The following is a 68615-nucleotide window of genomic DNA, read 5'->3' on the forward strand; positions in this document are numbered from 1 at the left end:
CTGCTCTCTGTAACACTGAAATTGGCCTCAGCGTGCTCACAGGAGCTCTAGGCACTGAAATCGCCCACTGCAATTACCGCCTGCGTACAGCTAGGGGGTAGCACTGGGAGAGCACAACAGCTAGGGACAGCCTCCCAGGCTGGCAACATGCACGTGCCACAGGATCCACTGCTCAGCAGAGTGCCCAGAGCGGTTTGCTATTCTCCTGTCACCAACTGAAAAATTCTTGATTTTTCAATTTTTTAAATTTTAGAAGCATTCAGACTGTCAACAAAACAGCTGTGGCTGTGGCTTTTTTTTTTTTTTTTTTCAATTACAGAGTAATATTCAGTTAACAGAACAACAGTTACTTCATATAAGCTGCATCAGGGACAACTGAAGATGAAAAATTACCATCCTATTTATAACTGATTTGTGCTGTGCACCAACAAGAACCTGCTTTACATTTCCATGCCAATGTACAACCCCCATGCTGCACCAGGGAAGGTTAGTGAAAATACCACCACAATGGAGCTATCTAAACACACATGTGGTAGTGTGTTAACTATACCCCCCCCAAAAAAAAAGAGACACTGTACAGTTTTAAAACAAATCTTAAATGGCCATATGGCCATACATTTCAATTTTTTTTCTTCAAAAGGAGTTGTGTACAGGGAGGTTAAATGCCTTATAGACAAGGAAAAAAACTACACTAGAACCAACTTATTCACCATTCTCTTCATTTTCCTCCTCTTCCTTCTTTTTCTTGCTTTTTCAGCCTTGATAACTCCCTTTTTCACTGCATCAGGTTTTCCTTTAGCAACATCCTTTTGGTAGGCAGCAACATCCTTTTGGTGCTTTTCCTTCAGCTCAGTAGTCATCTTCTCATATGGTTGTGTCTTAGTTACTTTTCACTCATTGCTGGGACACCTACCCGACACAAAATTAAGGAAGGAAAGGTTTATTTAGCTCACAGTTTTGTGGAGGTTTCAGTCCACACTCTGCTGGCACCAAGGCAAACAGCAGCAGGTCATGGTGGCAGAAAACAACGAAGAGCACAGGAGGAGCAGCAGCTTCCATCAAGCCTCTCTTCCTTCTAGACCCTTGCTCTGCCAGTGGTGCAGCTGCAAAGATCAAGCTCCTTCAAAGTGACACAGCTGCAAAGTGGCATGAGGAACTCCAAGGAAAGAGGGGGAGCCTTCCTCAACTCCTTTATATATACTTTTTGTTCTGATTCACTGTGGTGTGGCCCTGTCGCCCCCAGGGCTGGGCCCTCATGGCCTGGAACTGCAAGGAGCAGATCCAGCCAAGCTTCCTGACATCAAGTTGACACAATCTATCAACTACCACAGGCTGCTTGTCATCTGTGCAGTATTATTCCACATTTCTTCAGTTTCCTTGCAACATCCAATGGAGAGGCCAATGTTCTCCATTAATTTTTGAGCAATCCTCAGAATAGAATCAGAAAAAGGCTAAAAGAGGCCTCTTGGGTTCATTGGGATCCCTGAACTTCCTTTTTGTTTCTCCTTTAAGAGGAGTATAAGTTTTCATTTCTTTTTCATAATAAGCCTTGTCCATTTTTGCCACCTCTCTGAGCACTTACTTCTTAGAAAACCCTGAGACATTAATGGAAGCATTTGGGTGCTTCTTCCTGTGCTCTTCTCAGCGAGTTTGCCTCTTGGCTTCTTAGAATCTCCCTTGCCCACGTTGACTTGTTTTCTTCAGCAGGGAACAGAGTCTGCCCCAGTGCTGTCTTTGTAGCACTCAATGTACTGCAATGGCTATGACAGTGGAAGCCCAAACTCTTGAGTATTTAACAAAGACCCTAAATTGTTACTGTGTGCTGGATCCCAAAAATTACAGTTGTATTTCTTTCCTAAGGCTTGATGACTAGGTGGCTTGCAGCAACAGAAATCTATTGTCTCAGAAACACGGACATGGAAGACTAAAATCAAGATGGCAATCTTGTTTCTTCTAGCTTCTGGTGTCCTGGGAAATCTTTGAGTTCTTGACCTATAGCTACATTACTCCAGAATCTACCTCCAATATCACTTCAAAGTCATTTCTTGTGTCTTTAATTTCACATAGCACATTCTCTCTTATAAAGACACCAGAAAGCCAGGCATGGTGGCACATGCCTCAGATCACAGCTACACAGGAAGCTGAGGGCAGGAAGATCACAAGTTTGAGCCAAAGCCTAGGCAACTTAATGAGACCCCATTTCAAAATGAAAAAGGGCGCAGGACATAGCTCAGCACTCCCAGCACCATCACCACCCCCAAAAAAGAAGACCCCAGATATTAGACTTAGGGCCCCCTCTAAACTAGTATGGCTCAATTTTAACATGGTTACATCTGCAAAGACCCTATTTCTAAGTAAGATGACATTCCTAGGTACCAGGGATTAGGCTTTCCAACTTAATCTTCTTAGGGGACATAATTCAACTCTTAACATTGGCCCTGCCACCAACCAAAGTATTATATGGTCCAGGAGCATCTCTTTCTGTGTGTCAATAGTTGAATCATTAGACTGAGCCTCCTGTATTGTACATTATACTCATTCTGAACACACTTTAACACAGCATCTGTCTTGATTGGGGGCAGGGGGCAAGTGCTGAGCACTAGAAACAACCTAAGGAAAGCTGGAACTTTACTTAACCTTAAATTCCATTATACAGTCCACATTTAATGCAATTTATATTTGAACTATAAAATTTTTCCATAAGTTGAAACATGACCTATAAAGGTTTCTATACCCTGAAGCAACATTTCAGAAAGAAATCAATTGGTTCTTTTTTTTAACAGAAACCATTAGCCACGGGAGAGATAAAGGAAAAAATTCACTGTACTGATTGAACGACCATGCCTACAGTATAATTTCTAAAAAGCAACTATTCCATACAGCTAAATATGTTATTATATTATAGAAATCCTCAAATTCAGAATTTGAATCTTTCATCTAATATATATCATATATATGTGATATATATGATATATATATATATATATATATATATATATTCCCTCTTGTAACAGGTAAGACCACAAGATATGTCCTATGCCTCTCTGTCCAGACCAATACCAGCTAGACTTGTTACTTGAATTTTAGGCAGCAATCCTAATGTCATTTACACCTGAACACACCACACCTGTGAGTCCACAGGACCCTAAAGTTTCCTTCAGCGGCTTGACTCATCCAGATTCAGACCTAAGACATGTGACCTTTGTACCTCATGAGAGCCCACACTACAAGATGTCTTCGCTGTTGTGTCTGACGGGTCTACACCATGCAAAGGTCAACCTGGTCATCATGGCTGCAAGTCAGCTTGGTATGGGGATACCAGAATCAATGGTGAGCCGCTCCTAGACAGACTTCCCTCTTCTCCCCTCTGGTTAACCACAAACTTCTTTTTGTTTTGCGCAGGTGCCAAGCTATATCCAATCAACACCTATTACAACACACAGTACCACCCATGCAAACCCCAACCCAACCCAACCAGATAAATTGTAGGCCTACCTCCTCCCCAAGCGCCCTTGCTTCTGCTTTTCTTTTGTGCTAGAGGAAGGAACCTTACTGTGTCCAGGTTAGTTCTGTTGGTCCATGCAGGATCATTCATCTGCTGCTTTCTGGGGCATCAAGAAAGACTGAACCAGCCCAGGTTTATTAATACTGTAGGAGAACATCATATGGGCCTGCTATAGCACCAACTGTACATGCCTTTTGGTTCCAGAGAGAAATGGTAATTAACAACTAATATGCGAGTTAATAGAAGCCCAGGATTTATGGATGTGTCTGGCCCGTTTCCCTTGGCTTGCCTTGTCTATGCAGGCAGAAAGCTGCTGAAAACAGCAAGCACAAGCCTATGCTCCTGCCCCAGCTCTGAAGCCACCAAGACCACTAAGAGAATTTGTGTACTTCTGAAACAAACTGTTCATTCTGTGTAAAATCACACTCCACTCTGTTTAAATCATCAGTGTTCAGAGAATAAAAGATGAAGGGGGTGTCTGCTCTGTGTTCACTTGGGTCTGCAGAGGAACAACAGAACACTGGCATTTAATTAGAATTAATTTCCCTCTTATTCTCATAGCTAAGCATGGCTCAAGTGTTTCTCATCTGCAGGAGGTAATGAGATTTAATCTGCCCCCTCCTCTACCTTCTGTAAGCATACTTAACAAATTAGCTCAGGACTCTTCCAAACGGAGTTTTCCAAGAGATTTGCTAGGGAAACACGTTAGACCCAGAAAACAGTGAAAATTCCAGGGGCAACACCTCTACTTTGTAGGTGCCCTGCCTTTCAACTCAAAACACCAACCTTGACTTGAAATAATTGTATTTCCTCTCCCATTTTCCCCAGCCCCAACTCCCCGCTCGCTTCGAATTCCTTTCCCTGCAGAATCAAAATAAGACTAGAAGTTGTCTTAGTTCTGTGCGGTCACCTTCACAGCAGAAACTACTATTATACTTTACGATCATTGCTTCGTTGTCCACTTCCCCTACGAGGCCGAGTCTCTAGAGAGCGGAACCAGACCTGCTTTTTCCCCACTGTTATAGCCTCAGTCCTGTCGGTGCTAAGCATATAATAGATGCTTAATAAGCAGTTGGCGAAAGGAAAGACCTTTCCACTGACAATCTCAAAGACTGGGTAAGAGAGAGCCCGCCTTCCGCAGTGTCCTAAAGCGTGGTGCTGCAGGGCCGGTCTCTAAGCCCCGCCTCTTGGGACCAGACCCCACCTACGGGAGCAGTGCCTGTCTACTCCCTAACACCGAGTTTACGTCCCCTATCAAGACCCGCCTTCTGTGCCCTGCCCCATGCCTGGCCTGGGCCTAGACCTTAGCCCAGCTTCCGGACCGGAACATCGCCCGCCCCACACCGCCCCACAAGCGAGTCCCTCATCCCAGCCACGCCCCGGGCACCTCAGGTATATAGAGCCCCGCCCATAGCCACGCCCCCGATGGCCTCTTCCTGGCCCCTCCCCGAGCCCCAGTTCCTCCCCGCTTCCGTCCGTCTCCCGGCAACGCTGGCCCCGCCCCGCCATGGCGCCTGAGGAAGCCGCTGAGAACTTGCTCCTGCTTCGGAGTTTCGAGCGCCGCTACCTGGCGGCCCGTCCTCTGCGCTCCTTTCCTTGGCAGGTGCGGGGGGCACTCGGCGATACCAGGCTGGCGGGAGGTGCAGGGCGGACCTCCGGAGAGGGAATTGGAACCCTCCCGCACCCCTACACTTTCAAGTCTGCTCTCGGAGTAAAGGAGTAAAATTTCCTCCCACTCGCCTTGTTGGTCGGGCTTTAAGGGTCCTGGATCATGTGCATGTTATGACCACAGACGATCATGTCCGTGGTCCTCTAATCAACTGATCGCCTTAGTCATTGGCACGCAGCTGCCTCGCCCACTGTGAAAGGAACCACGCTCTTTTGAGTGCGGGGATCAGGTCACAGCGCCATCACTCCTGTCAGGCATGGGTAACACCATCTCAGAGGTAACGTGATGGGAGAGAGACCTCTGATGGGCGCCACATGCACAGGCCCAGGGGGCCGGGGCACTAGTCCCGGCGAGTGGTCTCTTGTCGGTGGAAGGGCTTAGTGGACCATGCCTCGCCTATAATTGATGTGTGGTAAGCTCACTGACTCGTCAGTCTAGATACGTACTCCTCTCTGGTCTGCCCCATCCTAGGGGCTGATGGCCAGCCATTTGTGTTATTTCATTGACATAAAAATATTCAGCACTGGTCAAGAGGAATATGTGCATTTTTAGCTCATAATTAAAACCGTAGTAGCATCCATAGGTCCTGATTCAATCAAGTATTGTTCATGTACCTGTGTTAAAGTGCTTACTTAGGCTCACCCGAACACCCAAGAGGGTAGGGTCTAGATTATCACTTAGGCTGAGCAGTAAGGAAAAGAGCAAAGTGTAGTAGATGACAGCCCAGGCCTGGAAAACAACCTTGCTTTGAATCTGGCCCAACCCCATACATGCTGTATGACCTTGGACAAGTGACTAGATCTCTCTGGGCCATTTTAATTAGTAAAATGAAGGGTATTATAATGATATTAACCTCACAGGGCTGTTGTCAGGATTACCTCAGTACAAAAGCCCTTAGATCTGTGCCTCACTAGTATTATTTTTCATTTGCCCAGCATTCACTGAATGCCATCTGTGAGCCAGACACCTGGGTCAGCAGTACCCATTATAGATGAGGCGCTACTCAGGTAAGAAATTTAAAGAACAAGTCAACCAGAAAATGGCAAGAGATGAGCAGCCAAAAAGCTAGTAACACAGAAAAATGGTAAATGAAGCAACTGGGGGACACTCATCAAGTGAGTGAGCAGAGAAAGCCTCCCCAGACAGGCAGCATTTGAGCTGAGATGTGCACAGAGGTGCAGGAAGTGCAAAGGCCCTGTGGTAGAAACAATCTTGCCACGTTTAAGGAGCAAAAAGTGGGCCTGTGTGGCTGGGGTGGAGTAGGAGTGATGGGACAGGGTGGCTAGATCATGAAGGGCCTTTTTAGAGCATGGTGAGTACCCTTGGAGAAAAGTGGCTTGCCTACATCTCAGCTAAGACAGTCAGTCTATCTGGAGCCTGCTGTGCCCCAGCAGGACAGCATAGCTGGGCCCAGCATCTGCACAAGTCTCTTAAGTTTAACCCAGATGTCAGGTGCCAGGCGAGCCTGTGAGGCCTCGATGCTGTGGCTCCTCATTCCTAGCTCATCCTTCAGCCAAAAATTGCTCTGTGGCCCAGGTAGTCCCTGAGCAGCCGGGGAGACTAAACCAAGAGAACCAAGAGTCAGCCTTCTGACCTTCCTCCCTGACTCAGCCAGGGTATGTGGCCTATTACATCCAAAGGTAATACTCTGGCTGCCCATGGCTTCCACTTAGCACTTTGCCAGCATGTTTAATGTTTGTTTCTCTCTCTCTCTCTCTCTCTCTCTCTCTCTCTCTCTCTCTCTCTCTCTCATCCAAATAGATACTAGAAGAGAAATTAAAGGAATCACCAGATTCTGAGCTGCTGCAGGAAGTTTTGCAGAAGGTAAGAGCCTCAGAATCACTGGGATGAGTAACCAGGCCCCCGGCTTGCACATGAATAACCGGCAGAGGAGCCTCAGGTGCACCTGTGTCCCTGAGGGACATCCACATTCAGAGAACAAAACCATCTGTGTGGATGCCAGGTGTGGGCTGGTGTCAGTCCCTCCAATAACTCTGGCTCTTCTGTTTTCTTAGATGAAGACATCAACATATACAAAAATATGTGTGAGAGAATGGAAACTAGGGAGAGTTTTTAAATCATCCACAGTGAAAACAGAGATAAGAGGTGTAGGAAGAGATTTTTAGCACTTGTGAGCTACTTGGAGACTTCTCTGCATTGACAGCAAAAATAAGGAGGCCGGTCTTGCCTTCTCATGTCTCTAGGACGTAGATGGACTCTGGCTTGCTGAAGGTGGGGTTTGTGGGGTAGAAACAGGACCATCACCCAGCCTGGCCTGCTCTCACGGTGACTTGGCCATGTGGGCCAAGGGCAGATCACAAAACATCCTGAACCTTAACTTTCTTACGGGTCATAAGCCTTCGGAAAGTTCAAAGATGTGATCTCCCTTCCAGGAAAGAAAGGGCCAGAAGAATATGTTTGCATACAAATTCAGAGGAGACAGACATTTACACCCTGCTACCATTCCTGTCCAAAGAGTCCGGGTCACAAATTCCTGGCTGGTCAGTGAACCTAGAAAAGACAAGGCCAGAGCATGGGGAGACTTGGGAGTGATACTGCTGGTCAGGACGGTGAATGAGGAAGAGTCTGAGGTTTTGATCTTGCAGCCTAGTGATTTCCGCCCAGAGCAGCACACCCAGGCATGGAGAGCGTAAAGAACAGAGAGCCACTTTAAAACCTAAATAAATGAGTACTGAGGCATGAATCCCAAGTTTGAGGCTGGCCTGGGCAATTTCCTGAGACTCTAAAAAAATAAAATAGAAGCTGGGGGTGTAATTCAGTGCTCCTGGCCTCACTACAAAATAATATAATATAGTTATTTGTCAATTAAACTTGCATAAAGTTGGAAATAAATGAATCCTTATCCAGGCCAACTAGACAGCCTCGGAGTGGCATGTATATTCTGTGGTCCTTGGAAAAGTCTGCATTCCTCCCGTACAGCACCATGCCTCTCCTCCTGGCCCATTGCCCTCCACCTTTCCCAGAATGCCAGGCAGGGGCTGCCTCAGTGCTTGCCCCTTGGTTCTGCTGCTGTCTGGAACTTGGTCCTCCTGTCCTTGGTTTCTTGAGATTTCAGCTGAGGCCTCAGGTCCTGAGAACCCCATTCCCCCCCTACATCCCAGAGAAAGCTCTGTCCTTCGTCCTGTTTGGTTCTCACCCATCTCTGACCTTGTTCCTCAGCTTGGGGTTGGCACTCCAGGAGGGCAGGTCCCTGAAGGACTTGATGCCCACTGTTGGGCTGTTCTCTTTCTGACAGAGCCAGGTTCTCTAACTTGTCCTACAGACCCAGTTCCCACCAGCCACCCCATAGCAGGGAGCTGATCCGCAGGTGCAGAGTCCTGAGAGGGTGTTGACATTTTCAGGAAAGAGCTTGTACCTTAAGACTTGGTCCTGCAGATGCATGTGGTAATCTTGTGTCTCTGCACATCTCTGCTGAGGCACTGGTAACTGCTTTTACCCTCCAGTCTCATAGCTCACAGGACACTTAAGACAGCCTTTTGTGGCCTTTGTTGCAGACTGTGAAACATCCTGTGTGTGTTCGGCACCCACCCTCAGTGAAGTACACCCGATGCTTTCTTTCGGAGCTCATTAGAAAGGTCAGTGGGGGGCCTTTCTGTACCGAGCTGACTACATATAGGATCCTGATTGGGCTTTGCCTCAAAACTCACACTCTTCCCTGTCCTTTGCCTGATTTGCAAACCCCTGTATGGCAGCCAGCTGCTTGAGTGGTTTGATGAACGGGCAGCAGGACAGGACTCTTTGCAGCAGCTGTATCTCCTCTGAGGCCCCCTTCTGCCACCAGCAGGCCCTGCTCCTAAGTACTGGAAGCCCCCCTCGTCCCTGTTCTCTCCCAGCCCAGTGGGGTCTGGCAGTGCCCTGCTCTCAACCACTATCTAGATAGCTCCCAGGTCCCTGCTTAAAGTCCAAGCTGTTACAGTACCTTTGTCACCAGTTTCCTCACTAAATTCTTCCCGCTGAGTTCCTGGCTGGCTCTTGTCCATACTGCTCCAGGTATGACCTACTAATGGTTCAATACCAGAGAGATATAGAGGGGATTCCTCCATGGCTGGTAGCAGACCTTCTTCACCAACCACTAAAGTAAAAGGCCACACCTCACTGGACTTAGCACGCATAAAATCCTTGCTCCTTTGTCACTTCCACCCCTAGACTCCACCTTTGTGGTCCTCCCAGAATCTGGAGAAGGGTGTTCAGTTATTAGTCCTGTACTACCCCCTGAAGGGTGTAACACAGGGTACAAACCCACATCCTACAACATGGCACACCCGTCCTGGTGGCTTCTGCCAGGACCAACTTTAAAAACATTCTCCACCTAAGATTGTCAGAGCTCTCCCTCAGTCACTGGTAGCTCTCGTGGGATGTGTGTGCTGCCCTAGATCATGCTACCCTAACCCCTCTATACCTTTCTTCGAGGTACCCCTTTGCTCCCTCCAACAAGGGAATTTTCTATATGCCAGGTGCTTTCTGTTCATCCCAAAATCCCTGAGCTTGTGAAAATTGGGCTGAGGGTCAGTTGGACTCTGGTCCCACATATGCCTGATAAGCACGAGGCCTTGGATTCCAGTCCCAGCACCATAGACGTAAAACTCATCCAGCCATGTTCACAGATGAAAGCAAAGGCACGTGGGCAGAGTCTTGGTATTGTGTGGGATGGTCAGCTTGGGCCTTGGGGCTGAAGTTTCACTCTGTCCACCATCAGCATGAGGCGGTCCACACCGAGCCTTTGGATGAGCTGTATGAGGCGTTGGCAGAGGTCCTGACTGCTGCGGAGTCCACCCAGTGCCACCGGAGCTATTTGCTGGTATGAGACACACACCCTCCCCTGCTCTCTCCATTTGTGTCATTTGAGGACAGAACCACACAGCTTGTAACCTGCCATTGGCTGCTGCTTGCCTTCAGCATGAGACCCACCTGGTTGATGTGTGTGTCCCGTGCCGTACTGAGGAGTGCTCCCCAGTGTGGATGTACCACAGTTTGCTTCGCCAGCCTGACCTGTGGGACTCACTCTGCCCACTTCCAAGTCACTGAGTTAATTTCACTATCTCTTGGCACAGCCTTCAGGAACCGCACTCACACTCTCTGAGAGCACAGCCATCGTGTCCCATGGCACCACAGGACTGGTCACGTGGGATGCCGCCCTGTACCTCGCAGAATGGGCCATCAAGAACCCAGCAGTTTTCACTCACAGGTAACCTTGGCACACAGGGCAGGCCACTAAGACGGATGGGCCCTAGCATGGTCACAGACACGGACCCTCTTTCTCCCACCCAGGACTGTCCTTGAGCTGGGCAGTGGAGCCGGCCTCACAGGTCTGGCTATTTGCAAGATGTGCCACCCCAAAGCATACATCTTCAGTGACTGTCACAGTCGTGTCCTTGAGCAGCTCCGAGGAAACATGCTGCTTAACGGCCTCTCGTTAGAGCCAGGTGCCATCACTGATGCAGAGAGACCCCAGGTGATGGTGGCCCAGCTGGACTGGGAGGTCGCCACTGTCCCTCAGCTCTCTGTCTTCCATCCTGACGTTGTCATCGCAGCAGGTAATGCCCAGTCCAGCAGGCTGAGCATGGGGCTGCCTTGTAGGTCTGGGCTCAGGGAGTAGAGTGTTGAGACATGAACTGCAAGGGCCTCTAGGTGACATCAGAGCTTAGGTGCCTCCTGAATGTCCCAAAGCCACAGCCCCTGTCTCATGACAAGCCCACTCACCAGAAGCACCCTGCTATCCAAGAAAGGCCTGAAATGGACATTACAGGCCCACGATACCAAGCCAGTCTCATCCCTTACCTAGCTGCACCCAGGCCAACCCCATGTCCCTCAAGGCCACTTAACATCCAGTTCCCATGGGACATATGAACCACACACCAGCCCTACCCACCCTTAACCCAAGATGCCATCATTTCTCTGCTGGGATCCCCCAGACTATGCCATCACCCAGGCCTCAGATGCAGGCTGGCACTGGTCACAGCCACCCTGCGTCATTCCAGGGCCTCAGAGTAGCATGAGCCTCCCAAGACTATGTCTAGCTCACTGCCAGGGTCCTGAGCTAGGCCAGGGTGAGACCACAGGAGTCAAGTGAGGGAACAGGAGCTAAATGGCCTCTTCTGTCAATGCTGGCTGATTGCCTGTGTGTGTCTGTGACAGAGACTCAGTACCATCGTCGTGTTATGGCCCTGGCTTCCTTGACTGCACCTCTCTGTTCCAGATCCAGGCCTATATCTTTCAGAAACAGTGGGCCACCACAGGCCCCATCTTTCCCCTTCCAACTCAACAGTGTTCAGCCTGGGTCCCGCATCGCAGTCAGGCACACAGCATGCTCCCTGGTTGCAGGCATGGGAAACCTCTGCCTATGCTGCAGCTAATGGATCTACACCTGAGGAAACCTGATTATTTGGTTCTGAATCCTAATGGGTAGCCTTTTGAGTAACCCAGGCATTTCCTTGTAGATGTGCTGTATTGCCCAGAGGTGATCCTCTCGCTGGTTGGAGTCCTGCAGAGGCTCGCAGCCTGCCACAGAGACCAAGCTCCTGACGTCTATGTGGCCTTCACTGTGCGCAACCCAGAGACCTGCCAGCTGTTTACCACTGAGCTAGGTAAGCCCCAGACCTGCAGGCCACTGCTGTCCCATGAGGCCTCCAGTAAATCAGGAATCAGGAAGGTCAAGCGAAGCCTCAGGAAAAAGCCAAGAAGCCCCAACCCACACAAGTGCCCAGAATCCAGGCAGAGGCAGGGCCAGTAAGCAGAGAAGGGGAGAAGAGTTGATGAGGTGACCAGGGGTCTACGACCAATGGCCCTGAATTTGTTTTTTTTAAGTATTTTGTCTGTTTAAATTTATTTATTTACTGGACACTGGATACACTACACAGCTTGGTTTTGCAATGATGCTCCTTTCTCAGCCGCCCCAACACTAGGATTACAGACATGTGCCACCATGCCTGATGGGTCCTTGTGCTCGCCAGGAAGGGGCTTAGATTGCAGAGGTGGAGGTTGTAGTATATGCCAGTTGGCATCGATTAGAAAAGGTTCTAGCCCATAAGATAACTGAGCACAGGCCTTAAGGGTGCATCCCCTTGTCGCTCCTGCATGCACTCATTTTTCTTCATCTGCCACATGGCAACATCACTTCAGAGGTGCAGCCTCAGGCACACTCAGACCGCACCCAGCACACAGAGTACACGTAAGAATGTGGGAGCTGTGGTCATGAGCACCCAGTAAAGAGAGCAGGGAGCAGCTGTAGAGAAAGGCCAAGAGCCCACTATTCACACAACCCTAAAAGGGCACCAGTAGGCCAGTCACTATCCTCAGGCTGTCACCTGTCAGCCACCACATCTAGATGGAGCCCTGCCATCACCCTATCTTACCTATAAGACACTGGGCCACGAGGAGGCTAGGAGACCACATCACAGAGCCCACATGGAATCCAGCCAAATGACCCACCCCAAACCACCTCCCCACAGTCAAGGAGCACACCAGGCCCAACCAGGGCATTTCATGGGAAACCCAGTACAGGACAGAGCCGTCCACGCCGGCCCCACAGCAAAGCCTCTCCCAGCTGTCCACAGGCTCTGCAGGGAGTGGAGGGCCACCCAGATGTAAGCTGCATGGAACATGCACATTAATCATGGAGCACACAAATGAGCTCCCTGCACTCACAGGGGATGATGTAGAGCCCTGAGAGAGTGACATTCTTTGGGTGCTCATACAGAAAGTACCAGAAGTATATTTTAAGTGGGGGAAAAAAAACAAAGTGTCAAACAGCACATGTGAGCCTATTTTTTATTCACTGTCTTTCTACGGCAGAGGGAGTAGAGCAGGGGTAGAACACTTGTCTAGCAGGCACAAGGCCCTGGGTGCAATCCTCAGCACTACAGAAAAACCAATTTGTCTTTATGTTACTAGACCCAAGGGAATTTCTAGAATACACACGTTACACTTGGATGGTGGGATCAGACACTTGCATGCCTTTATACCTTACTATTTCATTTTTATAAATGCTAAGTTTTCATCTGTAACAAAAACTGTATTAAGAAAGCATCCTGGTGAGCTGCTCCCTAGCTTGTGTGCATACAGATGACATGCGCCCTTCTGGCCTTCGGGAGGAACCCTGGCAGAGGCATCAGGCAGATGAAGGTCTGCTTCTCAGCTCCTCTCCTGTGCTAACTGACTGGGCAGACAGATAAGAAGGCAGCAAGGAACCCTGACAGGCAGGGTGGGGCATAGCTGCACCTAGGTGTCACTGCTCATGTCCACAGACTGCTGGTCCTATCTTGAAGCTGCCTCTAGGCATCTCAGGATAGACCCAGATATCTATGAACCAAACAAAGCAGCATAGACGTAGCTGCAGCTGCAGCCTGTCCTAAGTTCTCTGGGCTGATAGATGCCTGCTTGTTCTCAACACCACCACCATCCTCAGAGGAATGTGCTGTGTTTCCAGGGCGGGCCGGGATCCGGTGGGAAGCAGTGCCTCCTCAGGAGCGGAAGCTATTCCCGTATGAAGAGCACTCAGAGACATCGATCCTGAAGCTCACACTGTAGGTTTCACCAACGGTTTGGAAGATTATTATGAAAATTAAATCACCCTGGCTTGTGATGCCAGCCCTGCCCCCAGGGCATGCTAAGACAGAGACTGAAACTGAGACTGGGCATAGTGGTGCATGCCTGTAATCCCAGTGCTTGAGAGGCTTAAAACAGGAGGATCACTATGGGCCCGATCTGTGTAGTGAGACCCTGTAGTCCCGAAAAAATAAACCTGTATCATAAGAAGTTTTTCATGTAGAAAAACTGGTAAAACTTTCATTGAACTTGAGTGTTAGAAGAATACTAAATTCTAGATGAGGAACCCCAGCCTATTCTAAGGAAATACAAACTGTGTGAGTGCTCCCTTTCTGTCCACAGTTCTGGTTCATTATCACCAGCCATCAGAAACATAGTTTGGCTCAAAGGCAGGTATTTTGTTTGTACAGATAAACATGTATATTTTCAAGTGTAATTCCCCAGCCTGCACACTCAGCCCCTCTCTAAGCCAAGACACCTGAACGTGTGATGTCTCTAGCTTAGAGCAGCAGGGCACCATTTACAGGCAGCATCAGGGCTGGAAGCTCAGTACAGCTGGGAGAAGGCAGAAAACCAGACATAAAGAGGGGTCATGAGAAGGAACAAAAAAGCAGTACAAATGGAACAGAATAAAGGAGTAATTTCAGCGCCTACAGAGCCCACAATGGACCAGTCGGTCTCCTGGTCATTCCCCAGGCAGCACCACTGTTGTGCTCTGGCCACTGAAGGGCATGCTATTCAAAAGCAAAAAGGACAGGGACTGGCGCCAGGTGAGGGGGCACTGGGGAGGCCTCACATCTTCTACAAGACAGCTGCGCCTCCATCACCCAGCACAACGTGCTCAGAGGTTCTAGTCACCAATGGGATCACGAGTCCATAACCAAAGGGAGCACAGTCTGCTGCCAGCTCTCGTGCCATCGAAGCTGCTCTGATTCCCGGAGATTCTTCCTGAACCAGTTTAGTTTGCCAGCAGGATCAGGAAACTTGGATAAAAGCATCTACAGGAAAATAAAGCTCAGAAGTTAGTTCATCAGTACAGCTCTGGCTATGGGATGCCCACTGTAGTGGTCAATACTGCCTCAAGTCCTCATTGCCTTCCTGAGCCTTCAAAGAGGCTAATCTGGTCTTCCTGTGTCCTGGGGTGCACCTGGCCTCTGCCTGCTGTTCTCATACCTGCCAGGGAGGAGCAGGCTGTGTCTGCACTTTGCTAAACAGCCTACATTAGGCTTAGCAAACCATAGCCTACAGGCCAAATCCAGCCCACCTGTCTTGGTAAGAAAAGTATCATTGAAAGCCAGCCTCTTTGTCTAGGTGGCTGGCAGCTGCTTCCACATAACAGTGAGGTGAATGGCTCTCAGAGATGCAGGATAAAGCCTGAATTGTTTTTTACCAGGACCTTCACAAAAAATGTCCACCGATCTTTCAACTGTCAAGAATAACAGTTTGTTCATTTTTGTAACAAGAAAGATGTAGACTCCCACCCCATCCCCCGTGTGGTCCTCACAGCCTGGTGCTGTGATGTGCTTGCTCCCTGAATAGCATATCCATCTGTGTGATGTCAGCTCCACACACCCAGTCAGGGCCTGCCCTGACCCTCCTGTGTCCATGGGCTGCATGCGTGACAGCCACAGCAAGGGAGCCCACCTCTGGGGCCTCTGCTCCTTCTCTCCTCCCTCTGCTTTTTCTCTAGACCCTGCAGAGTCCCACCATGCCACAGAAGTAGAGGCAGAAAATAGACTCCACACCCTCCAAGCTGTAGCCTGGGCAGGCACATTACCTGCAGCTGAGATGCCAATTCCTCTGCGTCCTCAAAAACCAAGCCATTTTCTCCATGTTTTACTAGCTCATGTAAACTGTGGAGAGAAGCAAGGGAGGCCTGAGAGCAGCCCAGGTCCTGTGGTCCCCAGCTGGGCCCCCAGCTCCCCACCCTACACAGGCTGAAGACTGGGGCCAAGGACCATGGATAAGGCTCAGGGAGACTCTGAGATTCAGTGTTTATACAGAAATAGCACCTGGAAGGATACATGTCCCAATGCCACCCTAATTTGGAAGGACACATGTCCCAATGTCACCCTAGTCTGGAAGGACACATGCCCCAGTGCCATCGTAATCTGGAAGGAGGCCCTCAGAAGCATTTGGTCCTTTTAGACATCTACTGTTCAAGGACAACATACCTCTAGGATCACGTCTGCATCTTTTTTTCTGCTCCCTGCCCTGCACTAAGACCAACATAGGCCCCTAGGAACAGCTTTCTAGGATCACAAGCACACTGACCCGAACTCAGGTCACACAAGAGTCTAACACTTGACCTCCATCCAGTGGTAGGTCTCTGAGCAGGTGGGCACATGGCTCCTGGGGGCCGCTTCCCTTTCCAGTATCCAGAGAGAATGAGTCATAGAACTGCACACGTCTCTGATTGATCTCAACCCAACTTCACAGCTCAGCCAAAAGGGATATGGGAGTGAGAAAAACCACATATGCTATACAGAGAAGCCAGCCATTCTCATTTATGAGCACAAGAGTGAGGCTCATGTTTAACACATGCATGTTTCCATTCATATGAGCCAACTACAGTTGTACCTCAGTATCCATAGGGACTTGTTCTAGGAGCCCCTGGAATACCCCCAATGTACCTGTTTCTTACGTAAAATGTTACAGTACCTTCATACAACCTATGTATATCCCTCTCTAAACCTTAAATCTTTTCTAAATGACGTGTAATACCTCATAGGATGTAAATGCAATGTATGTTATGCTATACTGTTCAGGGATTAGAGAATAAGGACAAGAGAAAAGTTGCACACTGAGAACAACTATAACCCCACAGGCCTGGCTGTGCTTCTGATCCTCAGCTGGTTGAACTCACAGATCAGGGAAGCCACAGATAAGACTTTCCAAGGGGCTCACCCCTGCCACAGGAACCACAAGGTCCTGGCCCTCGGTGCAGCTCTACCTATGCCATCCCCCAGCCGCTATTCTGAGAATGTGACCTCAGGAAAATGCAGTTCACACCTACCATTTGAAATTCACAGCACACACAGGCAAGTAACACCCGAACATGTCCACCACCTTCATGGGCAGGTCCAGACCACTGGAAGACTTGTGTAGACAGACACCCAGGTCCGCTGACCCTGGGGGTACACGAGGTATGTGGTAAGAGCCACGCATGCAGCGACTCCTCCCTCAGAGTCTGGAGACCATAGAACATTCCCAACCAACAATGCACCCAAATAGAAGTGGGGAGGCAGCCTGGGAGGGGCAGATGCTACCTAACTGCCACCAAATATTCAGCCCTATCAGCAGATGCCTCAATATTTTATGCAACTTAACTCACTTTTCCATTTATTTTTCTTCTGTGTGTTTGTGTGAGTGTATGTATGAGAGTGAATTAAATCCAAGGGCTCTCAACTACTAAACTATATCCCCAGCCCCTCTTACTTTTTTCAGACATGGCTCTACTAAGTTTCCCTGGTAAAACTCAAAACATGTGATCCTTCTGCCTTAGCCTCCCTCAATGCTGGGACTACACATACGCACCCCACACCTAGCTTCAAGTTGACTCACTTTTTCATTTAGCCACATTTTAAAATAGGGATAAAGCTCGGTGGTAGAGCACTTGCCTAGTATGCATAAAGCTCTGGGTACAAAACAAACAAACAAACATCTTTGCTTAAAAGAAAAATGTTTCTGTCAAGATCACAACGACATCTGGACAGAGGCAATGATGATCACACAGCTTTGTGAGTGTAATGACTGCCAATGAGTACACACGAAGTGGCTGTGATAAAAACTTGGTTCTGTGTTCCACTGTAATAATCTCTACAGGCCTCCACAGAGAGAACAGCTGGGCTGAAGCAAGATGTTAAGGCCAAGAGCTCTCGACCCTCTCAACCTTCCAGAAACAGGCTGGCCCCAGGCAGCGGGGGTCAGCACACCGGGAAATGGCTCAGGCCTTGAGCCTGAGGCTCTAACACTGCCCCAGCTGGCCTCCAACGTGGGGTCCAGCCAGTTAGACGGCCTAAGCTGGGAACGGCTTTCACGCTTCTAATAGTTATAAAGAAAACCAAAGGGGCCAGGGAGATGGCTCAGTAGAATAAGCGCTTCCCTGGCAAGCACAAGAGTCTTAAGTTCAACCCCCGGTTCCACCAAAAATAATAATAATAAAAAATAAAAAAAAAATTAAAGAAAACCAAAGACTATGCCATAGAACCATGGAAAACCTGCACCATGTGGCCCTTCTTAGAAAAAGCATGTAGCTTGCCCTGGGCCATGCTGAACACAGACACCTCAGTCTCCCCAATACAGCCCCCTCACCTAGAAGCAGGGGGTAGTCCTCAGCCTCCAGCCATGGGGTGCACACCTGGATGCGCTGGAAACGCTTCTGGCTGATGAGGTGGATGTAATGTTCCTTCAGAGGCCCTTTGCCTTCACAGAGAAAAGCACTTGCTGCACTGGACTGTCTCTGTCACATGAGCCTGGCCCCAGACTGCCAAGGAGACCAAACAACCACTTTCCCAGAGCCCTACCTCATCAGGCTCCCTTCCAAAGACCACACGAGGAACCCCAAGACCCAGCACGGTGTGCCCCCTTACCACCAAGACAGAGCCCCAGCACGTGCAGCCAGACAGCCTCAGGCTGAGCACAGGGCCACGTAAACACAAGTGTCAACCAGAAGGGTAATGTGCCTAGTGCAGGGAACATAAACCTGCTCCCTCCTTACCAGGGTCCCTGGTGTACAGTCCCAAGCCTAACCAGGTTCAAAAAAAGGGTGAGCAGGACAAGGCTGTTGGCCCAGTCCTCCAGCTTCTCTCCTTCACCCTGTGACTATGGAAGCAGTTTTATCTGCAACTGAGTATATAAATAAATTGACTGGGGGTCTGGGGAGATGGCTCAGTAGAATAAGTGCTTGCCTGGCAAATACAAGGGCCTGAGTTCAATCCCTGGTTCTGCCAAATAAATATGTGGAACTGAGGCCTCTTTGCTTTTCAAACTACAGAGATGCTGGGAAACTACTGGAAAAGTAGAAAGCTTGGTATCTCTGAACTTGTGCTATCTGGGATTATAATCCAGACTACACTCTGCCATCAGGCCCCTCTGAGACTCAGTTTCCCCTCTGTCAAGGATGTAGAAAACCCTCCCATGGAGCTGGGGATGTAGCTCTGTGATACGGCACTTGTCTATCATTTACAAGGCCCTAGGTTCCATCCCTATCACTGTTTAAAACCCCACCCCAGAGAGTTGAATCACTGCCATGTGGAAAGCTCAGTCAAGGCTGCCCCCATCCTATCCACAGCCCCCACCTAAATACAGGTGGTCAAGAGTTCCTCCCCAAATAGAGGATGTGAGGGTAGCTAGGCAGTACCTGTTATCACACAGACTAAAGAAGGAAGGCTGTCTCCATCAGATGCCAGTTGTTCAAACTCTGTTAAAATAAAGAAATGCTACACAGAATTCTCTTCAGTGGAGGAGGAGAAAAGGTCAGGAGCCAGGGTGCGCCCCGGGGAACCCACCAATCTGAGATGCCCGCCCTCCCTCCCTAGGCCCTCGTCACTCAGTCACCCCATGGGAACACAGCCCTGCACCCACCCCCAAGGGTTCTGTCCTCAGGCAGGTCCGCCCATGCCCTGGGGTCAGGAACACACTGCACACTGCACACCCTGCAAGGCCAGGTGAGCTCACTGCTCAGCCCCGGGGTTCTGTCCAAGCCACACACCTACTTTCCAATGCTGCCAGCAAGATAGAGAAGTCCTCGTCCTCTGCAAGAAAAAAAGCGAGCCTCACAGCCTGTTTCCGGAACACCCCCATCCCAGCCCCCACACCACCCCTTTCTCATAGACAACAAGGACATGGGCCCCCAGGTGCCCAGTGGCAGACCTGTCCAGCTCGTGCTGCTGACCAGCAGCGCCGGCCGCCTGCAAAGACGAGTCACCACCCTGGTCTGAGCATCCCTCTCTGTGAAGGCAGTCCTCTCTGTGTCTGGGTCAGAGGGTTCTGAGCTACAGCAGGAGAGAAAATCCCTAAGTGGCCGCAGAACAGGCCAGGGGCCAGGAGAACACTGCTGAGGCCTGGATCTAAATGGGCCCCAAGAAAACACCTTCAGACTATAAGGTTACATGAAATAAACCAGATACTCAAGTTTAAATATCACATAATTTCTCTTACATAAGAAGCCCGAAATATAAAGAGCAAAATAAAAGATAGGTAACAGGAAACAAGGAGGCAGATCTTTTGAAAACAGGAATGAGATCACGAGAGGGAGACGGAGAGGGAACAGAGGAGAAAGGGAAGTAAAAAGAATCAAGATGTGTCACATACATGTACCAACTTCCTGTGAGGCGTGTAATCATTATGTACTACAAACATACACTGATAAATACTAAAAATAACACAGCGTCTCCCCAGGCTCTCAAGTTTTCACCTTCTGGAAGATGACTGGATCACGGGGGCGCTATGCTCCTTGGGGGACTGACCCACTGATGAGTTCACAGTTGAATGTGCAGTGTGGGGCGGTGTCTGGCTGGAGAGGTGAGCCACTGGGGGGGGGGGGGTCTCCCTGGACTCCTCCCTTCCCTCTCTGCCTCCAGGCTACTAAGGGTTGAACAGTGTTCCTCCACCACACCCTTCTGCCATGACATTCCTGACACCAGGAGCCAATCTAAATCTCTTTTCCTTCAAGTGGTAGGTATGAGGTGGGCCTGAGTGACAAGAACGCTAACAGAGACCCCTCCTACCACAGTGAGGTTCACTGGCTTCGAAGGTTGGGGCTCCAGGACATGTCGGCACCCAGCCAACCCTACCAAACAATCATCTGTTGCTGAGTGCTAAGGTCACAGAGCAAGCAAGCCACCGGTGTGCACCTGCACAGGGCCCTCTGCTCTACCCTTATCATCAGGATGCGCAGAGGGCGGAACAGGTCCCCTCCTTAGCCCATGACACACATAGAAGACACACAGGACCAGGATCAGCACAAGCACAGGAACTCTGGCAAGGGGATAAGGGAGCACAGGGCTCAGCAAATCTTTCCTTAAAGGCCCAGAGAATGATGATCTCAGGCTTTGCAGGTCAGACGGTCTCTGCTCCAAAACCCAGCTCCCCTGCTGTAGGCCACAGGCAGCTACAGATGAGAGTGATTAAGCTGTATTTCAGCAAAACTACAGAAAGACAGCTGGCTGAAGCCTACTTTGCCACCTCCTGCACTAGCATGTCACCAATCTGCAGAGGGAGATGGAGAGACCAGGATGGCAGTGGGCACAAGAAAAGGTAACTGAGGAAAAAAAAAAAAAGGTAACTGAGGATGGTGACGCACCAGGCCCTGAACAGAGAGTATGTGCGACCCAGCTTCATGAAGAGCTCGTGCTGCAGGTCCAGGGGCGTCTCCTTAAAAAAAGATGCTGGCTTGTCGTAGACAGTCACAGCCCTGCAATGAGATAGGGCAGGGCGGAGAGACCTAAGGAAGAGAGGACCCGGGAAGAATCCCTGTGACAATAAGAACCTTTACAACTACTGAGAAAGCACACAGGGGTTCTAACGCCCAAACTGCCTTGCAAAGAAACAACTCCCCCATCACCCCCGCCTCTCCCAGCTTCCCCAAACCAGTGACCATGCCCCAGTCCCTGGGCATTTATTTCTGCATGGCCCACCAGCATGACACAACAAGCAACACAGCTCTCAACCAACCCTGGGGTCCTACTATACCCATAAGACTGCAGGCGCCCTGGCCCCCCACACCTGATGCACCAGTTCTCTGCCAGGTCCTCCCGCATAGCATTCGTCACACATAAGTTCAGGTGGGACATGCGCCCGAAGAGCTTCTCGTACCTGCAAAGATATATGGAGGTCACCAGTGTTCCATTTGGGCCCAGATGCCCCCATGCCATCCGAACACCTCAATGCTCAACACAGGAGGGGCTGCAGGGCTGGGGTCACCCCTCTACCAGGATTCTCACCCCGAGCCCCTCTGCACCCTACTTTTTCACACCTTCCTCATGTCATGTCACTTTTCTGTTTAAATGCAGTTGCTTTCAAAGGAAGCTGCATACACTGCCAGAGAGCCTTTTGTACAATAAAGAGGAGAAATACGACAAAGGCTGAATAACTGAACCTTACCTGCCCTGTGCTATCACTGTGGAAGCTGTGCTTGCTCTCAGAGTGTACAAAGAAGTGTAACAAATGTCAGACAGAAAATATAATGTCAGAGAGCTGTGAAACACGCTGGCTGCAAACCAAAGCTGGAGCCCTGGTCTTAGAGGAGAACTGGAAAGGAAAGAATGGTTCAAGAGTACCTGATATCACCAGAGTATCACAGCTTTTTCTTCCCTACAAAGGCAGAGAAAATTCTAAACTAGGACAGCTGGGCTGAATCTTCACACTACCTCGATGGCAAGAGGCAGCATCACTCTCTACCTAGCTTTCCTGACTTGGGAAAGGACAGTGACCACAGGACACCTTGACTGGGGAGCAGTAGAAAATGAATGGGACAGATATATAGAGCTCAGCCTGATGCCTGCATGCAACAGGTGCTCAGGGACTAGAGCTACAACAGCTACTGTCACCACCACCAGGAAGCAAGGCCCTAGGGATAAAAGCCACAGCCACTGCCAGCCTTTGGCTGGAGATGCACACTGAGGCAGACACTACACTTGGGCTCTGAATAAGCGACGACTGTCTCTGCTCCCCAGGCTCCTCTTCCCACCTACCCTTACAGGGTTTGGGGAGGCACCTGCACCCTCCTCCCAAACGCTTACCACTTGGCCAGCAGGACAATTGGGTGTGTGGCGCCAAGCACCAGGCCCATGATGGAGTAGCCATAGTTGTGCCAGTCGATGACCAGTTTGCTCCCACACAGGCAGCCCACTAGCCAGCAGACGGAAATGCTCGGCAGGCCTGGGGGATTCTAGGGAAAAGAAAGGCTTGCTGCAGAAAGAGGAAACCCAGACTATGGTGCCCAGAAACCCTAGTGAGAACATCTGCCACACACATGGCAAAAAGACAAGTATCTTTATAGAGCTCTTAATAAAAGTTCAATACTCAAGATGTCAGTAATGTAGGAGACAAAAAAATGGAACAGGCTGCACATTGTGAAGCACGCCTGTACTCCTAGCACTCAGGAGGCTGAGACAGGAGGATGGCTATGAGTTTGAGGCCAGCCTAGGCTATGAGTGATTTCAAAGCCAACCACAACTACTAATGAGCCCTGACTCAAAAAAGAAAAAAATATGCTCTTTTGCATTATTAAAACATAAACTTTAAAACCCCAACATCGACGGGCAGTGGTAAACATGGCAAAGAGGTGGCATCCTCATCAGTGGGGACTGAAAGGGCCCAACTCTACTCTAGGCTAGCCAGTCTCCTACCACAACGTTTTAAAAGTGCACAAACTGTGACCAAGCAGTTCTACAGCCAGCAGTTGATCTCAAGGAAAAAGCTGAGCCTGTGACACAAATGTATGTCCATGATACTGTTAGCTGCACCAGATGTAAAGGTTAAAAAAAAAAAAAAAAGGAAGATCTGGGGAGAAAAATAAGAGTGCTGGCCTAGTATACATGAGGTACCAGCACCACACACACACACAAAAAAAAAAAAAAAAAAAAAAAAAAAAAATCAGCAAACTTTTGATTATCTGTCAAGATGACAGATAAGATCCATTACGTGTTGGGACTCAAGTGTACCCCCACTAAAATGTGCTTCTAGATGTTAAAAACTGGTGAAGAAGAAAAGCATAGCTCTAGAACCAGACTGACTGCCTATATTCAAACCCTGCCTCCACCACTTCTTAGCTGTGTGATGATGTTCTAGTTATAAAACCTCTTTAGGTCTAGATTTTGCCACCTCTAAAGCCTAAGTATTCTAAGAATCTACTCTTGGAGTTCTTGAAAGGACTGATAAGGTAAACATGCACACCACTTAGACAAATAGTGTAATGTAAGAAGACATCTGTAATGACATAGAAAAAGCACTATGAATGCAGACCAGAAATAGTATGAACATAAACCACATGTTCTACTCATACATTCCTACCCATGATGTAAAAGTTTATACACATGTGTTAATATGCAATTTATTTAGCAATTTGTGCATATTTTTATGTGTGATACTGGGAATCAACCCAGCACCTCATGAATGCTAAGCAGGTGGTCTACCAGAGCTATACCACCCAAGCCAATCTGCACATTTATAAAAAGCTGGAAAGTAAAGAAACAAACTGGTTCTCAGAAATGAAAGCAGGGGCTGACACGTACCTGGAGAAAGATGTAGGCTGCTGGCGCCTGCCACATCAGCTTCCACAGCAAGTACACTGCTTGAAACACAACTTTGACCCCATACCGGAGAACCCGGGGCCCAACTGCAAGTCAGAAAACACCTATCACCACAGAGCAGCTCCTGAAGATTCCAGGGTTTTCCTACAACCAACCCAACTGAGTCAGAGATCTGGAACTGACTTCATCCTACCTGCAAGACCCTGAAGTTCTGTCAACTTCACAATCTGAATTCTGTCACTCTCCAAGAGCTTGTTATGGGGTTTGGAGTCTGTAAATGAGAATGTTCCCTTTAATGTACTAGACGGAGCAATCTGAAGTCAGCTAATTCTATAATTCTAGGTCAAGTAGTGGAGTGATTTTTGAAAAGGAGACTTCAAAAACCTCCATTCAGCAGTAGTCAGAGGCTAATTTTTTCTCCAGATTCTACAAGAATACCCATAGAGGGAAGTCCAAATCTTAGCCAGCTGTATTCAAACCAGACCTGGTATACAGCAGGGACCCAAGCTGATCCGGTCTCTAGAACGATGGAATTTTCCCACAACAGGGGCATGCCTAGGATGTCCCACTCCAACATCACCCTGGGATAGCAGGCACAGGGACCAAAGGATGCGGTTCCCACTGCTCCCAGGTGGACCTGAATTGCTCTCTAAACCCTCAACGCAGAACGAAGTAAAAGAGCAGACCCTCCTGCCGCTCTGCGGATAAAAAGCTGGCCCAGGGAGCAAGTGAAACACCCCTAGCCTGCACTGAGGAATGAGGACTGGACGAAGATACGCTGCCTGTCGGCTCGGACACGGCCTGACAAGGGTAGCTGCAGACGAATGCGGTTACCAGAGTCTTCCCGACCCAGTCTTGTCACCTCCTAGAATGAAGTAAAACCCTGCAACGGTGTCACTTAGCACAATTCTGACAAATGGCAAAGGCGGGATTATCACCAGCCGTCCAGCGCAGCACCCGGCCCCTCCAACCTGGGAGAACAGCCCCAGGGGAGTAAGACAAAAGGGCGGCTCCGCCTCGGCCTCCTGGAGCAGTCAAGGCCCTGGGTCAGCACTCGCAGAGGCCTCCCTCCCAGACCCTGGGGGACTCACTGCAGAACCCCAGGAGAGTCACGGAGAAGCCACACTTAGCCAACGACAGGGCGTGATACTGCATACGGGGGCTGCGGCCCACGTCGCCCAACACCAAAACCACCACGTGTCGGGCCGCGCGCCCACGTCGCCAGCGCTTCCATCCGCCCAGCAGCAGTAGCGGTAGAAACAGAAACAGCAAGAGCAGAGCTACGCAGGACGCCGCCATCTTTGCCAGCCCGGTCTGTCACGTGACCCTGTACGTAGCCCGGCGCGTTGTGCGTAGCGTCTGTGGGGAAGAAGGGGGCGGGGCGGGGAGGGGAGGGGCGGGGAGAGGAGGGGAGGGGCGGGGAGGGGCGGGGCCGGGACAGAACCCGCCGGGATTTAGGCTCTAAGCGATTAGGGTAGTTGCCTGCACACTCCTTGGGAGCCGAAAGTTAATTTCATATACAGGCTAGCGAGATTCTAGTATCAAAATAAAACTGTTTCTTTATTAGGATCTAGGAACTTCTTTCAGAGTGTAACATAATTACAAAATACAGTGAGACAAGAATTTTGATGAGTCTCAGCTAGGTGTGGTGGTTCACCTTGGTAATCCCAACTTTCTAGGAGGCCAACTACTTTAGGAAGATCCAAGTTCTAGCACAACCTGAGCAATTTAGGGAGATTGTCTCTGATTTTTCTGTTTTGTTTGTGCTTTTTAGCTGTTTTTAAAGGACTGAAGATAGCACCCAATGTGAACACCTTGGTTTCAAACCCCAGTATTGCTTCTTGTTGTTGCAAATCGGCTAATGGCAATGTTGAGAAAGGAAACCAAACATGGAAAAGCACAAACTGCAGAGTTCGTTTACACAAATGAAAGCTAATCTTAGGGCCGGCCAAATCAGTGTATTAAAGCGCCTGCAAGCAGGTGCAGGGGCCGGGAGTTCAATCCCGGGCCTGCAGTGCCGGCCCCGCCCCCGGGACGCGCTAAGAGGGCAATTGAGACTGAGCGTGGTGGCACGCACCTGTAACCCCAGCTCTTGAGAGGCTGTAAACAGGCGGATCACTACAAATCCTATCTAGATCTAGTAGTGAGACCCTAAACACCCTGTAGACTCTTCCCTAAAATACAGGAAAAAAGAAAAGAAAAGAGAAAGAAAAAAGAAAGCTAAACTTGCTTTTAGAAGTTAGGAAAGGGCCATGAAGGCTGGGCAGGACTGGTCATGTTCCGCTGAACATGGATATGTTCCATATGGGAAATTCACCCAGTAGCAGGGAAGAGAAAGGAAACCTGGGGGGCCAGAAGACCCAGGCAGTAAGTGCAAATCTGGCTAGCTGCTGTAGGGATTCCAGTGTTACCTCCCACAATGATTAGGTTAAAAAAGGGAGGGGGCGGGGAGATGGCTCAGTGAAATAAGTGCTTCCTTGGCAAGCGCAACAGCCTGAGTTCAATCCCCGGTTGGGGGGGGGGGGGACGACAGCCACCGGAGACAACCCTATACCAGTGTGAACAAAACACACCTCAGTTTAGATGGTTACCACAGTTTGGGATGAATGGACTGAGGGCTTCTGAAGCAGGGAGGGCCCCTCACAAACCCACAGGCCCTAAACTCTGGGTGGACAAAATTGTAATTTGCTGGATTCCAAGACTGCAAATCCTGGAAAGACACCACTCACTTAAAAACAGACAAGTTTATTTAGTTTTTTTTCTTTTTAATTTCTCTCTTTCCTTCATTGGCTTTTTGGAGGGTTGAGGTTTTTCCTCCCTTTCATATTGTTTTTTTCTTTTTCTTTCTTTTTTCTTCTATTCATTCTTCTTTATTTGGCTGGGGTTTTTTTTCTTTTCCTTCTTCATTCTTTGAAAGTTTTCTACTATTGTCAGTTTCTTTGTAAACCTCAATAGGATCACTTCTCTCATTTTTCTCTCATCTTTCATTGATAAATTTTTCAAACTTTAATTTTCTCATTTTTTGGTTCCCCACCCCCCATTCTTTACTAGTATAACTAGAATTAGGTTTTATGACTCTTTAGATAGCTAGTTAACTCTAGGCTATTACTGTTGATCACTGTTCTATTGTTAGTGAAGTTAAAATTGTTCCATTTAGTAGATATTTACTGTAAGTCACTATTTGTTTTGACTTAGTGATTATACTATAAACATAGATCACTTTTTTTTTATTTGCGATACTGGGGATTGAACTCAAGACCTTGTGCTTGCCAGGCAGGTGCTTATGCCACTGAGCTGTCTCCCCAGCCATAGATCATTTTTTGATGGGTAAGGATGAAACGTTATTGGTTCATAGATGTTATGGCTTCTACCAAGATGTCCCCCCAAAGCCTCCTGTGGTCATAGATGGAGATTTTTGGAGGTTGCTAGACCTAGAGTGTGTGATGCTACGATTAAGGATGTGATTCTGCTGTTGATTCACAGCATAATGCTAGGATTAAAGGGTCCTTATTCTGGGTGTGAGTGCTACCTACCCTAAGGGAAGGCAGTATGAATACAATATAAGGGACAGAAAGAGAGCTACAATTGTAGCTTGCTGCTTGCTGCCTTTGCTGCCTTCTTCTTGCCATGAGCTGTTTCTCCTCTGTGATGCCCCTGCCTTGCCACCCTGCCTTGAAGCTAGCCAACTAGCTGAAACCTCTGCAAACTGTGAGTTGAAATAAGCCTTTCCTCCTTTATGTTTGGGTGTCAGGTATTTGTCTCAGTGATGAGAAAAGTAAGTAAGACAGTAGGATAGGTCAATATCCACTTTGTCTTTGACACTGTTGCTGATTTTATTATTGTAGCCAAGGTGATATAGTTATTGCTATTAATTGGTTTTCTCTCTATGCTAATATCTGCATTGCCTTTGTGTCATTAACAATGTTGTGGCATATTCCAGGAGAAGTGAATACTGAGTCAAATACACTGCAGCCTCCCCTCCCAAATAAATGAAGGTGGTTGGATCCTGGGACAGAGGCAAAAGCCCATTGTTAGAAGAGCAGACATTAACTACAGAGATCTCATTACTAGCAACAAACCGTTACACGATAATCAACCTGCAAGTACCAGAAAAAAAAAAAATCAAACAAAAACTAGGAACACAAGAAGACAAGGCAACAAAAGCAACAAAATACCTCCAAGACCTCTCAACTCCCCGAAAAGCTGATCCATGAGGCATCAACAGGGACAAAATCAAAAGCCTTACAGCTGAGTTATTTAAAAGGATGACAGAAGATCATAAAAACACAAATCAATGAGTCACTTGGTGAGCTCAGAGAAGATATAACAAAATAAATAACAGAACTACTAGACACAAGGATCAATGACTGTGCAGAGGATACTAATAAAAAGTTAGCTAATTTAAGCAAGATGATACAAAACATGAATTTTCAGCACAGAAATGAATTAAAGTACATAGAAAGGTACCAAATGAAAAAAAATCAGGAAATTGGAAATCCTAATCAAAGTATGAGGAGTAGTGACTAGTGTTAGAAGTGTCAGAACTAGAAGGACAGAGTTAGAAGACAGGGCTGCTTTCAGTGACCAATTAATGATAGATACCTTAAAAACAAGAGAATGTAAAAAAGTACATCTAGCATCTACTAGATGATGTGAAGAAGACTAAGATTACAGCAGCTTATGAATGAATATTCCATTCCAGGAGAAAATTCAAAAGTCAGATTCATTCATAAATCTGACAAAGCCTTATACACTTTGACACAAATATAATATGGTAATTAGATTTAGTGAAAAATCACAAGACAGAACAAATGGCATCTAAAAACCTGTTTGCTGCAATAATGGCAGAAAACTTCCTAAATACGGGGAAAGAACTTAACATACATATAACTGAAGCGTATAGAATCCTAAAGAGCCATGATCAGAAAAGAACCTCTTCCTGGAACATCTTAGTCAAATCCTAGAAGTCCAACCCAGGAAAACAAGCTTGCTAAAAACTGTCAACAAATTGCTTATACAGTTAAGTTGATGAGAGTGACCGCAACTTCTCAACACCAAACTTAAAGACCAGAGGCCTTAAAGTGAAGCATTTTGAGCCATAAAAGAAAACAATTCCAACCTAGACTGAGATAGCCTGCAAAATTAACTTCTAAAATTGATGAAGAAGTAAGAGGTTTTGTGATAAAGGGCTCCTGAAGAAATTCATGATCACCAAACCAGCACCCAAAAAATTTTCGTAGATATCTTAGAAAGAGAAAAGAGGCTGGCAATGACAAAATTGTTGTCAATTCTCTAATAGAATGAACATACCAAGTCAAGCAAGAAATTAAGTGAAAGGGAAAGAGAACCAGCAAAAGGAGAAAAATCAAGATTTTTAGCAACTACTTCACAAAACTATGTGCCAATAAACTGGAGAATTCAGAAGAAATGGGTAATTCTAGATACATATGAATTACCAAAACAGAATTTTTAAAAACCTTGAATAATCCAATAATAGGCAATAAAATTGAAGTAGTAATTTTTAATGAAACTTTTCTTAATCAAAATTAAGAAAATCCCAGCTCAAACTGAACTCCATGATGAATTCTGCAAGAACTTGAGGGAAGATGTGGCACCAATACTCCTCAAGATCTTTACTGAAATTGAAGGAGAAGGAATGCTCCCGAAGTCATTCTTGAAGCTGGCATTACCCTGATTCCAAGTCCAGACAAAAATCCAACCAAAGAAAAGAAATATAAGTGAATAACTTTAATGAACATAGATCAAAAAATCCTCAGTAAAATATGGCAAAAGTAAAACAGCAAATCATTTAAAAGATTATATATCATGACCAAGTAAGCTGCACTCCAGGGATGTGAGGATGGTTCAATGTAAGAAATCAATAAATGTAGTGCATCACATAGACAGAATTAAGGACAAAAATCTCAATAGATACACAAAAAGTAATTAACAAAGTCCAACATACATTGATGATTTTTTTAAACCTGAAGCAAATAGGTAAAGGCCTTATCTCAATCCAATAAAAGCCATTTGTGACAAATTTGCCAACATCACATTAAATGAGAAGAAGCAAAGTTTTCCCTCTAAAATTAGAAACAAGGCAAGGAGGTCCATTCCTGTTCAAAATGGTACTTACAACAGCTAGAGCAACCAGGCAAGAACACTAAATAAAAGGAATACATGTAAGAAAGGAAGAAGTCAAATTATTATTATCTGAAAATGATATGATCCTCTACACAGAAGGCCCAAAGAGTTAATCAAAAGACTCCTACAATTAATAACCAAATTCAGAAATGTAGCAGAATACGCATCAACAAACAAAAAACCAAAATAGCATCCTTGTATATCAATAATAAACTCACCAAGAGAGAAATTAGAGAATAATACATTTGACATAGCATCAAGAAAAATGAAATACATTAGAAGTAATCTAACCAAGGAAGTGAAGGACTTCTATAGTACTCTGAGAAAGATCAAACAGGACAACAGAAAGTGAAACAGCCCCTGCTCCTGAATAGGCAGAACCAATAATGTCAAAATGACCATGCTCCCAAAACTGATGCAGAGATTTCATGCAATCCCAATCAAAATACCAATAAAATTCCTCATAGAACTAGAGAAAATAATCCTAAAATTCATATAGAACCAGAAGAGGCCCAAATTAGCAAAACAATCCTGGGTAATAAGAGCAAAGCAGGAGGTATTACAAGCCCAGACTTCAAGCTACATGACAAAGCTATAGTGACAAAAACAGCATGATACTGGCACAAACACAGACATGTGGATCAATGGAACAGAAGAGGATGCAGAAACAACCCCAAGAGCATCCAGCTACATGACCTTTGAAAAAGGCACCAAAAACATACTGGAGGTAAAACAGCCTCTTTAATAAATGGTGTTGGGAAAACTGCCTACTTCTATGCAGAAGATTAAATCTAGATCTATATCCCTCACCATGACTACACTGAAATAAAAATGGACCAAAGATCTACATGTTAAAACAGAAACATTGAACCCACTTGCATCAATCAGTATTTACTAGAGAAACATTTAATGCAAGATATAGAAATATTTTTAAAATGTACAAGATTGGCCAACAATGGACCCCCACCGAGTCGGGTGTGGAAATGTGCAAAAGGTCTGTCTGCGCCCTGGAGACCCAAAGGATCCAGTCAAAGGCCTGGAGCTAATGTAATGTCCCAGTTGAGTCCGTATCAGAAGGCAGAAGAGTCTACAATGGAAGGCTGAAGGGTCCAGCCAAAAGGCTAAACTGGAAGGCTAAACTGAAGTCCACACTGGAAACCAAGAGATGACGTCCAGGATGATGCTGCAGACTGAAGCACCTCTGAAGAAATAGAAGCAAGCCTTCCTTCTTTGTCCCTCACCATGGGAAAAAGAATAATGTAATGTGAAAAATTAGTCATCTTTCTATTGATTACATATTGGATGGTATTATGTATACTGAGGTAAACAAGATCATTTCACCTGCTTGTGGGGTGTGTGTGTGTGTGTGTGTGTGTGTGTGTGTGTGGTATTGGGGCCCTGTACCACTGGGCTATACTTCCAGCTCTTTCTTTTTCTTTTGTATCTCTTTCTTTTTTTTTTTTTTTTTCTCAGTACTGAGGATCAAACATGAGACCTTGCACTTGCAAGGCAGGCACATACCGCTGAGCTATCTCCCTGGCCCAATGTTCTTTTATTTTGAGACAGTATATCACTAAGTTGCCCAGGGCAGACTCAAATGTGTGACCCTCCTGCTTCAGCCTTTCTCACTACTGGGATTACAAACGTTGCTTTTTTTTTTTTTTTTTTTTTTTTTTGTATTTTAGGGAAGGGTCTACAGAGTGTTCAGGATCTCACTGCTAGATTGGACTCTAGTGATCCGCCTGTTTACAGCCTCCCAAGGATTACAGGTGCACACCACCACACCCAGTCTCAGTTGTCATCTCAGTCCCCCCCCCCGGGGGGCGGGGCCCACATGGAACTCCTGGCCTCTGCAGGCACTTTAATCCACTGAGCTATTTGGCCAGCCCATTGTTGCTTTTTTGATATATGGCTAATAGAAAATTTTGAGGGGCTGGTGAGATGGCTCAGTGGTCTAAAGCACCTACTTAGAACAAGCTTAGCAAAGCACAGGGACTGCGGTTCAATCCCCCAGCACCACATGCCAGCCAGCCCCGCCCCCTGGTGGGCTGAGCTGGCCCCCCCACACACAAATAAATAAAATTAAAAAAAAAAATCTTAAAAAAAAAAAAAAGAAAAGAAAATTTTGAAAGGCCCAAACAGCTCACTTGTGTGGTTTAATTCTATTTCTACTGAATAGTGGCCCTCTGGAGAGGCTGGAGAGATGTGGCCACCAATGAGTTTGGCACCAGCTTCTTTTCCAACTTTGCTTTGGAGGGCTTTTGGATTTCTAAGTTGCAGGTGACATTTTCAGATCACTGATGGAGAACCTGAGACCAGAAGGACAGGGAGAGTTCCTCTCCCCACTGGGTAGACAGTAGGCTCCGTGTCCAGGACTGGCCTGATTCTGACCACCCCCGAGCCTTCTGTCCCCAGGAGCCAACCTACCCAAAGCTCTCTTCCCAGGCCAGGCAGGCTACGGGTGAGCGCTTCCAGGCTTGCAAGGAAGGGGATGGGCAGAGGGCGGGTCGAGACTCTTGGCAGAGAGCTCCCAGCGCTGCAGGATGTGATCAGAATGACCAGAAAGCCAGTCATGGCCAGGCCAGGGCTGGCGCTCTTTCTCCTACTGCTGTCATCGCTGTCACTGAAGCCCTCCTCACTCCCACAGCTGGATGGCACAGAGGGCAAGGCCACCCTTGCAGGCCTAATTCTGTCTACACTAGAGAGAGCCACCATGTTCCTGGAGGAGCGGCTGCCTGAAATCAACCTGGATGGTGTGGTGGGTTTTCAGGTGCTGGAAGGTGAGTTTGCCTGCCGCCCAGATGGCCAGTGGGAAAACCAGTTCTGGGCATGCCCCCTGCCCCACTCTGACCCCTGGGACCTAGCAATCTGGCTTCAGAACAGGCTGCTTTGGCTCTGAGGAGAGGGAGGAGGGGGCTACATTCTCTGAGGTGTAGGACTCAGCCAGCTGTTATCAGATGTCTTAGAAGTAGGAAGGATTTAAAGGCAACATGAGAAAAGATTTGAAAATTATATTCTTAGAAGAAAATGATCTATTTGGCAGTTGCCATCTGACACACCGTGAACAAGGGGCAAGAGGGAGCCCTTTTAGTGGTATTTATGGAAAGGCTGCTCCTCCTATGTAAGGATAGTTGGGAATAAAACCAAAGCCCTGAGTTCCTTCCTGGCTTCCTTCATGGCCTGCCAAAGGCAACTGGAGGTCCTGAGAACAGAGCGCAGTATTTGTTTAGCCTTGACAGATGTAAGATCCTTAAAGAGTGGGTTGGAGACAGGCCAAGGCAGGCTGGAGACATGCACACCTGTTGAAGGAGGCGCTTCCTGCAGGTCACCCTCAACAAAGCGACAGAGGCCCCCCTTTTTTGGGGGGTAGGGGGTACTGGGGGATAAACTAGAGACTTTACACTGAACTACATCCCACACCCTTTTTATTTTTTGAGACAAGTTCTCTCCAAGGTAGTCACTTGCCCAGGCTGGGCTCAAACTTGTGATCCTCCTGACTCAGCCACCCAGAGTGCTAGAACTGCAGGTATGCATCATGTCCTGCTCAGAAACCCTATTTTGGTGTCAGCCTGGGCTTGGGCAGTGGGTATCTCTGTCTTACTCCTTGCAGCCACAAGACCACCCCACATCCTTTCTGCATCTCTGCTCTCTAGGTAACATTCTAGAAAGCACCGAGATCCTACCCCACCCTCTAGGCCTGCTCTGCTCTAAGCCAGGACTACCGGGAGGCCAGAAGCACACCAGGGTGCCCTCGCATCACTCAGCTCTGCCTCAAACTCCTCTAGAAATGATTAACAATCACAATCCCCCAGAGCCAACTTTCTGACTGGGGATAGCAGACACCAAATCACAGGCCCGCAGTACTTTCAGGGATCTGTACAAATGCTTTCGGTTGTGGATGAGTGGGCACCGGCCCCAAGAGCAAAGGGCCCTCCCCACCCCCTAGGACAACAGGCACAGACCCCAAGTCTGCAGTTCATACTAAGGGCCACACCTCATCAACGGCTTGCTTTGTGAGATGGGTAATGTTAAATCTTCACATATTAGCTCATGTAATCCTTAGGAAGCCAGATCAGAGAAGTGCTGACTCGCTGTCCTCATTTTGCAGACAAAAACAGAAATGGAGAAAAATTAGGTGACTTTTTCTGGTCACCCAACCAAAAACTATCAGTTAGGAATGTCCCCAGTCCACCTACAGTTATCAAGCTCTCAGCTCCCACCTTGTACCTCCCTGACCCCTCCCCTTTGCCAGATCAGCCCACAAGGCCTGGCTTCCAGTCAGCTCAAAGAATCCTCCCAGGCCCTATGCAGGGAAGGCAGAAAAGCCCGTGGCTAGACAGCTGGTGATTGATGACCTCTGCTCCCCAGCACAGCTCCGAGGTGCACAGGAGGCGTGGGCATCGGACCCCGTGCTGCAGCCATTGTGTCTGCGAACTGGGCAACTGGCTGACAAGCTGGCCCCTCTCCTCCACAGATCCATCACCTACCTGAATCTCAGCGATCCTGAGTACCTAAGAGGTAACCGTGTGGGAAGGGTATTGCTTCAGGAAGGCAGCTCCTGGGGTATCACTGAAGACCCTGGTATAGGCTCCTCTTAGAGTAAGGCAGAGTGGAATGGTCCACAACTGTCAGCTCAGCAAGGTACCCTCTGGAAGGCTGGTCATCCTTGACTCCAATAGCAATGACCTGTCTTGCCCACGTGGAAGGACAAACAGGATATCTCCCACCACCCATTGCTAGGGGGTCTTCCTGGACCACAGGGTCAGGTCTGGTCTGGCCTTTCCTGAGGATGGCATATCTAAAAGGCAAGTCACCTCCTCGCATGGCAGACCTTAGTATCATGCCAGCAAGTATCTCCTGTGCCTTGTAGTGCTGAGTGTCGGTGTCCACACCAGCCTTGAGGGACCTTGAGGAAGATCCTATTCTATAATCCTGGCCTGAATTGGTACATAGGGAACAGCACACCTCACAATGCTCCAGCCCTGTTCCTGGGGTTCATAAAAAACATGAGCTACTGCATACCTCATTCTCAGACTGCGGCCCCACCTCTGTGACCCACTCTGTCCTTCCTCCTTGAAGCAGAGATCCCCATCCTCACCTGACCCTTATACACCTCCAGAAATGCATACTATCCCCATCCTACAGACAAAAGAATGGAACTGGTAGATAAGAAGCCTCTTGCCAAGCATATATATTGGGAGTGCTGCACTATAAAACAGAACCCAAAAGGTTTTTGGTTCCTTTCATGAATCTCAAGCGTCTGTAGGTTACAACAGTTATAGTCACATCCTGTCCCAATACTGTCCCTAACTGACCAGGGAAAAACTGTTCTGGATTTTTGTTTGTTTTTGTTTTGCTTTGTTTGATTTTTTGTTTTAAGAAAAAGAATTTCTGGAATGTTTCAGTTCCCACCACCAGCAGCCAAGAAGTTGGGCTGGAACCTGGGCAGGGCAGCCAGCGCAAGGTGCAGTGGGTGGGGACAGTTTCCTGGCTAGGGTAAGGGGACTTTCCCAGCTCCAGGTCATTCCTCAGACTTTACCCACACCACCTGCTTTCCCCTCTGCCAGAGTTCCAGCCAAGCCTCCAGCCTGGGTTTTGGAAGCTGCCCCACACCTGGACCCACACCAGTGCCTCCCTAGTCTATCCCTGGCCTGAGCTCCAATACTCTTTCTCAGAGGACAGCAGTGACGCATGCTTGGTGCTGCTGTTGGGAACAGGGTAAGCCCCAATTTCCTGACTTACTAGAAGCCCAAATTGTTTTCTCCACTGGCCTCCTGCCCTGCTAGAACTCCAAGCCCCCAGGACAGCCTACAGGGGTCTGTGCAGAAGCAGGCACAGCTTCCAGGAAGGTGCCTGGCCATCCTCTCCCACCCCGTTCTAGCCTGTCCAAACTCCCTAGGTCAAGCTACCTCAGCTTTTCCTGGTCCCAGGACAGAGCCCAGCTCCTGCAGCCCTTCCAGGCCCTGGAACAACTCTGATCCAACCCCTGGGGACTCTATGCCCACTATCCTCACCCCCAACAAACCCTTGCTCCTTCCACCTTGCCACCGCATCCCCATTCATCCCTAAAACTGTGGCAATTCACTGCCCTGGGCCAGCTCCAGCATGCTGCCCCCGGAATTGACCCCTAAACAAGGTGGCTTCTCATCTGTCATACAGCTGTCATATAGGTATGACAGCTGTCACACACTTCTGCCCCCCAACAGGCTGTGGGTCCAGGAAAGCAGGACTGAGCCCAGCTTATTCCCCACTCCATTCCACAGCTAAGTGGGCTTGAACAAGGCCAGGTGGGCCCATGCAGGGCCCAGGGAGGACTGGGCAGCAGGTCCTGCCCTCTCCACCCTTCGGAGAGGATTCTGTCAGTGTCTTCTTGAGAAGCAGTTATTAATTCTTTCATTGCAGTTAGCCCTTCTTTTTTTACTTCAGAGAATATTTCTGATCTGATGTCCTCTATATTCAGAGAGGATTCTGAAGCAGACCACAACTGAGCCCCCAAGGGGCTGCGCTCCAGTGAGAGATTCCCTTGCTGATCTGTCTGTCTTTCTTTCTTTCTTTTTTTTTTTTTTTTTTTTTTTTTTTGTACCAGGAATCAAACTTATGAACTCTTTTTTGCTGGGGAGAGATTTGTCACAGGGGGAATGAGCATGTGGGGTACAGATTCCCAAGCTTTCTGGGTTCAGAAGTCTGCTGTTTAGGGCTGAGGTAGGAAAGGTAACATTTGGGAGTCTTGACCTCTGGCAGCTTCCCACACACAGGATGGCTCCACCATCATCTGTCCAGAACTGGGGCTACTGATTTAGCAAGTCAGTTCACAGGAAATCTGTTTTGTTTCGTTTCGTTTTGTTTTGTTTTGTTTTGTTTTGTTTTGTTTTGTTTTGTTTTGTTTTGCAATATTGGGGATTGAACGCAGGGCCTTTTCACTGAGCCACTGCTCTCATCCTTTCTACTTTTTTTGTTTTGAGTTGGCGTCTCAATAAGTCACTGAGTTACACAGGCTGGTCCCGAGCATACATTTGCTTGTTTGTTTGCTCTTTTTGAGACTGAGTCTCACTATGTAGCTCACACTGGCCTTGTACTATGTAGTGTAGGCTGGCTTCCAACTCACAGTGATCCTCCTCTCTCGAACTGCTATATGCTGGGATTGCAAGTGTGCATCTCAGGCCAAGCTGAGCTCAAACTTTTGATCCTCTTGCCTCAGCCTCCCAGAGAGAATTTCTATGCTTTCTTTGGCAGCACCTGTCCCAGCCAGGAAGTTACAGGAGAGGGGTGGACAGAAAGGATGGGGAGGCTGGGCCTGGAGCACCATGCTCAACACCTGGCCTGGCTTCTGCAGGAACACCAGCAGCCAGCCTTGTGGGCTCTCAGACTTCTGCAGGAAGTTCATGACCAAGCCTGGCTGCTCTGGCTATTACCTGTCCCACCAGATGCTTTTCTTCCTCTGGGCCAGAATGGTGAGTGCAGGTAGGAAGGACGGGGGAAGATAAAAGGGCTCCTGGAAGCGTAGTTCTGTCTGCTGCACACCAGAAATCAAGCGGTCTTTTGTATTTGTTTGTTGTCGATGTTGTTTTTCATTTCATTTTATTTTATTGTGAAGAGTAAAAACAAGCAAAAACAAATAGAAAAAAGACAGAAACAGGATACCATACAACAATACATATGTTAGAGATTTTCAAAACAAGACTAGCTAATTAGCAATAGCTGTTATATTATCTATTTTTACTGTCAGATCTATTTGCTCAAGTTAACAGATATAGTTAGGCAACATTAGAGAAATAACTGAATATGGGCGCTTGCTTTCAAGAAATCTTAATTTTTTTCCTTGTCTTTTTTATTTTCAAGAGAATATAATAATTGATAATTAGAAAAGGTACACATTTAGAACAAGATGAGAGGTATTCAACCATGGTTTTGTTTTGTTTTGTTTTTTGTGGTACCAGGGATTGAACTCAGGACCTTGTGCTTGCCAGGCAGGAGCTTATGTCGCTGAGCTCTCTCTCCAACCCTCAACCATGAGTTTTATATTACACATTGCTGTCCATGATGTAGGTGCTTAGATCTCAGGTATCAGCATACAGTTAGTCAAGGTGAAAATTCTAAACATTAACTATTTTCCCCAAAAATAATGATGGAAATTATGAGTACAATCACCTCAGCCATCATATATATATATATATATATATATATATATATATATATATATATAATTTGCATGTTTTTCCCATCTTTTCTCCATTCACCTTCAGCCATCAAGAGGGAAGAGTGAGAAAATTCTGTGTAACTGAGCTGATTCAATTGCAAATGGGGGAGGTGGGGTTAGGGACACTGTTGTATTCACTGGGTGATAGGACATCAGGAAAATGGTAAGGAAGAGAGAGGGAATAAGACAGAGGAGGCAGGAAGAAGAACTCAGCAAAACACAGAGGAGCATAGAGGCACTTGGAAGAAAGTTAGCGGTGCCACCTGTAGGAGACCAAGCCATACCCATAGTGATAGTAGCCATGGAGACAGCTGGGACAAAGGGACTTGGGAGAAGCAGCAGCCTGGGTGTCCTTGCTGTTGGTGGAGTGACAACTTCCATGGTAAAATGACACAAAGTAACAATTTGAGGGGCTGGTGAGATGGCTCAGTGGTCTAAAGCACCTACTTAGAACAAGCTTAACAAAGCACAGGGACCACGGTTCAATCCCCCAGCACCACATGCCAGCCATCTTCGCCCCCTGGTGGGCTGAGCTGGCCACACACACACACACACACACACACACACACACACATAAATAAATAAAAAATTCAAAAAAAAAAAAAAAGTAACAATTTGAAATATGGAAGACACTAAACTTTACATTCACTTATTTGTTTTAGCCTCATTTTACAAAAACAAATTGAACTTGTTAGACAAAAGGGGGATGGGTTTTAAAGTTGTGAGCCCCAAGGCTTCAGGAAGAAAAGCTGTGAGGTACCTGGCCCCTAGCTTTTCTAGTGTCTTAGACACCTGAGTACACAGTATCCCCATCCTGAGGAACCAGGACTGAGTGGCTATTGTTTCACATCAGATCTGAGCAATGGTCTGTCCTTGCAGGTCCAAGAACTGAAGCCAGGGAGTAGAGGTGGACCCAGCCCCACCCCACCCAACCCCACCCCACCCCACCGACCCCTCACCCAAGTGTCTTTCAAATTTCAAGATGATGATGATAAGAATGTTAAAGCTACATATTTTTATGGTGCTGGGGGAGTAGCTCAATGATAGTGTGTGCTTAGCATGCGGGAAAGCCTAGGTTTGATCCCCAGCACTGGAAAATAAGTACATAAAAAATATGAGGTGGGTTCTTGTAGCAGGATGGGAGGGACAAATAAATAAATTTGTTTGATCTCATGATCTGTATGCCAAAAATGTTATTCAGAGATCAGAAATTTTTGCTTGACAAGGTTTTTTAAGTTACTGATTATTTGCTGAGACAGACCAACATTTTAAAAAATATAATAAAAAATTAATTAAAAAAAAACATTGTCAACTGGGGGGCCTGCTGGTTAGCTCAGTTGCTTAAGTGCCTCCTCATGCAGATACAGTCAGATGCAGGATGCCAAGGTTCGATCCCCACCTCCACCTGCATTAGCAGACCCACCCTTATGGCAGCTTGAGCCAGCCAAAAAAACAAAAGCATTGTCAACTTTTGGAGGGCCAGGGAGATGGCTCAGTGGAATAAGCACTTCCCTGGCAAGCGCAAGGGTCTGAGTTCAATCCCCGGTTCCGCAAAAATAAAAAAATAAAAATAAATAAATAAATAAATCTCAACTTTTGGAAGCTGGGGAGATAGCTCAGTAGAATAAGCACTTGCCTGGCCAAGTGCAGGGTCCTGAGTTCAATCCCTATTTCCGCAAAAATAAATAAATAAAATATAAAAAACAAATTATGAACTAAGTTATGTTTTCAAGATGTAACTGAAATCTATGGTAAATGTCTAAATTTTTTTAATGTATTACAATATAAGACACTTCATCATTAATCCCCCTCAACAGACTGCCCTTCATTTCAAACACACTTACCCCATGACTCTGACCACTTTCTGAAGCAGTTCTGGAAGTCCTCTTTCATATCTTTAGTTGTGCTTTTGGGGCTTTCTCCTGGTACTGAAATGATTCAAAACACTGATCTTAGCTAGTCATTTTGACTTTGGAGAGGAGCCAGAAGTTGCACGGTAGCAGGCCTGCTGTGTAGGGTAGAAATGACGCATGCTGGCGTTTTGGGAAGCCTGCCTTTCTCGTGGCTGGCGCTCCACGGTGTGTTCCTCATACTTTAGATCACAATGTGGGAAGACACTCACAGAAAAGGGCTCCCAGGACCACCTGAGAAAGTATAAGGGCCATGAGATAAGTATGTCGGAAGCAAAGAGGGAGTATTTTGAGGGCAAGTCATGGCAAAGTCTTCTATTGTAATAAATGCTATTTGAAACATTTACCATACATTTTGATCACCTCACATATATTTATTTGTATCAAAAACTTGTGCTAAAATCCAATTTTTTTTTTTCGATACTAGAGATTGAACTCAGGACCTTGCACTTGCCAGGAAAGTGCTTATTCTACTGAGCCATCTCCCCAGACCCGAAAATATCCAAAAATTTTATTCAGAGCCTCAAAGCCCTTTGTTTGACGCGATTTTTAAAATTACTATTTCTTTGCATGCTACAACAGGCCAGTATTTTTGTAGACATATTAAAAACCAAATTGCACATGGATTATTATGTTGGCTGCATTCAACAAAACAAAGGTTACTTGGAGCATTGCTGCTAAATCCTGTTCTCAATGCCTGTTCTTTTCCATCATGGGCTAGTGCCTAGCCAGGTCTGCCCTTGGAGTAGCGCTGAAGCCAGAGCAGGGTTGGCCCACAGTGAGACTGCAAATGCTCTCACAGGTAGTTGCAGAGCTGGGCCCCGATTATGCCATGCCAGAACTTAAACCCAGCTCTTCCTGATCCCCAGTGATGGAGCCAGCTGGGAGTGTAAGTGGGAAAACCCTTGGGGAAGGAGGGACCTGCCCTGACACAGCCCATGCAAGACTATCTCAGTTTGAAGGTCTCTCTGGGATGCAGTGTGCATTTTCTTGCACACTGACTCCCTTGTCCCTGGCTGTTTGCCCCCCAGAAAGGATGCACGAAGGGACTGTTCAGCCAGAGCCAGCACTACATCAGCATCTTCTGTGCCAACATGATGGCCCTGAACCAGAAATCTGAGGCTGCTGGATATGCCTACCCCATCCGGGACCTCTTCATGGAAAACAGTACAGCTGGCCTTCTGACCTTGGGATAAAGCAAAAGGGTGTTGGTGATAGGACAAATGCACATGCATACAAGTGAAATTGCCACATTAAGAAATTAAAACTATAGGGTGCTTAGTTGAATCTGAGCTTCAGACAAGTAATGAATAAAATCTTAATATAAAAAATCTTAATATAAGTATGTTTCATACAATATATGTGCTTAGCATAGGATAAGCTCACACTAAAATTTTATTTGTTGCTTATCAGAAACTCATGTTACTGAGCATCCTATACTTATCTGCCACTGTGTGACTGTGTGCTCAAAGACTGATCCAGTGATGGACCTCTGGACAGGCTAACAAGAGGACAGGCAAACAGACCCACACTGCCTTAGAGATGAGGCAGAAAGAAAGCCCTGGGGGCTGCTCCTTGCCTGTAATGAGGGCCCCAGTGGGAGGCAGGACACAGCCTGGGAGCCCCACTTGATAAGATGGAGTCTCCTTCCAGCCCCAGGCAGGAGAAAACAGGTGGCACCATGATGGCCTCAGAAAGGGGAGGAGGTGGGCCTGGGAGGACGGGCTACAGACAGTCCCCTGGCTTTGCTTCCAGTCATGTTCTGTGGCATTGGTGGCTTCTCTGACTTCTACAAGCTCCGGTGGCTGGAGGCCATACTCAGCTGGCAGAAGCCACAGGAAGGATGCTTTGGAGTGCCTGGTAAGCTTCACTGCTGTGTTGGCTGAAGGAGGAGGGAGAATGCACTGGCATGAGGTGCTAGGAGAGATGTGCAATAATATGTACATAGGTGCGTGTGCCCCTGAATACACACATACACACACACACACACACACACACACACACACACAGTAGAAATGGGCTCGCAGCTTTTGGAGCCAACATTTTTTCAGAATGAGAGTTTCTTGTCAGGAAATGAGAGCCACTAAAATTGCACCAACAAATTCATTCATTCAACAAGCATTTATTCAGCACCTACTAAAGCCCGTCTATGCTGTGGGGAAAGTCAGGCCTGAGGAAAAGAGGCAGAAATCCAAAAAAAAAAAAAAAAAACCAGTAAGTGAAATGAGGACAAGAGCTGTGAAAGAGACAACAAGCAGAGGAGGAAAAGAACACTGAAGAAAGTTCCTCAGGTGCAGTGGTCAGAGAAGGCCTCTACAGGGAAGTGACACAGGTGGAGAGGTGCAAGACACACATCACCAGCCACAGGCCCCTTGCCAGTTGGTCAGCTCTGGTGTAAGTCACTTTACTCTCTGAGCTTTCAGTTTTCCCACGTATAACTAGATGACTATGATCAAAGCCACTGTCCCCAGTGTGGGGGAGAACAGACAGCACACATGACACTGCCCAGCCCAGGCCAGGTAGGTGTGAGTGAGGCAGGCTCCCTGAAAATAAATTTTGGGGTCCTCAGTGGGACAGTTCAATCCTCAAAGAAGCAAATGCAGTTGTTTCGAAAACAGTTTATGGAATGAAAATTCTCAGGCCTGCCAGACTTTGCGAGAGGGCATTGGAGAGGGCAGGGACTTGTATCCTCCCACCCCGCTCCAGCACCTGCAGTATGGGTGGCTTGTGAACACGATCTGGGAAGCCATGGGTACCATGAGTAGATGACAAATTTAAGCCTCGTGGAAAGATCCCCAGGCAGATGTGGGGAGAAAATTTGTAGAGTAGCCTCAGCATTTCAGAGAAGACTTCCATTGCTTGTGGCTCTGGAGGGGAACAGATTTATCAAGCACCATTCACAGATCATGAGTTCATCTTTTGCTCTTCTCCAGATACTGAGGGTAAAGTGCAACCTGCACACTTTCTGTACCAACAGCATGTTCTCAGAAGAGTCAAGAGGCGAGAGAAACAATTCACAGGTAACAAAAATGCTCAGGGGAACTGGGTCTGTAATCCCAGCACTCTGGAAGGCTGAGGCAGGAGCATTGTGAGCTCCAGCTCAACCTGAATGACTTAGAGAGACTGTGTCAAAATAAAAGGGGCTGGGGTATAGCTGAGTGCAAAGGCCCTAGGTTCAATCCCCAGTACCACAAAAGGTTTGGGGAGGGCTTTTGGCTTGAGCCCAAAACATCTTCAGAAGCCAAGGCCTGGACCTGTTCCTTCTCTTCTGATACAGATGGGTGCCCTTCTGTCACTGAAGGAAAAGGTCCCAAGGCTTTCATATTTGGGGGACAGAGGAAAGTGTCTTCAAACAGCTCAGAAGGACAGAGCCCTCTGTTCAGAGAGATCGCCCGAGAGGAGCATAGAGGCTCCAGTGAGGTGTGGAACAGCACAGAGATAACCTTGCTCGTTGGGAGTAGGTTTAGGGACTAGAACCTGCATCAGGAACTTCACAGAGAGAACTGATTATCAGAAATATGCCTTAGGAGACTGGAAGACCTGAAAAGAAAAATAGAAATCACGGAGGTTAGCAGCGCAGGAGGCCCCAGGAAACAGGCGAGCAGAGCCTAGCTTCTTCTCTCATCTGGCAGTGCCTCCTGTTAGACAAACCTTGGCAGATGCCTGAGCCAAGGTGCCTTGGAAGTACACTTTAGAGGGGTCTCTGTGCAGCATTTGGAGCAAGGAAAGGCATGGAGGGGCCTATGAGCTGACGGGCAAGTGGTATAAATGGTTCCAGGTGACCCCAGGGTCCCCCTATTTATACCTTCTGTCTGGGGCCTGAGGAATAGTGTCCCTTATGTCCCCAAGTGTGCTGCTTTGATGAGATGTTGCACAGTCAGCCAGGCAATGCAGAGAAACCAAGAGCAGGACACGGTCACATGGGGAAGGAAAGGAAGAGAGACAGCAGGCAGGGGTATGGAAGGGAGAGAAGACTCTGGTTTCCAGTTTTTATCAATAAAAAGTAGATGAGCACATTGCAGTGAAAGGGCAGCAGAAGGGCCACGTTGCAGAGCAAGCATCCCACAAACTGAGGCTAATGATTCCAGCAAAGCAGGTCCACACAGGACACCAAGCACCCACGTGCACTTGGCAGGTTGCCCTGATGACACTGGAAAAGCATTTCTTTCCAATAGATGGGTTGAGTTCCAAGTTGAGTTTATTTAGTCCTTGGGGCTGAAGTTTCCAAGTCGGCACTCATCAGGTTGTCTCCCCTCCAGATGGCTGTTCCAGCCACAGCACTGCCACAGCAGTCGCAGCCCTGGGCGGCTTCCTCTACGTCCTGGCAGATCAGCCTCTGGTGCGTGAGAACGTCATCTAGCCAACCATCACATGGCTCCATCACTGCTTTAGATCTTCTGTAGCAGAAAATGCCCAGCCCCCAATACGCTTCAGTTTTTTAGCCACGTAGGGAACAGTTCCTGTTCCATTTCTGGTTGCTCCTGTCTCTTAAAAACAGCTGGTCAATGTGATACATAGCTGGTCACTATGATGTGCCTTGAATAAACCAATCCCCAACTGACAAGCCATTCTGCCTCTGTGCTTCCTGCTTAGCCAATATAAGCCCTAGACCACCCGAGATCAGGGCCTGATATTCCGAGGATGATCCCAATCAGTGCCCGTTGACATAAATAAATCTGCCTCCAAATCCTGGGTGTTGTTTCAGTGTTTCTGCTTGCCACTGCACTTCCTTAGGTTCTGGGGCCTGGGTCACACTCTGAGGAAGAGGCAGCCTTAGAAAGAGACCAGCAGGCCACCCCATGTCACCGTATCAAGTTGTTTGGAGACCTCCGAGTAGGCAGGGCCCAGAGGGTGGCTGGGAGGGGTTGGGGTGAACAGATGAATGAATGCACATCACAAGCAGTCAGTCAGGAACTGGGCCTTTTTACTTAGCCCTTGGGTGACCTTGAACAACCTCGGTCTTTGTTTCAGGTCCCTAATCCCTCTCAATACCCACTAGAGACCCACTGCCTTAGTTTGTTTTCACCAGCTATAGCAGAACACCACAGACCAGCACACCACTATTCCTCTACAAGTAGCATAAAGTGACTGTACAGTCTATACAGTTGATTCTGGAGACCAGGAAGACCAAGAGTATGGCACAGCATCCGCTGAGAGCCTTTTTGCCATAATGGAATGACAAGCGAGCATTCACCAGACACAGACAGGGCAAGAAGGGACTGACCTTATACCAGACCTGCTCTCATGATAACCAGCCATCTCTAGAGATGACATAAGTCCATTCAGAAATTCAGAGCCCCATGGCCCAGTCACCTCTCTTGGGCCTCATCTTTTTCCCATTGTGAGGTGAGGATCAAATGCAGAGATAATCCACAAATGAGCTAAATCTCCAGCCTCACTTTTTTCAGACAGAATCCCCCTAAGTTGCCCAGGCTGGCCTCCAACTTTAACACTCCTGCTTCAGCCTCCCAAGTGGCTGTGATTCCAGATGTACACCACTGCACCTAGCCAGATGCCCTCTCTTAACATTGTTACAGCAGTAGTTAAATTACAACGTGAGTTTTGGAGGTGACCTTCCAATCAGAGCACCCATACTCAAGACTTAAAGGATATTTTTTCTGATGTCAACTACTATATCCTTGCCAGTGGGGGAAGTAAGGGCCTCCAAGAAGAACAGATCAAGTCATGAGCTGGAACTCAAGAGTACTGTGAGAGACAACACACGCTGCTTTTCATATCCTATGCAGAGGCCAGGATGTCACATTTTGTGGTGACGTCATCTCAGAGATGCAGTGTAACATAGTAGTGATGTGCTCTGTATTCAGAGTGCCTGGATTGAGACCCCAGTACTGTGTCCTTGGGCAAAGTCAGTGACTTCTTAGAGACTCATTTCCTCCTCAGTAACACAAAGATGACAGCACCAACCTCAGTGTTACCTCCACTGCTAGAAGGATCATGTTCACAGCAACTGTCACATAGTGAGTCTCAGGTAAGCACTGCCTGCTGCCACAAGATCCCGACGTCAATCAACAGGGCATACTGCAAAGCATCAGGAGGGGCAGCTGGCTCCTCAGGGTTCTTGAATTCCCAACTCACCATTGTTCAGCATGAAGGCATCTGGACACTGGTTCATCACGTGGGGAAAGACTTTCCAGAAACTTCTCATAGATCCAAATGCTGTCTGTGGTGCTGTGATGGGGGCATGCACACAAGTATGCATGGCAGCGAACTAGGTGGGAAGAACATGGCCAGAATGGCCTTGCTTTGGCTCCAGGTGGAGAACAGCTGCAGCATATTTGCTGTGCATGGTACCTCAGCTCACTGAGTTGCACCTCTGTGAAATAAAATGTCCCCTGTGCCTCTGTGCCCAGTTGAACAGCCCTAGAGAGGAGGTGGGTGGAGGTTCTTCTAAATCTTGTCTGAGAGGTGGTCTCAGAAGACCACTCTAATCCTTCTTTTGAACACTTTCCCCCAGTCGTGCTCAAGTTGTCAGACCACAAGACATTCATGGATTCCTCTGACAGGACTGACTTGCTTCTGAGGTTGCTGTTTTCTTGGGGGAACCAGGAGGTAGAATTTAATACCCTTGGCCCTCAGGATGCCTCAAGGATTTCTTTCTAATTGTCTCACAAGCAAAAAATTTACTGAGACAGACATGTATCTTTTGAGAAGTCAGATGAACATAAATAGATTAGTAGGGAATTATGCCCACCTGCATCCTTCCTGAAATTGGGATGGATTATTCACTGAAGCCTGAGTCAGCACATTCCAGAAGGTTTTAAATTACCAAACCAGGGAAGTGGCTACAGGAAAACCTGTTTACAAATCACTTTCAAGAAAACACACCTAAACTGGGTGTGGTGGCATGTGTTATAGTCTCAGAACTCTTGGAGGCCAAAGCAGGATTTGAAGTTTGAGCTCAGCCTAGCAATTTAGCAATTTAGCAAGACCCTGTCTCAAAATAAAAAATAAATCAGGGTATGGTGATGTGCACACCTGTGATCCCAGCACTTAGGAGGCTGAGGCCAGATTGGCTACATAGTGAGTTCTCAAAGCTAGCTTGAACTACATAGTAAGATGACCTTGGCTCAAAAAAATAAAAATAAAAAAGTAAACTTAAAAAATAAATAAAATTTTAAAAGGTGTGGGATATAGCTCATTGTGAAGGCTCTGGGTCCAACTCTCAGTACTGAACAAATAGAATGTCCAAGTTTTAGTAGGCGTCTGTTTTGGCCAACTGGCATCTCTACATACATGGTTCCTACAGTGAGGGGAGGGTGTCTCAAATGTGCTCAGTGGACCTGAGGACCACCTACCAAACACAGTGTATATTACAGAATCCCCTGTCTGCAAAAACCTCAAAGCCAGATTCTGGGATATTGTAAATACCCTCACAGTCTTTTGGATCACTAATGCCACACAACACAGACAGAAGACATTGATCCTGTTAGAATTCCTTTAAAAAGGCTTTACATATACAACTGTGGCTTTTCAGAAGGATAAACTGATGACCCTATGTAAAAATCAAACTTCTGTGCAGGACAGCAGAAGGAGTGAGAACCAGGGTCATGATCTCCTTGAAAGCCTGAGAGAAATTTGCATCAGTTGCCCAGGAAGGGCGGTCACAACTTTGCTGTTCCATGCCCTCTCTCCTACCCTCTGGTGGTAGCCAGCAATTTTAGCCCTTGCTTTCCTATGGTTACATCGCTTGAGCTGCTGCCTTACCTCTTCATTGGGCCATGTTTCTTCCTTTGTGTGTACCCTGTCTCTTCTCATGAGGGCACCAGTCAAAGTGGATTTAGGATCCATTCTCCAGTATGAGGATCTACCCTTAACTACCGACCTCATGTTAGCTAATTAGCTCCACAAAAATCCAATATTCAAATAAGGTCATACTGAAGTTCTGGGGAGGATATACCTTTGGAAGAACACTATCCACACCAGCAGGCTGACCCTGATCACACACTGGCTCAAAGAATCAGGGGCAATGTTGCCTGCAAACAGAAAGGTCCTGGCCTAGCTGGCATCACTGTGATACCAATAGCTAGCCAGAGTGCAATGTCTCCCGGGTGCCTGTGTGTTGCACTAAAACTCAAACGCTGCCTGACCCTGAACACTGCCCCAAGATGAGGAGACTGCTAAAAAGCAGCATCTCAAAGGAAGCTTGAAGCACATGCTACAAAATAAAGCAGCTCCTTTTTTAGGGCCAGCCTTGTGGGCTCATTCAGCAGGGTTCAGGTACAGAGGTGGCAGGGCTCAGAGAAGTCTCAGATCCAGAAGGGTCCTGGGCTTGTTTTAACCCCCTGGTCTTGTCCCCTTGACATTCTTAGGCATTTTTTATTTTTGGTTTCTGTTTGTGTTTTTCTTTCTGTTTTGTGTATTTGTGTTTTTGCAGTACTAGAAAGCGAAATGTATTTGGTACAGGATCTCACTACATAGCTCAGACTTGTAGTGATCCTCCTGTTTCAGTTTCCCCCACCCCCAGAGCTGGGATTAGAGGCCTGCACTACTATGCCTGGTCTTGGTTGGTGGCCTGGGCATGCCCCGGGTGAAGCCAGCACAGCATGTGGTACCAGGAATTGAAGCCCGGTCCTTGTGCCTGCCTAGTCTGCCCTTGAATTTATGATCCTGTATTTTAGCTTCTCAAATAGCTGGCTCTCTTCTTCCAATTCGTCTCCAGCCACAATTTTGGTGTGATCTTCTCTACTGATTCCTTCTAGGACCTGTTCCCTCTCTGACTGCCTGATAATTTCTATCTAATTTAGAGGCCTATAACACTGATTTTACTTGTCCTGTGGTTACATAAGAAAACAGCCCTGGGCCGGCCAACTAGCTCAGTGGATTAAATGGGCCTACAAGCAAGCACAGGGGCCAGGGGTTTGATCCCCGGGCCTGCAGTGCCAGCCCCGCCCCGGGGGCACTCTGAGACGGCAATTGAGACTGGGCATGGTAACATGCGCCTGTAATCCCAGCTCTTGGGAAGCTGTAAACAGGCGGATCCCTATGAGTCCGATCTAGTAATGAGACCTTGAACACCCTGTAGACCCTTCCCTAAACTACAAACAAACAAAACACACACACACACACACACACACACACACACACACACACACACCAGCCCTGTTTTCAGAAATCACACTGAAGTGCAGGTAAAGGGGGAACTCTGCAACTAGGCTGCAATCAGTTCTAGAAAAACAAAAGTTTATGAATAAAGTACTAAGGCAAGTGTAAACAATCGGTAAACATGAGTAAGAGCAGTAAAAATCTGTTTCAACTTTCTCTAAATTTGAAATTACAACATGAAGTTACCTCCAAATAGTCCTTAGCCCCACCCAAAATCTCTTTTGGAGGAGAGACCTCGCGATAGCTTGGGAACTCAAGGCCGCCGAAGGCTGACATGGAGTCACGTGAGCAGGGCCCACGTGACCGAAGGTCCATGTCAACATGGCGGCCTCCACCGGGCGTGGAATTCTCTTCCTGCTTGTGCTGTCGTGCTTCCTTCGGGAAGCGTCCGGCGGCATCGAGGAGGGGTGAGTGCAGCTTCCGGGAGGGTGAACATGGCTCGGGAACACCCAGTTTTCCGGGTTCCTTGGAAAAGCCACCTCAGCTCACTGCCACCGGATCCCCGCAGGGCCTCCCGCGATGACGATCTGCTGCTGCCCTACCCCCGCGCGCGCCTGCGCCCGGCCCGGGACTGCACGCCAGTGCACACCGGGAGCCTCAAGCATGAGAGCTGGCCCCCGCCTCCAGCAAGCCACGAAGCTGGACCCCCGTCGGTGCGCACCTTCGTGTCACACTTCTCAGGACGCGCAGTGTCCGGTCACCTGACCCGGGCCGCCGCGCCCTTGCGCACCTTCTCGGTGCTGGAGCCCGGCGGTCCCGGAGGCTGCTCGCAGAAGCGCCGGGCCACAGTGGAGGAAACGGCGCGGGTGGCCACCTGCCGCATAGCCCAGAACGGCGGCTTCTTCCGCATGAACACGGGCGAGTGCCTGGGGAACGTGGTGAGCGACGGGCGGCGGGTGAGCAGCTCCGGGGGGCTGCAGAACGCGCAGTTCGGGATCCGCCGCGACGGGACCCTGGTTACCGGGTGAGGAGGCAGGGAAAACCCGTAGCCGTCAAGGGCACAGTGCGTGAGATTTGGGTTGTGGCCATGCCGTTGTCTCGTACAAGTCATCTAACTGAGCTGAGCCTTTTTTTCCCATCTGTAGAATGGAGATAGTAACATGGTACCTTCCCTGCAGAGTTTGTTCGTCACCCAGTGTCACTGAGCACTTGCTTTGTGTCAGGCAACTGCTCTGTTTTGGTAAGGTGACCCAGGATAAGGCCCACAGGTTGTCCTAAGGAACCTCTCCCATTACTAGGAAAAGTAAAAGCCAAGTAAATACTGGTAACAAGGTTAAGTTCAGATGGTGTGTTCAGTGAAGCAATGAACCAGGCGAACCAACTACGCATAGTGCTAACTTTAGTAGAGTGAGAAATAGGCCCCTCTGAGAAGGTGACCTTTGAGACTTAAAGATGGAGCAGGCCCAAAGATTGAAGAACTGGAGCATGAGCAAGCACCCCAGGCAGAAGGAACAGCAGGAACAACGGGCCAGAGATTCAGGAAGGCTTAGTGTGTGAGGGACCCGCGGAAGGAGTAAATTATTAGAAAGTGACAGGACTACTTAAGCGCCTGCCACAATTCTGGGCGTGAAGGAGCGGTGGGGTTGGAGAAGCAAAGAGGCATTAAGAGAAATGGGGTACTTTTGAGGGAGTGTTGGCCTGGAGATTGAGGACCATAAAGTACAAGGAGTTTGCAAAGGTATGTGTACAGGGGATACTTGAGCTCCCTGTTTAGCTTCAGTCTTGTTGCCCTGCTCTGATGACAGGGAGATTCCAAAGAGCAGCAGAACACCACAGCTGTACTGACTGCAGGCCTAGGCAGGTTCCTAGGACAGGAGGAGGAGTGAGCAAGCCAGGCTGAGATGGGAGGAAGGAAGGAGCCCAAGCCCCCAGCTGCCTCTGCAGGTGAGTGAGTCTCTCACCCTCCCTGGGTCCAGGTACCTGTCTGAGGAGGAGGTGCTGGACACTGAGAATCCATTTGTGCAGCTGCTGAGCGGGGTTGTTTGGCTGATTCGCAATGGGAGCATCTACATCAACGAGAGCCAGGCCACCGAATGCGATGAGACACAGGAGACAGGTGCGGGGGAGGGCAGTCTGGCAGCAGCAGGAAGCAGGCAGTGGGGGATGCTGTCCTTAAGGCCTTTGACAGGCGTTTATCGAGCAGGTGCTTTGCTCTGAGCACTGGTCTGGGCACTAGGGAGTCACAGGGTGTAGTCTAGAAGGTCATAGTTGTATAATCGTATAAGATGAATTAGTAAATGGTAAGAAAAAATTAGGAGAGAAAGAACAGGAGCTGTAGGCATGAGAACAGAGGAGCTCTGCAAAACGTTCACAGATCAACAGCCTTCTCAGCCCAGGAGCTTGTTATGCAAAACTGTGAGCCCACCTACTTCAGATCTTTAGCACTAGGATCCCAGAAGGGGAGGCTGAGAGTCTGTGTTTAAGGAATTCTTGGTAATTTTGTTTTCTTTTTTGAGACAGACAGACAGACTCATTCACTCACTAAATGGGCCAGTCTTGGCTCAAACTTTCAGTACTTTTCCTTTAGCCTCCCGGAGTACAAAGACTTCAGGAAGGCACTGCCATGTCTGGCTGAGCCCCCTGGGTGACTCTGATGAACACTGAAGCTGAGCAGCACTGTGACGCAGAATACTGGAGTGGGAGAGGGATGCCCTGACCCAGACCCATGCTGTTCTAGGGTGGATGGTCAGGGACTACCTCACTGAGGAGGCAGCCTTGGATCAGAAGGAGCAAGCCATGGGCAGGGCTTGGGAGGAGTACAGTTTTCAGCCAGAAGGAACAGAAAGTATAAAGGCCCTGAGGCAGAAGGTGGCTGGGGGGAGGCCCAGGAAGTGAGTTAGGATGAGGCCACGAGGTCATACCAGGACTGTGGAGTCTGTCTGTTAATGGGTTTCCACTAGAGGCTGGTGTCACGATGTACACCAAGCCCTCTGGCTGCCAAGGTGGGGGCCGGCTGGCACAGGGCAGAGGGCAGGCACAGAGACTGGAAAGGAGGCTGTTGTGCATCCAGAGCAGAGAAGGGGTGGCCTGGACTGGGAGGTGGGGACTGATGTGTGGTGAGAAGTGGGAGGCAGAGCCCTGAGGCCCCCAGAGGGCCAGATTGGCACCCAGCCCACTCTTCCCTCAGGTTCCTTCAGCAAGTTTGTGAATGTGATGTCAGCCAGGACAGCTGTGGGCCATGACCATGACGGGCAGCTGGTGCTCTTCCACGTGGATGGACAGACAGAGCAGCGAGGGTGAGTTTTGGGGACAGAGGCCTCCAGGCTGAGCTGTCCCTTATCATCCCATGACAGTATCCTCACCCACTCTCCCTTGGGAGTGTTCCCACAAAGCTGCCCTGGTCTCCACATATAAAGAGGGTTTATAAGTTCTGGGCCACTTCCAGAATTCATCTTCTTCCCTTTAGGACCCCTGTGCCACATAATAGCAAGCTCATAGGAGCAGAGTCTCCTGTGCTCACCTTGGGGGTTAGGAGAGGAAGACTGTGGGTGCCCTTTAGGCTAAGCTAAGCCTGCATGGGGACACTCAACCATGCTGCCCTTATGCTGCAGCGTCAACCTGTGGGAGATGGCAGAGTTCCTGCTGAGACAGGGTGTGGTCAATGCCATCAACCTGGATGGGGGCGGCTCTGCCACTTTTGTGCTCAATGGGACCTTGGCCAGTTACCCATCAGATCACTGGTAAGCACACCTGAACCTCCTCTGGAAGGTCAAAGTCTAGTTCTGCCTCCAGCTGAGCAATAGTGAGCCACTACTGTGCACCAAGCTGTGGGAATTTGAATTAAATTAGAGAGCGTCCGCCTGTGTTCTCAGTACTGTCCATACCATAGGGGCCAGCTGGTCAGGAAATGCCTCCCTGAGGATTGTGAAGTAAGAGCAGGGATTGAAGAGGAGGTGGCAGCCAGGTGGCAATGGGAGTGCCTTCCTACAGAGTGCAGTGTGTGCAAAGGCCCTGGTGTGGGAGGATGGTTGGGAATGGAGGAGCTTGTAAAGGGACTAAGGGTGAGAGCAGGGTAACAAGGAGCAGCCTTCATCCCTGAAGCAGGGGTCAGCTCGGGCCAGCACTGTAGCCTCTCCTCACACACAGCATCCCTCCCCACAGCCAGGACAATATGTGGCGCTGTCCCCGCCGTGTGTCCACTGTGGTGTGTGTGCATGAACCTCGCTGCCAGCCCCCTGACTGCAGCGGCCATGGGACATGCGTGGAGGGCCACTGCAAGTGTGAGGGGCGCTTTTGGCGGGGCACTGCCTGCAGCGAGCTAGACTGCGGCCCCGCCAACTGCAGTGACCACGGCCTGTGCACAGAAGGTGAGTGCTGCTGGGGCTGATGCTCCCGCCTCCCGCCCTGCCCACCCTCACCGGCCTCCTGGTCTTGTCTTGGCAGCTGGCTGCCGCTGCGATGCTGGATGGACGGGGTCCAACTGCAGCGAAGGTGAGACCCCTGCTCCCTCTCGGCCCCAGCAGACCCTACTGACTCCAAGCCCTTTGGCTGCCTGTATCTTGTCCTCTGCTTGGAAAGTGGCCTCTATCTCTGACTCTATTCACGTGTAAGTCTCTGCGGGAGGCCTGGTGCAGTGAGACATATCTGTAATCCTGCACTCTGGGAGACTGAGACCAAAGGCTCCCAGGTGTGAGTACATTCTGGCCAATTTCAAAACTTAATGAGACCTTGTCTCAAATTTTAAAGAGGCAGAGGATATAGCGTATTAGGAAGAGCATGAGGTCAAATACCACACACAAACAAGTCTTGATGTGAGTTCCTGTGGCTGCTGTGGCATATGCCACAAAATAAGTGGCCAGAGTCAAAGTAGGGGCCACAAGTCAAAGATCATGAGTAGGAGGACACACTGCCTCCACTGGCACCCCGAAAGGAAACTTCTGCCTGGAAGCAGCTCCTCTGGGTTCTAAGACTTGGGGGGCATCCATCTAGTCTCAGCCCCCTCCCTGTACAGGTTTCTTCTTTCTCTTTCTGATCCTCTCATTAAGACCTCTAGTCATAAGTGAGACTGGGGGGCCTAAATCCAAGCTGATGTCATCTTGAGATCCATGACATAATGGCAGTACACATACCCTACTTTCAGATCAAGTCTTATTCAAGATCCAGCCTTGGAGAATAGGGGCTTCTCTTTCTTCCCAGCTCTGCACACTGCCAAGCACCCTCTTTCCTTCAGAGAACAGCCTTGACCTCTGTCCTCCTGTCTCCCCTGTGCAGAATGTCCCCTTGGCTGGTATGGTCCAGGCTGCCAGAGGCCTTGCCAGTGTGAGCACCAGTGTCCTTGTGACCCCCAGACAGGCAACTGCAGTGTCTCCCCAGGTACAGGGCCCCTTGGGACCTTGGGGACAGGGAGGATGACCCTCTACCTTCAGCCTCAGCCCTTCAGCCTATCTCTGATGTCTTGCAGTGAAGCAGTGTCTACAGCCATTGGAGGTCACCCCTAGGGCAGGAGAGTTCTCCTTTTTCTCCAGGTGGGTACTTTGGTGGAAGCTGGGTATCCTCCCACTGGCCTGTGAAAGGTGGTATCCAGGGCTGTAGGAGGCCAGAAAGTGTCATCTGGGCATACAGGTGGCATTTGTCCTTTAGAAGCAGGGGGACAGTTCCAGCTGAGGCTGGCACTCCTGACAGTGCAGAAAGCTGATGAAAAGGGTCCACTGCAGACTCCGAGGCCTTCGGGGCTCCTTTTTGACACCTCTAAGTGCTCAGACTTGGTGCTGCTGGTTGCTTTGTTTTCCACACATGGGTCTCAAGGTTGAACTCCCAGAAGGCTTACTAGTAGAGCTAATGCCTCCTGAGGTCTTGGGGGAGCCAGGACTGCATTTCTAACACCATCCCAAGCAAAGCTGTTGCTGCTGGTTCAAGGACTCCGTTTTGAGAACCTCTGCACTTGTGGTTCTCTTCTCCAGCAGCCCAGGCCCCGTGCCTGGGCCCCATCCTGATTCTGGAGATTGTGTGTATACAATCCAGGCTCCCAGGCCTTATGGAGGGACACTCTGGGGGTGCTGACCCGGTGAGTCTAGGGAAGGCTGGATCAGCTCACTAGGTCCCAGCGGGCCCCCGACCTTTCATGAAGAAAGCCAGATGCAGTCTGAAAACACACAACAGGGGAGGACATGGCAGAGTTCCCAGAGCCCAAGCTCGCACTCCATCGGGTGGGAGCTCCAAGCCCCTTGCTGTACGGACCTCGATCCGTCTGTGGCTGCAGGCTGCTTTGTATAGCTGTGTGCACCCAGATGACCTCCACCTGGCTGTGAGGAAAAGCAGCCTCAGCACCTGAAGCCCTGGTTCCTTGCCAGTGCCCTGCCCTAGAGGAAGGGGCCCCTGGTGTGGAGCCCAGCTTTGATAGCATTCCCAGGAGCCCAGGATGGAAACTTGGAGGCCTCTAGGGGTAGATACACAGCTGTGTTTTATCTGGCTTGCACAATTTAACATTTAAAATGTATCGGCAACATCTGAAAGTCAGCATCAATTTTTTTTAATGGCTTATCTGGATATATCAGGGGAAGGGATCCCACATAGCAACTCTCCGATGCTCCTTGCATGGGTATTTAGCATGCTGCAGACCCCACTTGGCTCATTTGAGCAGTGTGGGCCCTGGAGGCCCCCACGTGGCTGCTCCCTGGCCCCCATTGGGTCTCTTTTTTTCCCCAGGACCACCTGGCTGGCACTCACCCTGACCCTGGTGTTCCTGCTGCTACTCAGCATTGTGGCCAACGTATCCTTGCTGCTGAGCTCCAGGGCAGAGAGGAACCGGCACCTGGACGGGGACTACGTGTACCACCCACTGCAGGAAATGAATGGGGAGCTCCTGGCCACAGAGAAGGAGCAGCCTGGGGACACCCACAGCCCCTTCAAGGACTGACCCCTGAGCCACCCAGATGACCCATCCAAAGGCTCAGAGAGCCACAGTCCAGCTTCAGCAAGGGAGAGTCCAGAGCCACTGATGGGGGCCCTGCAGGTGGCCTCTGCTCCCAGCACTCCAGACGCCTGATGGCACTTTGCCCCAGCCTTCGCCTATTCATCTGCTGGGGCATGTGCCACGCCAGCAATACAATGTCCCAGAGAGACCACGCCTGCTTCCCCACCTGCCTGTATCTGCTACTCAGAGACCTGTACCCTAGGGGGTCTGTGCTGCTGCCAAAGAGTCCCCAGTCTCCTGGGAAGAGGTGCTAGTGAGCGGAACTCACTGATAGAATCATGTTGGGCAGATCCCAGCCACCCCGCTGCACAGGGGTGAGTTACAGGTACGAGTCTCCTGGCCACATCATGCTGACCTCATCACAAATTTGCCAGCTAGAATTGTTTTGCATTCATGGGAAGCTCCTCAGGAAAAGGAAAGGCAGGAGAGATGGTGTTGCCCTTTTTATGGATCTGCTGTTTTGTCTTCCTGCTGCCAGAGGATTTTTTTATTACCTGAATAAATTGGTACTAAAAGGAGTCACCAGGAGGTGTAAGCACTCTGAGCCTCGATGTGGGAGCCCTGGAGTGCTCAAAGGTGGTCCAGTGCTTTTCTGGCACACAGGTCACTTTCCAGTGGTAATAAAATGTAGACAATATTCTAGTGGGGCCAGGGGCCTGTGTTTCCAGCAAGCCCCAGATGCTATTGGTGCCGAGTTGGACCACGTACTAATCAGGGCTTCCTCTTGGTCCTCACTGTATTTCATGGAAGTTGAGTTGGTCACCTGTGGTTTTGTTTCTGTGGGACTGAGGACTGAACTGAAGGCTTAGGCGCTGATACATTTCCCCAATCCTTTTGAATTTTTTTTCTTTTGAGCCAGTCTCAGTAAGTTGCTGTCCTCCTGCTTCCTGTTACAACCTCCCTCTGCCTCAGCTGGGGTTGCAGACATGTACCACCATGGGCTTAGTCACCTCTATTTGACATCAGGGAGTCCCACAAACGCCAGGTTGGTTTCTCTTTAAAAGAGAGCACTCCAGAAACCCTGGCCAAGTGGTGACTCTGCCCCTGGTCAGAGCTGCCTTGCAGGCATTGCAGCCCACTAGTAGTTTCTGTCTATGATTTGCCTAGCCCTGGGAATGTCAGAACTTATCACTAGTGGCCCTTGGGCTTCAGAAAGTTAGTGAGGTCCAGGTTCTTTGTACCTTTTTTTTTTTTTTTTTTTTTTTGGTCACTGTAACATTTTTAGGTGGGAGCATGAGGCACACAGCTTTCAGCCAATTGTCAAGTAGCCCCAGGTCCCTGAATGTGATCCACATTCAGTTATTTGTTGCCATACGACACTTCAAAACTTCAGGGGCACAAAGCAACCACCTGTTTCTTAAGAAATTACTCTCACGCTTTGGAGGATTCTGCTGACCTGGGATGCAATCAGTGATTTCAGCCAGGCTCCATGATGAGCCAGCAGGAAGCCACCTGGCCTGGACTGTGGCAGCTCAGTTCCATGGGGTGTCTCATATTCCAGAAGGCCAGATCAGGGGTGGGGCTCAAGATGCAGGTGGGTCCGAGAGAAGGAAGCAGAGAGAGACACCTCTGAAGAGAAAGAGATGTGCGGGACCACCACTCAACTGATGTTGTCTCACTTTGTCACCATGTTGGATAAAGGGGCACCAGACAAAGCCAAGTTCAGGGGATGCAGCCTGCACCTGAGGGAGTGAGGATGGGCACCTGCTGTGCATATTCCGAAGAGTAATTCCTAAGACTGCAGGTAGAAACATATTTCCCTAGAATGTTGCACAGTTGGGGACATTGGGCCCTGCCCAGACACACTTAAGTCAGAATCTTGGGGAATGGGAGCAGATCTCAGATTTACCAGGAGTACCCCGGAGGAACCTGAGGCAGTAGCCTCAGTGACAGACTGTCCTATATGCAGCTTGAAAGTCCTGGCCTCTGAGAGGTTGTTTTTGTTCTTTGCCATGCTGACAGCTGAGATGAGTGACAGTACCATGCACTGGCCCAGGAGGAGCACAGCCACATCTGAAGAGGGTCCCAGCTAAGTGACTTAGATGCACTGGGCAACGTGAACCTCCCTAAGGCCCCACTGTATTTTCTTGTTGGCAGTCCCAGAAATTGAACTCAGGGCCTTACATGGAGTCATAACCCTAGCCCATTTTTATTTTTTGAGATGAGACTTAGGTACCCAGGTGGGGTTTGAATTTACAATTGAGGCTGCTTCAGCCTCCCAAAGTGTTAGGATTTAATCTGTCACAAGAATAACCATTATCTTTGCCAGAAAAATGTCCAGGCCCTCTTCCTTTAGTACCCACCCTGGGTAGGACCCTAAAAACAAGGCCTAGAGAGGAAGAATCTGGTTCAAGGCCATGAAAGCAAGTGGTTTATTTGGGAGATGATCCCAGGAGCACTGAAGGAGGGGGGGCAGGGAGGGGGATAGAAATAAAGGCAGCCCGGACAGGTGCACTAGTGAGCAGGTAAACGATGCCGGCAGGGGCCTCAGTGCTTCAGGAGACCTCGGGGAGCTGTGGAACAGTTGTATGGCTGGAGGCTAAGGGAGCTGGAATGTGAAGCAGCCAGCACCCATTCATCACAGCCTGTAGCTGCTTCTGGGGTCATCTCCGCAGGGACTGAGGGGTTACTGCCAGCACAGGCAGCTAGCGGAAGGAAGGTGTGGATTCACAGGTCAGGCAGGCCTCTGGACAATCTGGACCATGGTCCCTGTGGTCCATTGTGGAGTCTGAGAGTTCTGTGCACACAGCCATTACCCCAGTGGTACGTGTCAGTGTCTACAAGGCCCTTCATGGAGCTTCGGCATTGGCAGGAACCCCAGGTGGGTTCTGGTTGGAGGCAGGGGTGGGCTCTTTGGAACCATGAGACAGAAACACAATTTACACGTGTGTCCACAGTTCTTGCTGGCATCTGAAAAGAGTATCTCAGAAAAAGCTGGCCCAGGAAACCCACTCAAGAGGCTCCAAAATGTGCTTCCTTACAGATGCCCTAGTAGGGATGGGCAGCCCTGGTGGGGATGGGCACGGACAGGGGAGGGGACATCGGTAGGAGCAGTCGGCAGCAGCCCCTGCCTGTGGACTCCCTGGGAACCACAGCCTCCTGTCTTTCCAAGCCCTGCCAAGTCCCCCGGCGGGTTCTGAGGCCAAGACCCATCCCAGAGATCTGCACCAGGCTCAGCCTGTGGGGCAGTAGGGAACCCTGGGCCTGTTTTGTCCTCTCTAGGCTAGGCCCCAGGAGGCCTCCAGGGAGGATCAATGGCTCAGACAGACGTCAGCAAAGACCTGCAGCTAAGCACTGATCCTAGCTCTCCGCCCTTTGGGAGCTGTCCTCCCAGGTGTGGCTGTCCTTTCTCCATACCCAAGGTACCCACAGGTCAGCTGCCTGTTCCTTTGAGATCTGTTGCCTGCACTCGAGAGAAACCCACAGAATCATAGCATACGTGATATGTTGTCTCCTTGCCCTCAGCTGCATATGTGGGCAGAGAGTTGGCCTTCAGGCCATCCCACAAAGGAGCCACACCACTTTTCTCCCAGAAAAGTGCCCCTGCTTCGTGCCCCACAGGCTTGTGGGAAGAAAAAACAGGACCTGAGAAGGAGCCTTCACAGCATTCTGATGTCAGGATTGTGGCTGTCTCAAACCGCAGAACAGAGGGCAGAGCGGCCCAGGAAGGATGGAGCACAGGTCTCACTTCCTCTGGGGACCTGGGCCATCCAAATCCCTGTGGGCAGGGTGAGCAAACTTGGGAATCTGCACAGCAACACCACTGATAAACTATATCTGTGTTTACATGTGGCGTGGATGTAGGAAGGGTTATACATCATCCTCCAAGTCCACATCCACTCAGAATTTCTGCAGGGTCTTTGGAAGCAGGGTCTTTTTTGTTGCTCAATGATAGCAAAGTGTTGTTAAAGATAAAAAAAGAAACAGGCTCTGCAGAGTGAGTTTGGGCCAAGTCAAAGGAAGAGAGTAAGTACATCCCACAGCATGAGGGGGCCCAGCATGCAAGAGAGAACAGAGTGGCCATGGAATCAGGATCTTTGCAGATGTTACTAGTTAAAAATATCCAGACAGTGACATGGTGGATCTAGAATGACCCACAATCTATTGTCCTTGTAAGAGACACCGGAAGAGTCTATGTGACAAAAGACAGAAGCTGGAGGGGTGGGGCCATAGGCCTGGGAATGCTTGCCAACACCAGGCTTAAGCCGCACACCCTATTTATAGTAATTGTTACAGCAACACCAGAAACTTTAAGTAGATCTGATTTCAGATGAGATTGGGTGCATTCAGAGTGGTATGGCCATAGACTAGATCAAAATGTGATCCCACCCAGTTGTGGTACACATCTGTAATCCCAGCACTGGAAAACTGAGGCAGGAGGATACACATTTGAGCCTAGTCTGGAAAACTCAGCAATTTAAAGAGACCCTATCTCAAAAAAGAAAAAGAAAAAATTAAAGGGATAGGGATATAGCTCAGTGGGAAGGCCCTGAGGTTAATCCCTGGTACTGCCAGAAAAGAAGTGTGACCAGCTATCAAACAATCAGCAGCCCCTCGGGGATGGTCCTGTTCTTTTGAGAAAGCTCCTATAGTCTCAGAAAAAGAAAAAACAAACATCTGAACAATTCTCCAAAAAACTAAGAGCAACACCAATATTTGGGGAAAGTCCATGACAGGAAACTCCAAACCTCAAATGCTTAAAGCTTCTAGTAGCACAAAAGATGAGCCATACAAAAAGAATCCCCCTTCACTGGCTGCTACAGACAGTGTTGTAAAGAATATTATTTTCATTGAGCAATTAATTGTATGAAGGGAAGGGGAATATGCAGAGAGTGTGGGAAGGTAGGAAAAAGACAAAAAACCCTGAAGCTCTCATTTCCATGTCCTAAGATAAATTCTCTCCATGGCTAAAGGGAACAACTCTCAGAGTGATGCACACCCTAGCCAGGCTTGGTGGCACAAACCTGTAATCCCAGCATCCGGAGAGGCTGAAGTAGGAGGGTCCCAAATTTTCATGGACAATCTGGCAACTTAGGGAGACCCTGTCTCAAAGTTTAAAAAAAGATAATGACCCTTGGTTCAATCCTCAGTACCACATAACATAACGACAATAATTGTGATGTTTTTGCCAATTAGAAGTTTGTCCAGAACACAAGCAGCTTTTAAAGGGAAAAGTGCCCAGGGGCTGGCGAGATGGCTCAGTGGTCTAAAGCACCTACTTGGAACAAGCTTGACAAAGCACAGGGACCATGGTTCAATCCCCCAGCACCACATGCCAGCCAGCCCCGCCCCCTGGCGGGCTGAGCTGACCACACGCGCCCGCACGCACGCACGCACACACACACACACACACACACAATAAATAAATAAAAATGTTTAAAAAAAAAAAAAAGTGCCCAGCTCCAAGGCAGCAAGCCTCCATGTGCTCTGGATGCCACCAAACTGTCTCACAAACTTCAGTGGGTGACACCTTGGGAAGGAGCCTGGAGTCTTTGAACAGGAAACAATAAACAGTCACAATTACTGCAGACATTTATTGAACGCTTTCTGTGTGCAAGACATTGTGCTAAAGGCTGAGTGCATCCACTCCCAGTTTGTTCCACTGCAACCCAATGAGGTAGGCACTGCTATCCCCATTTAACAAATGAGGAAACTGAGGCACTGAGAGGTTAAGTTACCCGAGGTTATACAGCTGTGAAATGAGGGTTGGGTTTTGAACTCCAGTTTAAATTCCACACCCAAGCTCCTAAGCATCCATGTCATGGTGCTCGGAATGGTTCTGACCTGGCCAGGTTGAAGTGATGAACATAATGGAGAAAAAGTCCAAGCCAAGCTGCTCACAGGCCCTGGGTCCAGAAACTTAAAGCCTGACAGCCCCGTCCTAGGCTAGTTTTCATTGCAGCCTCCCTGAGCCAAGACTGCCTGTGACGGTGCTTTGCATGGGTTTCAGAGTCCTCCTCACGGAGCACCAAGCAAACACTGCCATGGACCTCTGTCTGCTAGGACTACAGCCATGCTCCCCTTGTCCTCCCAGTCTTCTGTCACTCCTGCAAGGAATTTCCATCAAGGATCCCAGCCCCGTGGCCTTGTGGTCAGGTACACATGGAGCGGAGCCCATTAGAATCCTCCAGAACAACTTCAATGGTAATGTGCCTTTCTCCATCTTAGAAATTTCAAGGCCCATAGGGACAGATTTGGGGCAGCTGGCAGTCCCCTTTCTCCCCAGATGGAAGAAGGAAGCCAGTGTGCAAAGGGACACAGTGTCAAGAGGTCTGGGTGCAGCTGAGAGGCCTTGGGGACATTAGGTTCCTGGATCCAGCCTTACCTGAAATAAGATCCTGCCTCATTTATCCCAGATGCAAGACCAAGAAATTCCCTCTGATGCTTAAGCCTGTTTTAGCTGGGCTGGGGTGGACAGGAGAACCTCAGGCTTCTAACCCCTGCCTGTAGCTGGACTGTGGCCCAACAGACCCTCCTCTCTGCAATCAGCATGTCTAGCTTCCACCAGTGAAAGGCTCTCTCACTAGACAAATAAAGGTGCAGAGAGCACCAAGATAGCTTATCCCAAAATACTTCTAGGGCAGCTTATAGCACCTAGGTTTGAGAGATAAGCTAGAAATTCTTTAAGAGCACTGAAAACATTGTAAACTATTCTCTGGTGAATGCTTAGTGACATGAGACCACTTAGCTCTGAGAATGTCACCCTCCAGTCATTCTCATGTCAGGTCATGCATGATGCAGAGCTGTGTGTTCTGTTCCCAGACCCGAGAAGCAAGAGCACCAGCAGCACTGTGACGGGCTACAGGGCGGGGGTGCTTCGAGGACAGCACTTTCCCACGGCTGTGTGTTTGAGGCTAAGGTTGGCGCGGGAGCCTGTCCTTGTCCTCCTTGCTCCAGCACACTGAGTTTGCATACAAGTGACAATGCCCATGGTTGTAAGCCCAGCCCTTGGGCCAGTGATTCTGCCAGAAACGTCCCCACTCTAAGCAAGATTGAGAGATAAGAGTAACAACCAAGCCTCTGGCTCCCCATTAGGAGCTGGCTCTGGGCAGAGCTGGCAGCAAGCCCCTTCCAGGGAGATATCAAGGGTCAGAAGTGAGGTCTGTGGTCCCATGATCCAAGGTCACAGTGGTGATGCATTCAGGTAGCAACAGAGGAGAGGCCCCATTTTGTTACCACTCCCAGATGCCTAAAGGAAATCAGAAATGCTTATTTGTATGTGAAATGCCACAATTTTTTAACCATTCTTTAGGCAAAAAGCAAAAACACTAAAAGCACACCAAACTGGCTGCAGGTCACCAGTCAGACCTCTGACCTGCTCTTCTGGGGAAGAGGTGCCAGGAATATGAAAGAGAAGTGTCCAGGAGTACTAGCTAGAGAAAGTCACGTCAGTAGTGGAGCTGATTCCTGAGCACCCCAACGGGAGCCCTGACCTCACGTTGAATGTCAATCTAGCCTTACCTGAAGCCTAAGAGCTTCTGGTTTAGCCAGTTACATGCACCCACAGTCACCCTCTTATGTTTAAGCCACTGGACGGTGAATTTCTATGGCTTACAACCACCGCAGGTCATAATTAAACAGGCTCCTGGAGAAAAAGGGACCTCTAGGGGGATGCAGAGACGGCCTGTGACATCTCATCACTGCCTGGAACTTGGCAGGAGCCCTTGGCCTCCCCATCCTCTCCAAGTCAGGGTTAGGCCACAGCCCTTGTGAATGTGCAAGGACTCAGACCATTGTTAGGCAATCAAATGCTGAGGTGACCATGGGTCCTTTCTGCCTGCCAGGTATCTTTTCCTCCCTTTTTTTTTTTAAGAGGGTCTTGCTCCCTGGTTCCGTAAAAAAAAAAAAAAAAAAAAAAAAAAAAAGAGGGTCTTGCTATGCAGTTCAGGCTATCCTCAAACTCACAGCGTTTCTCCTGCCTCAGCCTCTGCAAAGCTTGGGTTACAGGCCTGCAGCACCATGCCTGGCCTCCTGTAATGGGGAGACTAGTACTCTTTGAGGGACTGCCTTACACTGTTCAGGTCATGTGATTGGCTCCAGGCAAGTGCACGTGATCCATGATGACCAATCAACACACTGCGGCCCACCCCTGAGTGTCACAGTGATTCCTCCCGATTGGACACATAAATCTGCTGACCAATCATCATTCTCCATTTCCTGGCAACCGTGATTGGTTCAGGAACGTCTGTAGCCCCAGCAGAGTGATAAGAGGCAATTCTTAGAGCTAGACCAGAACTTTGGAGACAAGTGTTCCCTTGCACACTGAACCTGGGAAGAGGGGAGGGCGTCCACCGGTGATAAGTACCCTACATGAGGAAAGGCCACAGGAGAAGGAATCCAGCCCAGAGAAAACAGCAAGTGGTGAAAAGGGCTGTTTCCCCGTCCAGGGAGAGCTAAAGGTTGCAGGATTCACATGTCTGGGCCTTTCCTTAACACCACATCCAAAAGAGATGGCTCTGGCCTAGCAGCATCCAGCGCCCTGATTTGGGAGTCGTGCCTCACACAGGCCGAGAGCAACATCCTTGTCATCTGGTCCAGACACCCGAGCTTTGGCAGCAGCTAGACTGGATGCTCCAGCACGCACATTCTCCTTGGCCTCTAGGCCAGCTGGCCTCCTGCGCTGGACCGTTCTAGATGTGGCTCTGCAGGGCTCTGAATCAGCTATCTGGAAACCAGCGAGCTGCGGTGAGACTGGCTGGAGGAGGATGAGGTAGCGGCACTGAGCTGGGAGAAGCCGCTGGTGCAGGATTCCAGGCTGGACATGGAGCCCCTGAGGAGGAAGGCACAGCAGCATTACCTTCTGGTGCAAAAGCCATTAGAACTGCAAACAAGGCCCCAGGGCTCATTCCACAAGAGGCACTTTTCCACTGAGGGAAAAGTCTGTGACGTCATGATGAGAAATGACACCCACTCCTGCCCGATGATGCCCAAGACACTGCAGAGGCTTTGCAGACCTGGGCCCTAGTGGGGCCAGAAGCCACTCAGCCTGGGGAGGCCCAGCCCCAGCTCATACCCACTCACTCATCCCAGCTCATGTGGGGAAGCATCCCACCCAAGCTGAACCATCCAGGTAATTCCTGCTCCAGACTTCAGGTCGGAGCTGTCCAGAACTCTCTGTGTGACTGACATGTTCTGTATCTGTGCTGTTAAGTGAGCCATCAGCCTTGCAGGTCTACATGTGGAGTGTTCAAAATGTAGCTAGTGCCACTGAGACACTGAACTTTTTATTTGATTCTACTTGCTATGTTTAAATTGCTTCAGGTGGCTTGTAGCAGATTTAACCTGTTATTTTTAGATGAAAACACAGATGTAACCTGAAGCAGAATGCAAAATCACATTCATTTTTAAAAGGTAAAATGGAAGACCTTAAAGACCTTTCCTGCAACACCTCCAGACTCTCTGATTCACTTCTGAGCATTTACTGTATGCCCAGGTGATAGGCAAGCTTCCCCAAGCCATTCCACACTCACCATACTTCATGAGGAAGAGTTCCAGCAGTTGCCATATAACAGACAGAGTGCCTGAGGCTCAGAGAGGTGAAGACCTTGCCTGAAGCTTCACAGAAGCCAGAAACAGCTGGCAGTCATAACCACTACCTGTCTCTGAAAACAACTACTTGTGACAGTTATAAGACACTCTTATAGAATGTTCTAGGCAGCTCCCATCCTAGTGGAATTCTAGGAAGGGGAGAACAAATCAAAAGACTTTTTCTGCCTCATCCTCAACTGCTCTAGTATATTGGGCTTCCCTCTGTCAGGCCTTTGTCTGACAGGAAGGGAGTGCTTCAGAAGAATGAGAAGCAGGACTGGAGCTCTTTCTCACACTGAAGGCCTCTTTGTACCTGCAGGGTCCTAGCAATACACATACCAGGCCCACCCCCAGCATGGAGAAGCCACCCAGCAGTAGGGCAGAGCCCACAGTCATCTGCACCCCAGGAGGGGTGACCTAGGGTGCTGGGACCTCCCACCCCATCCTACCTGAAGTCTTCTGAGGCCAGCACCTCACAGTAGTAGAGGAGTTTGCACTTAGGCCCGGGGCTGTGCAGGGCTGTTAGGACGTCATCCACACCCAGGAGGCTGCAAGCCACACTGCCCAGGGGGCTATGCACCTGCCACTGCAGCAAGTAGACTCCAGGCCACCGCGTCACATGGGATCCCTGGAAGACAGCAGCTGTGCTCTGAGGCCTGAGTTCCTCAGGCATGGGGTGAGGAGGTTGGGCCTTCGGAGACCTCCTAGAAGCCTCTGGCTTGGAAACGGGGCCCTGCTTAACTGTCCCTTCCTGCAGCCCAATAAAACCCCCTCTGAAAGGGCCTCCTGAAGGCACCTTGACTGCTCCCACTGTATCTGTAGCACCAGAGCCTCCCATGAATCTGAGGGAGTCAAAGACAGGGAGTGACAGCAAAGGAGTGGACAGTCAAGGACAGGGCATGCCAAGCGAGGTCTGCAAACTGCACTAGGGAAGGAGCAGCAGGTGGGCCATAGGTGTTTGGGAAAGCTTCGGGGGCTGGGAGACAAGCTTGGGGAGGTGTAGGTTGTTACAAGAAGAGCAACTTTAGTAGTAGTGTAGACAATAATCCCAGCACTCGGGGAGGCTGATTCTGGAGGATTCCAGATTCAAGCCCAGCTTGGGTATCTTAGCTATTTAGCAAGCCTGTCTCAAAATAAATAAAAAGGCCTGGGATGTAACTCAATGTGAAGGCCCTGGGTTAATCCCCAGTTCCAAGGAGAAAAACAAACTTGAAAAAGCACTGGGGTGTTCACTGGGTCATGAGGTGCTGGTACATGACATGCAAGACAAGACCGCCTCCTACTCCAGGAATGTCCATTAAGATCCAATGTGGAGCTGGATTTCACTCCCAGGATGTAGATGCAAGTGTGTGTGTGTGTGTGTGTGTGTGTGCACGCGCACCCGTGTTGAGGGGGGAGGAGGGATTCTACCTGGAATGCTGGCCCTCCCTGGGCCTCATAGAGAATAGGGGAAGGGGGTTAAAGCTCACATTCCACTTAAAACATCCAAAGTCAGTGCCTAGACCTGCACTTTCTTTGTTGCATCAGTGCTGACCCAGGGACACGACAGGATTCCTATGAAGGAGGGTGTGTGGACTCCACGAATGCCCCCTCAGAGATTCAGGATTAGCCAACCAGGTGTGGGGCCTACAGCAACCTGTATCTTTGAGAAGTGTCCCAAGAGATTCCGAGATTGGGACCCTGGGGCCCTGAATCTTCTCACTGACCTCAGAACCTTAGCACTTCCCCTTCTATCACCCTGCAACTCACTATGCCCCTGCAAAGCCATCTGCCTGCCTCTTCAACCTTGTTCTTGCTGTTTCTCCAACCTGAAACATCCTCTCTTCTCATGCACTTCTAGACACCGCTCAAGGCCTCCTCCATGCTCAAACTGCTTCAACTTAGGCAGGGAACTGGGACTTAGAACTCTAATACCCTTATTTTTCTCCCTGTTGGAAAAGTACACTGAGTAGAACAATAAGCCCCTGCCCTTTGCAAAGCTCATGGCCATTGGAACCTCAAGATGTGATCTTATTTGGAAGGTGTTTCCAGTTAAGGATTTAGGGGGCCCTAAACACAATGACCCAGTGTCCATTCTCCTTGTGAGAGAGGGCGGTGGGGCATTTGAGAACAGACCCTTGTGAGGACAGGACCAAGGCTGGAGTGGTGCATCTGCAGCCAAGGCAAGCTGAGCCCTACAGGAGCTGCCAAGGCTGAGGAGAAGAGCCCCCCTTTGATTCCTTATAGGACCACCACCCTGAAGACACCTTGATATTGAACTTGTAGATGGGGAAATTTAGGCTCTGGACCTAAGCTCTCCCCCAGCACACAGAAGCCTCTCAGCAGAGCACTACCTGCTTTCTCCATGTCTCCCTGAGTGTCAGGGGGCAAGTGAGCATCTATGACACAGACACTGAGTGTCTCTGCTACTCTGTAGGTTGCTGAGGCCAAGGACCATGGTCAGTTTGTCTAACACTGTGTATCCAGAACCTGGCACTCATATTGTGCAGTGGATGACTAAATGACGCAAAGCCCACAAACCTGGATGCTCTCTCCCTCCCGGCAAACTAGAGGTGCCTCCACGCGGCTGTAATCAGTGCCCAAGACCCAGCCTTTGTCAATCAGCTGCCCACTGGTCCTGGGCCCAGGCTCCCGGGAGCCCGTCTTGGGCATCTGCTTGGTATGGTACAGGCTGAATACCATGTCCCCTCGAAGGATGTCGAAGTCCCAGGTGATAACTGACTCCCCCTCCAGAATCTCCACGGCAACCTACATGAGGACAGAGGACAGCCAGGATTGGGAGGAGGGCACAAGAGGACCTCCCTC

General features: G+C 48.9%; 5 protein-coding genes across 10 annotated transcripts in view; 3 read left to right on the top strand and 2 right to left on the bottom strand.

The window, feature by feature from the left end:
• The first annotated feature begins 5006 nt into the window (after positions 1 to 5006).
• Positions 5007 to 13810, top strand: Eef2kmt (eukaryotic elongation factor 2 lysine methyltransferase). The gene is made up of 8 exons (XM_004627788.2): positions 5007 to 5108; positions 6936 to 6998; positions 8690 to 8770; positions 9892 to 9993; positions 10247 to 10380; positions 10464 to 10729; positions 11633 to 11779; positions 13621 to 13810. The coding sequence occupies exons 1-8, from the start codon at positions 5013 to 5015 to the stop codon at positions 13719 to 13721; spliced, it is 990 nt and encodes a 329-aa protein (XP_004627845.1). The 5' UTR covers positions 5007 to 5012; the 3' UTR covers positions 13722 to 13810.
• A 41-nt stretch (positions 13811 to 13851) lies between these two features.
• Alg1 (ALG1, chitobiosyldiphosphodolichol beta-mannosyltransferase) lies at positions 13852 to 25302 on the bottom strand. 2 transcript variants are annotated; one of them, XM_004627790.2, is made up of 13 exons: positions 25087 to 25302; positions 24189 to 24266; positions 23978 to 24081; positions 22484 to 22632; positions 21468 to 21557; positions 21046 to 21156; positions 19614 to 19735; positions 19457 to 19495; positions 19102 to 19161; positions 18054 to 18164; positions 16756 to 16870; positions 15517 to 15592; positions 13852 to 14737 (listed from the first exon to the last, which is right to left on the bottom strand). In XM_004627790.2, the coding sequence occupies exons 1-13, from the start codon at positions 25292 to 25294 to the stop codon at positions 14606 to 14608; spliced, it is 1395 nt and encodes a 464-aa protein (XP_004627847.1). In that variant the 5' UTR covers positions 25295 to 25302; the 3' UTR covers positions 13852 to 14605. The 2 variants fall into 2 exon arrangements, with proteins under 2 accessions (XP_004627847.1, XP_023567313.1); XM_023711545.1 differs by lacking the exon at positions 21046 to 21156.
• Positions 25303 to 32675: 7373 nt separating this feature from the next.
• Positions 32676 to 44790, top strand: CUNH16orf89 (chromosome unknown C16orf89 homolog). Of its 5 annotated transcripts, none has more exons than XM_004628078.2 (8): positions 32676 to 32919; positions 34508 to 34657; positions 35707 to 35857; positions 37473 to 37590; positions 41278 to 41413; positions 42002 to 42106; positions 43180 to 43266; positions 44506 to 44790. In XM_004628078.2, the coding sequence occupies exons 1-8, from the start codon at positions 32694 to 32696 to the stop codon at positions 44604 to 44606; spliced, it is 1074 nt and encodes a 357-aa protein (XP_004628135.2). In that variant the 5' UTR covers positions 32676 to 32693; the 3' UTR covers positions 44607 to 44790. The 5 variants fall into 5 exon arrangements, with proteins under 5 accessions (XP_004628135.2, XP_023567345.1, XP_023567347.1 ...); XM_023711577.1 differs by lacking the exon at positions 44506 to 44790 and adding an exon at positions 43524 to 43910; XM_023711579.1 differs by lacking the exon at positions 41278 to 41413.
• Positions 44791 to 49643: 4853 nt separating this feature from the next.
• On the top strand, positions 49644 to 56800 carry Nagpa (N-acetylglucosamine-1-phosphodiester alpha-N-acetylglucosaminidase). Its single transcript, XM_004627791.2, has 10 exons — positions 49644 to 49776; positions 49878 to 50333; positions 51286 to 51425; positions 52497 to 52605; positions 52921 to 53049; positions 53471 to 53676; positions 53753 to 53800; positions 54581 to 54682; positions 54771 to 54834; positions 56015 to 56800. Exons 1-10 carry the CDS (start codon positions 49691 to 49693, stop codon positions 56223 to 56225), a joined length of 1551 nt encoding a protein of 516 aa, XP_004627848.1. The 5' UTR covers positions 49644 to 49690; the 3' UTR covers positions 56226 to 56800.
• A 7390-nt stretch (positions 56801 to 64190) lies between these two features.
• The window catches only part of Sec14l5 (SEC14 like lipid binding 5), a 41244-nt gene continuing 36819 nt past the window's right edge, over positions 64191 to 68615 (bottom strand). Inside the window, exons 14-16 of the mRNA XM_004627792.2 lie at positions 68331 to 68558; positions 66260 to 66438; positions 64191 to 65052 (exon numbers count right to left, since the gene is read on the bottom strand). Of these exons, the coding sequence (XP_004627849.1) occupies positions 64944 to 65052; positions 66260 to 66438; positions 68331 to 68558 (516 nt within the window). The 3' untranslated portion in view covers positions 64191 to 64943. The remainder of the gene's footprint in view (positions 65053 to 66259; positions 66439 to 68330; positions 68559 to 68615) is intronic.

The sequence above is a fragment of the Octodon degus genome, unplaced genomic scaffold, assembly GCF_000260255.1.
Source record: "Octodon degus isolate 3935 unplaced genomic scaffold, OctDeg1.0 scaffold00021, whole genome shotgun sequence".
Lineage (NCBI taxonomy): Eukaryota > Metazoa > Chordata > Mammalia > Rodentia > Octodontidae > Octodon > Octodon degus.

Bases quoted from the DNA above. Each gene is read 5' to 3' on its own strand.
- CUNH16orf89 (XM_023711577.1), top strand. From the start codon at position 32,694: ATGACCAGAAAGCCAGTCATGGCCAGGCCAGGGCTGGCGCTCTTTCTC. The intron at 32,920-34,507 runs GTGAGTTTGCCT...TCTGCTCCCCAG, and splicing joins GGGTTTTCAGGTGCTGGAAG to CACAGCTCCGAGGTGCACAG. The intron at 37,591-41,277 runs GTGAGTGCAGGT...TTTGCCCCCCAG, and splicing joins TCTTCCTCTGGGCCAGAATG to AAAGGATGCACGAAGGGACT.
- Alg1 (XM_004627790.2), bottom strand. From the start codon at position 25,294: ATGGCGGCGTCCTGCGTAGCTCTGCTCTTGCTGTTTCTGTTTCTACCG. The intron at 19,736-21,045 runs GTGCGTCACCAT...CTCCTGCTGTAG, and splicing joins TACTCTCTGTTCAGGGCCTG to CTCAGAACCCTCTGACCCAG. The intron at 15,593-16,755 runs GTAGGTGTGAAC...TTCTCTCCACAG, and splicing joins TGTGCTGTGAATTTCAAATG to TTTACATGAGCTAGTAAAAC.
- Eef2kmt (XM_004627788.2), top strand. From the start codon at position 5,013: ATGGCGCCTGAGGAAGCCGCTGAGAACTTGCTCCTGCTTCGGAGTTTC. The intron at 8,771-9,891 runs GTCAGTGGGGGG...GTCCACCATCAG, and splicing joins TTTCGGAGCTCATTAGAAAG to CATGAGGCGGTCCACACCGA. The intron at 10,381-10,463 runs GTAACCTTGGCA...TCTCCCACCCAG, and splicing joins CCAGCAGTTTTCACTCACAG to GACTGTCCTTGAGCTGGGCA.
- Nagpa (XM_004627791.2), top strand. From the start codon at position 49,691: ATGGCGGCCTCCACCGGGCGTGGAATTCTCTTCCTGCTTGTGCTGTCG. The intron at 51,426-52,496 runs GTGCGGGGGAGG...CTCTTCCCTCAG, and splicing joins CGATGAGACACAGGAGACAG to GTTCCTTCAGCAAGTTTGTG. The intron at 53,677-53,752 runs GTGAGTGCTGCT...TTGTCTTGGCAG, and splicing joins CCACGGCCTGTGCACAGAAG to CTGGCTGCCGCTGCGATGCT.